Here is a 72,089-nt window from a genome sequence, read left to right as displayed (position 1 = left end):
AAAATGATACATTTACTGTAACAGCCTAACCTCCCTGAGGCATTAACATCCTTCCTTCACAAATTTCTAAGGAATTTCTGTTAACTTTATGTATAGGGGCAGACATTGAGTCCACATTTACAGAACTAATCCAGCAAATACGAAATCCTTGCCTTCCTTACAACACTAGCATATTAAATTCCAATTTTCAGAAAAGTACACTCATACTGGTACATATAACAGATAAAAGTATTTATCTCCTAAGTTCTCAGTCTCAGAATCAATTTGTAGTTGTGTTGCCCACATTTTTCCTCTTTATCAAGTGTTTTCATTTAAAAAAATTTTTTTTTAATGTTTATTTATTTTTGAGACAGAGAGAGACAGAGCATGAGTGGGGGAGGGTCAGAGAGAGAGGGAGACACAGAATCTGAAACAGGTTCCAGGCTCTGAGCTGTCAACACAGAGCCCAATGTGGGGCTCAAACCCACGAACTGTGAGATCATGACCTGAGCCGAAGTCGGACGCTTAACCAACTGAGCCACCCGGGTGCCCCAAAATGTTTTCATTTTTCGGTAAAATTTTTTTCTTTATTAAATTTTAACTTGTAATTTACACACTGATCTATGGTGATATCAAAGTTTAGTTACAGATCTGTATACATGAGAAGTAGTGGAGGTGAACTTAACTTTTTGCAACCTAACACACTCAATAGACAATTAGGCAGAATGATTACTGAGGCTAAGGCACCATCATTATGCAGTAGAAAAAAAAAAAAAACAAACTGGTAAGAAAAATCTCCTTAATCATGTATGTCTTTGGTTTTTGAATACCCTCATGTATTTCCATCTCAATTTATGGAGTTCTGGTGTTTCTAAATCACTGCCTTATTCTTTATTTCCTAAAGTTTTAAATGATGTGAATTCAACTGATGCTAAATTCTGGCTCAGTATTCCAGGTGTGAGGAGAATTTATTTTGATGTTCTTTTAAACACTAGTGCCTGAGGCAAACATTTAGACACCTGAGTTTGTCATTCTCTTTAACTCAAAAGCACTTTTATAAATACTCTTTTCCTGCAACAGTCTTCTAACTCTTCATGGCTTTGATAGTAATCTGTGGTAGTGGTCACTTGGTTCCCAAACTGCCTATAATAGGCATTTCATAAATAGTGGTCACTGATGACATTATAGTTCAGTGTTTAGCTACTTGATGACATTTACTGAAAAAAATCCCCCCCCACACACACACAATTAGACATATAATATCGTTGCATTTGAGCCAAACCAAACTGCTTGATCACAAATTCCCTCTTCTTGAATTCTCTCTGGTTCTAGTTCCTGACACTTGTCTGTACTAATTTTTATATCAAGCCTTTTATAGGTAAACAACTGAAACCAATGTTACCTGACTTCTGGGAAGGAATATTGTATTAGAATTCTTGAGGGAAATAGCACCAATAGAATAGAACATAGAAGAAGGGAAGGAAAAATAAAAACACAGAGGGAGGCAAGCCATAAGAGACTCTTAAATACAGAGAACAAACTGACGGTTGCTGGAGGGGAGGTGGGTAGGGGGATAGGTTAAATGGGTGATGGGCTTTAAGGAGGGCACTTTTTGGGGTAAGCACTGGGGAACATATGTAAGAGATGAATCACTACGTTCTATTCCTGAAACTGAGCTGCAGTCTATGTTAACTAATGCGAATTTAAATAAAACAAATTTTAAAAAGTATGCAGAGAAACAAAAACATAGAATTCTCCAGGCAAACAAAAAGTAAAGCGTATCTATGCACACACACTCTCTCTCTTATTTGTGAGTGCTGCCTGGCTACTCTGAAATCTGTAGGGGAAACAAGCTGACTGGATATATGGGTAGGGGTGCTGCTGATGTAGCTCTAGTCTGAAGGCAAAATTCCTTCTTCCTCAAGAAGCCTCAGGCTTTGCTCTTAAGGCCTTCAGTTGATCGGGTGAGACCCATCCACATTTGGAGGATAAGCTGCTTGACTCAGTGCACTGATTTAAACATTCACCACATCTAAAAAGAATACCTTCTCAGCAACATCTAGATTGGCATTTGACCAAAAACTAAGGGTCATGGCCTAGATAAGCTGACAAGACAAATGGACTATCACAATTATATTAGACTATACACGTAGCTTAAAATTGTAGGGAGGTTTAAAATCCAGGTGCAGGAATAGAAACCAGCTTGCATACCAGAGACCGCAGCTTGTCCACCTAGGTTTGCTTCCACAAGGCCTCAGGCTATTCACAATTACCCAATGGATTATGGACTGTCGCTGCTCTGGTGAAAACTACATCTTTTAACGACCACAGCCACCACTCCTGCTACTCCGCTTAACCTATAGGCACATCAACACTGGGAAGAATCTTTGTGTTCTTAGCTTTCATTCATTCTTAATCCCAGTCATTCCTTCATTTGTTTAGTATAAGTGTATCAACAAATTACTATATTACAGAATGTTTTTGAATATTAGGAATATGACAGATCAAAACAACGACCTCTGATCTTCTGGAACTTGCATTCTAAAAGGGAGAAATAGACCATAAGCAAACTTAGGTACATAGAAAACTGCCATAGAGGTAAATAAATCCAGGAGTGTGACTGTTAGGCTGCTGCAGCGAAAACGTTAGTCTTCCTGTGAGATGATATTGGCTAAAATTTTCACAAGAAAATAAAGGAGAAATGAAGTTACCCATGTAGAGAGTCTAGACTGCTTGAGGAATTGTAGGCCATGTTAAAGATTTGGCTCTTTCCTTGAAAGAGCTAGGAGAGTATTTGAGGGTTTTAATCAGAGGAGTGAAAAGACTTGTGTGTTTAGCACAATCCCTCTGGCTGCCAAATAAAGAATACTGAGAGGAAACAAGAGTGAAAGTGGTGAAGTGGCCATTCCAATACAATAGCGGGAGAGAAGTATTCAGGTCAAAAATATATTTTGAAGGTAGGATTGTCAGCATTTGCTGCTGAATGAGGTGTAATATCTTTATTGAAGAGTCAGATGATTCTGAAGCATGTGTCCTGAGGAACTGGAAAGATGGAGTTGCTCTAAATTATGAAGAGTGATTTTAAGAGGTTCAGTCTTGGGCTCGTTAAATGTGTGATGCCTATTTGATGTACAAGTAGAGAGATTTAATAAGAGTGTGTGTACCCATTTCTGTCACAAAGGGTGGATGGAGATCCAGGCTTGGGAAAGAACAGCATATAGGTAGATGTAAAAGCCAAGGAACTAAATGAAGTAACCAAGTAAGAAAATGTAGCTAGAGGTGAGATCCAAAGGCCTTGAACAAGAATGGTTTCAGTGGAGTGGCGTGAGAAAAAATCCTGATTGAAACCGAGTCAAGAGAAATTGGAGAGAATTTATAGTCCTTGTGTTCAAGCAAATCAATGACTTCATTTAAAGGGTTGTCGAGAATCAAGACTGAAGCTTGAAAAGGTGATACGTAATTAAATAAGGCTCTCATTTCGTGTAATAATGATCCAATTAGGAGACAAAAATTGGTGACACAGGGGATCTGTGTTAGCACTGCTGGAGCAGTATTCTTGTGTTAGCAACTATGTGTGTGACCTGGTGTAAAAATAGAAGGTGAGAACTTGGTTAGAGCCAACAGTTCATGTATAGAGACAGGGAAGAAAAAAATAGCAGAATTTATGGGCAAAGATGCAGGTAGGTTGAACATTAATCTCAAATCTGTCATGAGTGTGTGTGATTGGAAGAGTCCAGGTCAACAAATCTTTACCAGACCTGCAAGCTATACTGAGAACCCAGTTATTTTGCATTTCCAGCTTCCAGGATAGGAAGTGGTATTTGATCTTCCACAGTCATCCTTGGAGATTTCCCCGATATATAAGAATGTAGCTCAGATTCTGAAAGACAAAAATGAGAGCTATCTTTTATAGTTACTGTCGTATGTGGAGGAACACCTGATTTCCCAGTAGCAGTTCTTGGTCTCTTCCCGATTGGATTAAAGTTAGTTCTTGTCACCCTTCCAGAGCTCCTCTGCCTACATTCAGAACCAGACACCAGCCCCCACAGCCCATGGTTTTACTTCCCTAAACTATTTTTATTGGATTTCCTTTTATAAAACTTACTTGTTTTTAACCCAAGTAATTCCTTTTAATATTTAAAATTTGTTTATAATTATTGCTTGCCTTTCAATTTATGTTCTTTACATTTTTGAGCCAAGTCATCACTTTGTACTATTGAAATATTATCTGTAATTATTCTATATTTGAGACACATAGAATGATTTAAAGGTTATCTAGTGACTAGAAAATTTGGTGATTAAAAAAATTTTTTTAAGTTTTTTGTTTTTATCTTTGAGGGAAAGACAGAAAGTGAGTGAGGGAGGGGCAGAGAGAGAGAGAGAGAGAGAGAGAGAGAGAGAGGGAGACAGAGAGTCCCAAGCGGGCTCTGCCCTATGAGCACGGAGTCTGATGTAGGGCTTGAACTCACACACCATGAGATCATGACCTAAGCTCAAACCAATAGTTGGAACTTAACCAACTGAGCCACCCAGGTACCCCCATGTGTTTTTGTTTTTTTTTTTTAATGCTAGATGTTCCCTAGTGAAAACACTTTCACTAATACTAGCAAACTTTTACTGAAGGTCACCAGACAGAGTTTCAAGGTTTCATTTACTGGCCAGTGAATTTCATTAGCATAGGGTGGCATGAATTTATCTTATGTACAGTGCAGATGTTCTCTTGTTTTATATGCCTAATAGATCTTGGCTTGAAGCCTTGTTCAAAATATGATGTCTTTGGTCATTATGGAACAAAATAAACATCCACAGCTCTCCCTAATCTCTATTTAAAACCAATCTTACCTGGTAAGGGTGGTGGTGGTGTGCATGGGGAAGAGGAAGGATATTAAGATGTTCTGTTTGAGATTTTGTAATTACATTTTCTTACATTGGCTTTTGGCTTTTCCCTCGTTTGCTGTGAATCACTAACCATTGGAACCTTTCACTTTCTCCCTTTTTTAACTGCTCAGTATATTGCAAATATTTCTGTGATTATTTCGAAGGTATATTTCTCCATCACCTGGTTTGAGCATTAATAGATTTTTTCCCTTATATTTTTCTTCTTTTGTATATCCTTTCTCTTTTCAATAAGAATTCCCCAAACAGCATTCCTGATATCACAGAGCAGTGGTATTGAGAATTTATGGAATGCATTAATGATAAAAATTGCAGCAGGTAAGAGCCAAGTATTTTTTACTTAGAATTCATTAGGTTTTATTTATAGTAAAACATTTCATATTTTGGTGAAATTGAAAAAAATTTAATGTTTATTCATTTTTGAGAGACAGAAAGAGAACACAAATGGGGGTGGGGCAGAGAGAGAGGAAGGTACAGAATCTGAAGCAGGCTGCAGGCTCTGAGCTGCCAGCACAGAGCCCCAGGAGGGGCTCCAACTTATGAACCTTGAGACCTTGACCTGGGCGGAAGTCAGACCTTATCCGACTGAGCCACCCACGCACCCCTATTTTAATGAAATTTTTAAGGTTTTCAACTTTGATGCTAAAAAATCCTTTTCATAACTATTTACTTTTATAATCAATATATTTTTATAGAAATGTATGCAAAATGTAGAAATTGGAGATATTTAGAAAATTAAGTTATTCAAATATAAAGATATTTAGTATAAAATCAATATTTTGTTGTTATTTTGATGTACATTAAAAAAAAAAAGCATTGTAGAGGTGCCTGGGTGGATAATTGGTTAAGCATCTGACTTCAGCTCAGGTCATGATCTCACGGTTCTTGAGTTCAAGCCCCATGTTGGGTTTTCTGCTGTCAGCATAGAGCCCACTTCAGATCCTTTGTCTCCCTCTCTCTGGTCCTCCCCAGCTCCTGCTCTGCCTTTCTCAAAAATAAACAAGCATTAAAAAGAAAAAAATAGCCCTGTAGCATTTAAACTTCATTTTGGCCATCATAAAGTTGTTTTAAAGATGTCCATGCAATCTTTTACATATGCCTCACATGCAAGGAGATTTAATGATGTTATTAAATATATATTTTTATATAATTTATATAATAGATAATATATTTATATTAACTGTATATAGTCATACACACATATCTTAAGTTGCAATTTTAGAAAATAAATTTTTGGGGGTGCCTGGGTGGTTCAGTTGATTAAGCATCCAACTTCAGCTCAGGTCATAATCTTACAGTTTGTGGGTTCGAACCCCACGTCGGGCTCTGTGCTGACAGTGCGGTGCCTGGAGCCTGCTTCGGATTCTGTGTCTTCCTCTCTCCCTGCCCCTTCCCTGCTCGCTTACTCTCTCTCTCTCGCTCAAAAACGAATAAACATTAAAAAAAATTAAGAAAATAAAATTTGGGATAAGTTATCCAGTTTCTAAATCTACATTAAAAGTTTCAATTTTCAGAATATGTATTTTATTTTCAGTACAAATTCATAAAGCTATTTTCTATTTTTCAATTTGATTGAGCAGTGTACTCATCATGATTATTTTTCTCATCATAAGTTTGTAGTCACTGATCTCTGAAGTTTATAACTATATTTTAAGTAGTAAAAAGGCCAGTCAAAGATAAATAACAGGCATATTTTAAATGGCATGGTTAATATTAAGTTTAATTTAATTAAGGTTAATACAATAAGAATGAAATATATATTTATTGGAAAGGATAGAACCTTTGGAATGTATAGGTCCTGCTACTGTATATAATCATTGGTGTCCATGTTATAGCAAATACATTGATTATTAAAGACATAATTCAGCAAAACTGCAACTATTATAGATAATCCATAATACCTAAACTTTTAAAATCATTTTATTATGTATTTGTATTAACCAGGTATATTTTTTAAATAAGTATTCATTGCCAATTAATTTTACTTCTGCTATATTTCCTCATTATTATTCTTTCATGATGCAAAAACTTTCTCTTCTACAAAATTTCATTACATTTCAAGTTATACAATTTATTTAGGCTAAAATATGCAACATTTATACTACATTTAAAGCACTGCTAAATGTCCTTACATATTTATAAGGTACACTCAACATGGAAGAATGGGTTTTATCTTATATTCTGGTGTGAAATGTGAGGTATTAAAAATTTAAATATGTTTGAGAATGAAATAAAATATGTTTTATATTATGGATGGGTTTATTCAAGAAATACTTTTTATCTTAAAACATTATATATAAAAATAAATCCGTTTACTTGTTTAATTTTCTAGCTCTTTTCTTTAAGAAATTCGGTGCTATTTGATCTTTAAATGTGAGTGGATTTGTGGAATTAATTAACTGAAATCATTATTGCACTCAACCATTATAGAGCATTTTCCCATATAATTATCTCATTGACCTTATTTGATATGATATAGTAATCTAGCTCTTGTAACCTTCATGGGAGAATTTTGAATTTTTTTTTTTTACTATTTTACCATAAATGATGATGATAGAAAAGAAGTTTGAGGAAACAAAACAACAACAACAAAAAACAGTCATTTTGTTCTGATCTGGAATTATTAAACAGAGTATATGTTAGCATTAATAAATTTTGTCTCACTAAGCAAATAAAGTGTGTGGGAGATGTTGTTTCTGCACTGCGAATGTCCTGTCAGTATTTCACTTTTTTGTCCTTTTCAGACTGACTTAAAACTACCCCCTTTCAGTGCCTCCTTCTCTGAGGGTGTTCTCTGCCTCTGCAATCTGGTATGCCCATGTCACATGGAAGTGCCAATGAATTATAATGCCCCTGGTAGCAGCTCTCAATCAGTGACTGATAGGAATTGACAGTATATACCACAGGCCCCTTGCATGACTTAACTCAGCTGTGTGCTCTAAACGGAGTACCTTAGCTTCAAAGCAGGATTTGTGAACAAAGCATTTGTTCACAGTAGTAACTTGCTTAATAAGGCACCCTGTATTGGCTTCTATTCCTTCATTTCTCCTGTTCCCTCCTACTGTTTCCTGGGAACACCTTATAAATAAAATAATTTTATGAAAATCCTCATATCACAGTCTTCTCCTGGGGAAACTCCCAATAATTCAAGTTAGTTAAACCAATAAAAAACTATGGGGCACCTGGGTGGCTCCGTCGGTTAAGCATCCCACTTCGGCTCAGGTCGTGATCTCATAGCTTGTGAGTTCGAGCCCCGCGTCGGGCTCTGTGCTGACAACTTGGAGCCTGGAGCCTGCTTCAGTTCTCTGTCTCCCTCTCTCTCTGCCCCTACCCTGCTTGTGCTCTCTGTCTCTCATAAATGAATAAATGTTAAAAAAAAAATAAAAAAAAACAAAAAAAATACATCCAAATTTCTGTCAAATAGACCTTAATAATAAATAAACCATGGAGAAATAGGATTGCTTCTTATTTAAGAATACTGGAAGACTTAGATCAGCAAAACATGCCCAACTTCTACTATCTGTCAGAGAAAGCACTGAAAGAATCCTGGTCCGAGGAGAAGATTCCCTCATGAGTCTCTTGATTTGCTGGAAGCTAAGAATTTATTCCACTCATCACTTTTCCCTTTTTGAAGAAGTGACTAAAGATAAAAGCTAGCCATATGCAGTTAATACAATCTGCTATAATTTTTACTCTAGGAAATGAAATATTAAGAAATGATCATCCCCTGAAAAAATCCTGTTCTTGTCTTGATTCAGTAGATTAAAGTGGCTGGGTGGAATTATTATTTTTTTTAATTAAAAAAATTTATTTACTTATTATGTATTTATGTATTTATTGGGAGAGAGGGAGAGAGAGAGGGAGTGAGCAGGGGAGGGGCAGAGAGAGAGGGAGACACAGGATCCAAAGCAAGCTCCAGGCTCTGAGATGTCAGCAGAGATCCTGACATGGGGCTTGAACTCAGGAACCGCGAGATCTGCCCTGAGCCGAAGTTGAACACTTAAAATGTCTGAGCCACCCAGGCACCCCCAAATGTTTATATTTAATTTTTGAGAGAACACAAGCAGGGGAAGGGCAGAGAGAGGGAGGCAGAGGATTCTAAGTGGGCTCTGCACTGACAGCAGTGAGCTCAATGTGGGGTTCCAACTCGGGAACCAAGAGATCATGACCTGAGCCAAAGTCAGATGCTCAACCAAATGAGTCACCCAAGTGCCCCTAGATGGAATTCTTAATTTTCAGTTTAATGCAAACGTTTTGTCTTGAAGTAGAAATTTTTCTTCCTCAGTAAAAAGGACCTCTAACCCAACAAAGCCCTAAGTTTTTAGGAGTAAAATGAAAAAGAGAGACTTTTGGGTACTAGGGAAAAGAAGCCATGTCTTCTTCCAAGCCTTTGGTTCCCAGACCTGTGTATTCTGGCTTTTATGGGACAAATAGTACCATATTATTGGTTGCTAGTTCAGGGCTTTTATAGTACCCAGGATGTGCTTCGGTAAAATGTCATTCAACTAATTCTGTTTCTGAATCTGTAGTAGCTAATTGCATAATTTTAGCTGCCATTTTTTTAAAAGGTGACGGACCATTGGTGCGTATGAGCCTCTTTCTTTGGCTATACTCTTTAGAAGCAGTATCACAGAGAAGCATGATGACAAATAATGGATGGACTCAGTAATTGTAGGAATAGTGCTGGGAGAAGAATTGTAAGCAGTGCATAACAAAAGTTTATTTCAGTGAGAAGATGTTCTCTATCTATCGAAACTATCTCCAAGCAGCAGGGAGATTGTAGATTTTCTTGCCACACCTCTAGAGACTCTATCAATAAACAATCTGAGTCTAGATAGATTTAGACAGTTTATCACTCTTAGCATGAATGGGAGCAAAGGCTTCATGTTTATATCCTTTTCCCTTGCCCTTCAAGTCTCACACATTTGAATCAGAATGAGCCCACTTGAATGCTATGCACAGAGATCTTTGTTAAATCCAGAGAACAATGAGCTTTAAAGGGGACTGAGAAAAACAGCCCAATATTTGCCCTGGAGGAAGTCTTTTATATTTGTTTTGTTGGCTAGGAAACAAGTCTGCCCTCTGACCCAGAAGAAAATGCTATCTTTAGCTTTCAAGGGTATTTGCTGTGGAAATATCCTTGAAAGATATTCTTGAACAACAGTTGCCATGCTATGAAGCATTTCCTTCAACACTCTCCAAGATGGAGTCCAATGTAATTAGCCTATTGCTAGGCTCTGGTAAATTGTGTCATACAAGATGATTACTTTTGGTTTCTGTTTTTTGAAAGTTGGGCCGTCAGCAATCAAAGGACCAGACGTCATGATGTGCAGAAGCCTGTATTGTTAGCCCATGCATTATTTCAATTTCAGTCCTGCCACCGTCACCACTTTGTCAATGATTATATTGAGGAACACTGGTGTGGGGAAAGAGACCAACTGATATCAGAGTTTGAATCATATTTCTCACCTTATTATTATTAAGAGCCTCATCTGCAGGGCATGTCCTTTGCTGGTCATCCTTATACCTTGTTCCCGTTAGTAAAGGCCCATCTTTACCCTTCTTTCTCAGTGCCTATTGTCACTGTTCCCTCAGTCTTGTTCTTCCAACACCCTTGCCGTCTAGGCTAAACATTAGTGACTGTCCATGGATTTAAGTAGATCCATAGTTCTGGTCAACTCTAATTATAAACAACCAGGTATATATTTCACAGTCCTGCTCATTCTGCTTTAGGATCATCACTGAGTAGGGTGATAATGTTCCTGAAGTCTACATGCATGGTGTCAGCATTCCTCAGACATTTGTACATAGGAAGCCACATGAGGCCAATAGGGATGGTTGAGGGAAAGGTGGCAATGCAAAGGCAGTGGGTATTATCTGTGCTTCAGGCACTTGACTATGCCAACAGAATCTACTTTAATCTGTGTTTTACTTTCACATAGTATTGGAGTGCTGCTGTATATACTCCATATTTTAGCTTGATGAGTCAGTTCATGGGGCGAAGCTCAGATTGCATGGCTTTTTGGCAACACAAGTTCAGAAGCTTAGTTTTTACCTGGCTCAACATCAAGCGTGGGACTCTCAGGAAGAGAATAGTTATCTGGAGAATTCTATTTTATTGTAGCTTTCCAGAAGCTCTGCGCACCAAACATACATACTACAGAAAATACAAGGGACATTGTATCTGTTGAGTTATTAAGTCAGCTTGACAGAGTTCTGCATTGCTATCTGGGCCTGCTGAAGAATGTTCTCTTGCTTTGGGCTCCAGTAAAAACTGGCAACAGTAGTCTTCTTCTAAGATCTCCAAAAGATTGTCACAGGAAATCTAGGACACAGTGCCCAACCTAAATAATCCCATCATCCTTTCTCTTCCTCTATATCTGAACAGAAAAATAAGTGGAAAATTTTGAATAGCCTGAAGCCAGGAATCACTCCATATGGCCTTAATCCTTTTTTAATTTGGAAAATTTATGAGGGCATAAAAACTTTTATCACTGAAATTCCTATTAATGTATAACTACTAACTTTGAGACACTTTGGGAAATATAGAATAACAGAAATGGATATTTTTATTGCTATGTAGAATTATTCTATGAGGAAACACCTGTAAGCAATTATCCATCTGGTATTTGATACCAGTGGATATCAATCCAGTGGTTTATTAGAATAATTTGTAGAAAATTGCCTTTGCCCATGCCCCAGCACAAATGAGTGTGATTATATAAATACAAAGGTGAAAGCTGGGTTATAAAAAAAATTATACATATATTTAATATTTATACTTAATGAAACTATCATTTATTGAAGTGTGTGAACAGTTGCTAAAATAAATGTGAATTTTAAATCTTCAAATAATATTTTCCCCCTTGATAAAATACATAATTTTTCAATGGAAGTGAATGCTCTCATGCAAATATACAGTGATTCATTTCCATGGCTCACAGAAAAAAAAAAATAACAGCTATTCATGATATTCAAAGCCACTGGTAAGTCTTTCTTTATATTCTCTTTTAACAATTTATGGGTCATTGGAACGCAACATTCAGAGGTCTGTGAGACTGCCTTAATGATAACTGCTCATGTGCTTAGTGTTTCAGAATCCCTATGAATACAGAAATCAATTATGTGAACAGATGCAACCAAGTTACTAGGTTTTATGCTCACTGGGACATCACAAACACTTAAATTTGATAAAGTTAATCCACAAATATGTACTTTTATACACAACAATAAGTTAATATACATTCATGAAAATGCAAATATAGAAGTCAAAGCTTGGAAAGTGATTAAAATTGCTTTTTAGCAAATTGAGACAATAATTTCAGTTCCATGCAAGATTGTTTCTACAGATGGAAACAGCATTGAAGCAAAAATAGGTTAATTATTTTTCCCAACCACATAGGTTTTGTTCATGTGAACCCTGCGTATTCCCATTAGTAAGAAAAGTAAAAGCAAAAAATATTCTGTAATCAAGTCCTTTAAAAATTATATGCAATAGAGCAAAATCTATGATTTATGTTATCAAAATGTTAAGTAAAACTAAATTTCTAAAAAACTAGATTATTAAACAAGTATTTTTAATTTGTAATTAAAAGAACATAAAACATATAATCACATTCTACTGAATCTGATTAATGTGATTCACTAAAATATTCCTAAGGAGAAATGGTAGAAGTAAAAAAAAAATACTAAAAATGGCATTATCTTTATTAATTTTAATACTCTCGAAGTACCTTTTTTTTATCTCCTTAATATTTTTTTATTGTTTTTAAATGTTTATTTTTGACATAGATAGAGACAGAGTGCAAGCAGGAGAGGGGTAGAGAAAGAGAATCTGAAGCGGCTCCAGGCTCCGAGCTGTCAGCACAGAGCCTAACACAGGGCTCGAACTCACAAACTGCAAAATCATGACCTGAGCTGAAATCGGACACTTAGCTGACTGAGACACCCAGGCACCCTTGTTATCTCCTTAATACTCATGCATAATTTCAGTTGACTGAAATGAAAAGAAAAAATGAGAAAGCTATTATAGCTATTATATAAATAATACAAGAAATACAACTTTATTGTCAGGTGTTATCAATAAAACAATGCAATTAGAATATGTAAAGTTATTGAGTCAAGCAGCATGTTAACTGAAATTTTTCTAATATTCCATATTCTAAACAACTTACCTATAAAACTTACTAGAGTTCACTAAAATAGACAAAAAAATGCTCTTAAATATCTCTCAGCCAGTCTTCTCTCCACCTTACACAGTCAAAATGCTGTGAGACATTCCTTGAAGTATTTTTAAAATTTTTCTTATCTGACACAATGGGTCTAAGATATATTTGTTAAATCATTCTGAGGTCTCAAGAAGGATCTTCTATCTGTATACCTGGGTGTATTTTACTCTTTTACTATTATTATTTATTATTATTATTATTATTACTACTACTATTGTTAATTAATATCCAAGTTAGTTAACATATAGTATAATAATTTCATGAATAGAATTTAGCGATTTATAACTTAGCATATACACTCTAGTTCCATCTACATGGATTTATAACTTAGCATATACACTCTAGTTCCATCTACATCTTGTAAATGGCAAGATTTCATTCTTTTTGATCACCGAGTAATATTCCATTGTATTATATACTACATCTTCTTTTTCCATTCATCAGTCGATGGACATTAGGGTTTTTTTCATACTTTGGCTATTGTCCATAGCACTGCTATGAACATTGGGGTGAATGTGCACTTTTGAGACAGCACTTCTGTATCCTTTAGATAAATACCTGGTGTGCAATTGCTGGTCATAGGGTAGTTCTACTTTTTTTAATTCTTTGAGGAAACTCCTACTGTTTTCCAGAGTGGCTGCTGCACCAGTTTGCATTCCCTCTAGCAGTGCAAAAGGGTTCTTCTGTCTCTGCATCCTCACCAACATCTGTTGTTGCCTGAGTTGTTAATTTTAGCCATTCCACTGGTATGAAGTGGTATCTCATTGTGGTTGTGATTTGTATTTACCTGATGGTAAGTGTTGTTGAGCATTTTTTTGTGTGTCTGGTAGCCATCTGGATGTCTTCTTTGGATAAGTGTCTATTCATGTCTTTTGCCCATTTCTTCACTGGATTCTTTGTTTTTTGGGTGTGGGGTTTGGTAAGTTCTTTACAGGTTTTGGATACTAACCCTTTCTCTGATATGTCATTTGCTAATATCTTCTCCCATTCCATTGGTTGTCTTTTAGTTTTGCTGATCGTTACCTTCACTGGGCAGAAACTTTTTGTTTTGATGAGGTCCCAATAGTTCATTTTTGCTTTTGTCTCCCTTGTGTCTGGAGACATGTCAAGTAAGAAGTTGCTGTGGCTGAGACCAAAGAGGTTGTTGCCTATTTTCTCCTCTAGGGTTTTGATGGCTACCTGTCTTAGATTTAGGTCTTTCATCCATTTTGGATTTATTTTTGTGTATGGTGTAAGAAAGTGGTCCAGGTTTATTCTTCTGCATGTCGCTGGCCAGTTTTCCAAACATCATTTGCTGAAGAGACTTTTTTCCACTGGACATTTTTTCATGCTTTGTCAAAGATTAGTTGGCCATACATTTGTGGGTTCATTATTGGGTTGTCTATTCCATTCCATTGGTCTATGTGTCTGTTTTTGTGCCAGTCCATACTGTCTTGGTGATTACAGCTTTGTAATACAGCTTGAAGTCCGGGATTGTGATGCCTCCAGATTTGGTTTTCTGTTTAGGAGTTTTTTGGCTATTTGGGTCTTTTCTGATTCCATACAAGTTTTAGGATTGTTTTTTCTAGCTCTGTGAAGAATACTGGCATTATTTTGATAGGGATTACATTGAATATGTAGATTCCTTGGGGACTATTGAGATTTTAACAATATTTTTTCTTCCAATCCATGAGCATGGAATGTTTTTCCATTTTTTGGTGTCTTCTTCAATTTTTTAAATAAGTTTTCTATAGTTTTCAGTGTATAGATTTTTCACGTCTTTGGTTAGGTTTATTCCTAGGTGTTTTATGGTTTTTGGTGCAATTGTAAATGGGATCAATTTCTTGATTTTCTGCTGCTTCCTTATTGGTGTATAGAAATGCCACAGATTTCTGTACATTGATTTTATATGCTGTGACTTTGCTGAATTCATGTATCAGTTATAGAAGTTTTTTTGGTGGAGTCTTTTGGGTTTTCCACATAGAGTATCATGTCTTCTGCAAGAGTGAAAATTTGACTTCCTTCTTGGTGATTTGGATGCCTATTATTTCTTTGTGTTGTCTGATTGCTGAAGCTCAGACTTCCAACACCATGTTGAATAACTGTGGCAAGAGTGGACATCCCGGTTTTGTTCCTGACCTTAGGGGGAAAGCTCTCAGTTTTTCCCCATTGAGGATGATATTAGCAGTGGGTCTTTTGTATATGGTTTTTATGATCTTTAGGTATGATCCTTCTATCCCTACTTTCTTGAGGGTTTTTATCAAGAAAGGATACTGTATTTTGTTAAATGGTTTCTCTGCATCTATTGGGAGGATAATATGGTTCTTATCCTTTCTTTTATTTATGTGATGTATCACATTGATTGATTTTCAGATATAGAACTAGCCCTGTATCCCAGGGCTAAATCTCACTTGATTGTGGTGAATAATTCTCTTAATGTATTTTTGGATCCCGGTGGCTAGTATCTTGTTGAGAATTTTTGCATCCATATTCATCAGGGAAATTGGTCTGTAGTTCCCCTTTTTAGTGGGGTTTTTGTCTGGTTTTGGAATCAAGGTAATGTGGCCTTGTAGAATGAATTTGGAAGTTTTCCTTCCATTTCTATTTTTTAGAACAGCTTCAAAAGAATAAGTATCAACTCTTCTTTAAATGTCTGGTAGAATTCCCAAAGGAAGCCATCTGGCCCAGGAGTCTCATTTATTGGAGGTTTTTGATTACGGATTCAATTTCTTTACTGGTTATGGATCTATTCAAATTTTCTATTTCTTTCTGTTTCAGTTTTGGTAGTTTTTATGCCTCTAGAAATCTGTCCATTTCTTCCATTGCCCAATTTGTTGGCTTATAGTGGCTCCTATTATTGTTTGTATTTCTGCAGTGTTACTTGTGATCTTTCCTTTTTCCTTTATGATTTTATTTATTTGTGTCCTTTTTCTTCTTGATCAATCTGGCTAAGGGTTTATCAATTTCATTAATTCTTTCAAAGAACCAGCCCCTGGTTTCATTGATCTGTTCTACTGTTTTTTGTTTGTTTATTTGTTTTTTATATATTATTGATTTCTGCTCTAATCTTTATTATTTCCCATCTTCTGCTGGTTTTAGGCATAATTTTCTGTTATTTTTCCAGCTCTTTTAGGTGTAAGGTTAGGTTGTGCATTTGAGACCTTTCTTCCTTCTTTAGGAAGGCCTGGATTGCTATGTACTTCCTTCTTATGACAGCCTTTGCTGCATCCCAGAGGTTTTGGGCTGTTGTGTTTTTATTTTCATTGGCTTCTATGTACTTTTTAATTTCCTCTTTAATTTTTTAATTAACTCATTCATTCCTTAGTAGGATGTTCTTTAATCTCAGAGTATTCATGGACTTTCCAATTTTATTCTTGTGGCTGATTTAAAAAAAATAATGTTTATTTATTTTTGACAGAGTTTGAGCAGGGGAGGAACAGAGAAAGAGAGGGAGACACAGAATCTGAAGTGGGCTCCAGGCTCTGAGTTATCAGCTCAGAGCCTGATGCTGGGCTCAAACCCATGAACCATGAGCTGAAGTCTGACGCTTAACTGACTGAGCCACTCAGGCACCCATTCTTGTGGTTGATTTTGAGTTTCATAGCATTGTGGTCTGAAAATATGCAAGGTTTGATCTTGATCTTTTTGTACTTGTTGAGGGCTGATCTGGGCTGGTCCCAGATTTCTTCTGGAGAATGTTACATGTGCACTTTAATAGAATATGTATTCTGCTGCTTTAGGATGCAATGTTCTGAATACCTCTGTTAAGTCCATCTATTCTAGTGTCATTCAAAGCCATCGTTTCCTTGTTGCTTTTCTGCTTACATGATCTGTCCATTGCTATAATTGGGGTATTAAAGTCCCCTACTATTAGGGTACTATTATCTATGAGTTTCTTTTTGTTTGTGATTAATCAATTTATATATTTGGGTGCTTTCACATTGGGGGCATAAATGTTTGTAATTGTCAGATATCTTGATGGATAGACCCCTTAATTATAATATAATGCCCTTCTTTGTCTCTTGTTACAGTCTTTATTTTAAAATCTAGATCGTCTGATATAAATATGACTACTCCAGCTTTCCTTTGGCGACCATTAGCATGATAGATGGTTCTCCATCCCTTTACTTTCAATCTTTAGGTGTCTTTATATCTAAAATGGGTCTCTTGTAAGCAGCATACAGATGGGTCTTGTTTTCTTACCCACTATGATACTCTATGTCTTTTGATTATAGCATTTAGTCCATTGACATTTAGAGTGAGTACTGAAAGATATGAATTTAGTGCCACTGTGTTGCCTGTAGAGATGGAGTTTCTGGTCATGTCCTTTCTAGTCTTGTTGCTTTGGTCTTTTTTATTTTGTTTCATCTTTTCTCCACTTTCTCAAAGTGTGCCCCTAAAAATCTCTTGCAGGGCTGGTTTAGTGGTCACTAACTCCTCTAGTTTTCATTTGTTTGGGAAACTCTTTATCTCTCCTTCTGGTTTGAATGACAGCCTTGCTGGATAAAGATTTCTTGGCTGCATATTTTTTCAATTCACTATGTTGTATATATCCTGCCACTCCCTCCTGGCCTGCCAAGTTTCTGTGGATAGGTCTGCTGCAAACCTGATCTGTCTTCCCTTATAGGTTAAGGACTTTTTTTTTCCCTTGCTGCTTTCATATTTTTTTTCCTTGTCTGTGTATTTTGTGAATTTGACTATGATATGCCTCAGTGATGGTCAGTTTTTGTTGATTCAAATGGGAGTTCTCTGTGTTTCTTAGATTTTGTTACCTGTGTCATTCACCAAATTAGAAAAGTTTTTGGTATAATTTGCTCACATAAGCCTTCTGCCCCTTTTTCTCTCTCTGCATCTTCTGGGACTCCTATGATTTGGGTATTACTGCTTTAAAAATTTTTTTTTAACATGTATTTATTATTGAGAGAGAGAGAGAGAGAAAGAGAGAGAGAGAGAGAGAGAGAGAGAGAGCATGAGAATGGGAAGGACATAGAGAGGAGGAGACATGGAATCAGAAGCAGGCTCCAGGCTCCAGGCTCTGAGTTGTCAGCATTGAGCCCGATGCGGGGCTCAAACTCACAAACCATGAGATCATGACCTGAGCCAAAGTCAGACGCTTAACCGACTGAGCCACCCAGGCACCCCATGAATATTACTCCTTTTTAATAAGTCACTGAGTTCTCTAAATCTTGTATCATGCTCTTTTTCCTGTTTCCTTTTTTTTTTTTCCTGTTTCATTGTTCTCCATAATTTTGTCTTCTTTATTGCTCATGTGCTGCTCTACTTTGTCCATCCTGGCCACCGTGGCATCCATTCAAGATTGCATCTCAGTTATAAAATTTTAAATTTTATCCTGACTAAATTTTACTTCTTTTATCTCCACAGAAAGAGATTCTATGCTTTACTCAACCCCAGATAGTATTCTTATTATTGTGGTTCTAAATTTTAGTTCAGGAATCTTGCTTATATCTCTGTTGATTAAGCCCCTGGCTGTCATTTCTTCCTGAAATGAATTAACCTTCATTTTGTCCTTTTGGAGGAAGAAAAAAAATTAAATTAAAAATTAGAAAGCAAACAAAAAATCAAATAAAGGAAGCTAGATCATAGGCGTGTTTTGGTCTGTTTGTTGTAAGAAAAAAGGGAAAGAAAGAAAAAAAAACAAAGGCAAGGATAAATTTCAAAATTAAAACAAATTATGTAATAAATTAGAATAAAATGTAATATAGAAAGTGAAATAGAATTTAAAAATTGCAAAAAAAATAAACATAGCAAAAAGATTTAAAAAATTTAAAAAAAATTTAAAAAGAAAAATAAAATTTTATCTTTCTGTATACCAGAAAAAGAAAGAAGGGACAAAAAAAATAATTTAAAGACATAAGCAAAACAAAACAAAATAAAAGAATAAATGAACCAGCAAACAAATGAAACCCAAATGAGGTTATATCCAGTTTCCCCTAGAACTCAAACTATGAAGCACTCTATAGTCCATACACTAAGTAGGCAGAGAGACTTGTGCTGTTCTCCTAGGGGATGTGCTTGCAGCATATGGTTGGGTAGGGTGTGGTGTAGCGGCTTGGTTCTCCACTTGGTGGCACTGCTTAGCTTACTGGGGTGGATCAGTGTGGCGCACATGCACGGGCACATGTGTGCGTGTGTGTGGGAGAGGTGGAAAAGGTTCTACCCGGATCCCTAGTCTCTGGCATAGGAATGTTGCCCTCTCACCCACCTGTAATCAAGCACCCCTCCTATGTCTCAGGCCTTTGTCTACTCCCCGCCTCTACCCTGTCCATGTTCAAGCCACCAGCCAGCCAGGTGGCACCTCCCTCCAGAGTTTTATCTCAGATGGGGTTGTGTTTCAAAACCCCTCACTTCAGAGAACCCTGCAGAGTAGGGGAACCATGCCATGCTCTATCAATAATTTACTCAGTGTCCTTAAGTAGTTTGCCAATGACCTCCTTGAGAAGCTTCCAGTTTTTATTACTGCCCATTCCCTAATGTCATGTATATAAATTGTCCCGTCATCTCACTAGGGTCACTAACTTCTGGTGGAGTTACCTATTGCTTTGTAACAAAACAGTCCAATACTTAGTGACCTAAAAAAGAAACATTTTGTCTCTCAGGGTTCTGTGAATAAACTGGGTTCCGCAGGGCAGTTCTTGCTTGGGTCACCAATGTGTTTTGATGCCAAATAGCAGTGAGTGCTAAGAGGAGTGAAAAGTGGTGCAGCTGCTGTGGAAAACAGTGTGGTCGTTCTTCAAAAAGTAAACATAGAATCCATGTAATCCACAGCAATTCTACTTTTGGGGTTACACCCAAGTGAATCGAAAGCAGAGGCTATAACAGATATTTGTACACCTATGTTCATAGCATTATTCACAATAGCCAAAAAGTAGAAGCAACCTAAATGTCCATCAGTGGATGAAAAGATAAACTAAATATAGTAAGCATAGAAAGTGGAATTCAGCTTTAAAAGGATGAAATTTGAACTCATGCTAAATATTTAAGAATCTGAAGACATTATGCTAAGTAAAACAACCAAGATGTATACGGACCAATATTGTATCGTTCCTCTTCACAAGGACACATGTTGTAGGGTTCCACTTAGATAGGGTACCTTATGTAGTCAAATTCGTAGAAACAGAAAATAAAATAGTGGTTGCCAGGGACTGAGGGAGGGAGGGTGAGAGGGAGGATTAAGAAGTTAGAGTTTAATGGCTGCAAAATTTCAGTTTAAGAAAACAAAACATTTCTGGAGATGGATTGTGATGATGGTCAGGCAACAATGTTAATGTACTCAATGCCACTGAATTGCACACTTAAAGTGGTTAAAATGTTAAAATTTGTGTATATTTTACCACACACACACACACACACACACACACACACACACACACAAACTGGAAACATGTTATGCCTATATGTTGTCACATGAAAAGGTATTCAAATCATGTAGCTAAGCAAATACTTAAAGCAGATAACAACCTATATGTCAGAAAGTGATACGTATGAAAATGCATGGGAGGTACTAAACTGGTGGGAGAAGAGAGGTGAGATTTTGCATTTATATTTGCTGACACATTTTTCTCTATTTTGGTGTCACAGTTTGAATCTCTTAATGATAAAGTAGTCCTATCTTATTCTTACAATTAAAAAGAAAAATGAAAACAAACAAATCACTATAATATAAAATACTTTCTTACAAACACACATAATAACAATGAAATTTTAAAAATCCTACAACTGCAGGAAAAGGAAAATAAAACAGTGTTTCAGGAAATTTAATCACATTTATTTTTATACTTTCAGGAGGATGGGCACATTTCCCTTTCTAATTTTCACAAAAAATGACTACTAAAATTAATGGTCAAGTGATCAAGAAATATTGATATGAAACTTCTTTTTGAAACATCCTCATGCATAACCTTCCTGTTAGACCCAGAAATTATTTCTCTTGAAACTGGAAAAGGGAAAAAAAAGCCAAACCAACCAACCAAACAAACAAACCAGCAAAAACCAAACACTAGAAACGAGAGCCTGGAGGCAAAAACCAGGAAATGCTAGGGACTTCACTGTCATATGAATCATGGAACACAACATACAAGGGGACTTCAATATCAAATCAACTTTTGTAGTTACAATTGTCTTCATCTTGTGTTTGCTGATCTCAGTGAAGTAAGTTTAACACTGAAAGGAACTAATACTCTTAACTATGCCAAATTGTTCTAAACTAAGGTCCTTTAAAAACAAAGATGTGAGCCTTTGATCTATTTGGATCAGTGTGTCTGAGTATCTTGTTGATCCTTCTTAACCCTCTTTAATCTGAGGACATAGTTCTGTCGACTGGTCTTACATTCCTGCCAAATGCATCTGATACATTTCTCTCCTTAGAGAAGATCTCTAAAGAACTCCTGCTTCCAAACAATCAGGAAAACTTATAGGCTCTTACCTAATGTTTCTGCAGTGGTGGTATCAGGGGTGGGGGAGGTTCTGCCAAAAACTGCTCCTAAGTTTTTGTAGTCTGTATCCCACTAATCTTTGTGTCAAAGAGCTGGTGTTCTATTACAAAGCTGCATATAGAAACATAGACATTTAGTTATTTCATGAACTATGGTAACTTTAAGAACATAAAAGTGTGCATTAACACTTTGGGCTTGCCTGCTTATTGCTTGCTTGCTTGATTGATTGACTGCAGAAGAGGGGCAGAGGGAGAGTGTGAATCTAAGCAGGCTCCATGCCCAGTGCAGAGTCTGATGAAGGGCTCGGTCTCACTGATGTGAGATTGTGACCTGAGTGGAAATCAAGAACGGGATGCTTAACCAACTGAGGTACCCAGTCACCCCTGGCTGTTTATATTATTGCAATTTATGTTATTTTAATAGCAACCCCGTCCCCAGATAACAATAATGATGCATTCTAAAAGTATCAAACATACTACAACTGAAAGCTACTTTCTGAGGGAACAAGAATTTCATAAGTTTATTTTCCCTGAAGATGTCACCTGATTCTCTTAGAAATGGTTCTAACTGGTTAAAAGAGTTATATATATTGATTAGGAAAAATTTGAAGTAGGTGGGAGAGCAAGCCAGTAATCAAGTATTACATATGCCTTGGAATTTCAGCCTCCATCAGTTTAATTCTATGAATAACTAGAGTCAGTTACACTTTTTCACCTGCAGACATTTCAACAAAAAGAATTCCATTTTTAAAACTATACGTAATGCTTATTGAAAATCCTCAAATGTGAGTTACTAAAAGAAAGTTTATGGTGTAGGAAAGGTAGCTATAAAAGTTTGAAAAGAAATCATAAAAGTTAGGACGAGTTTTATTTTGTTTTTATTCTTTTTCAAGTGCAAACCGGGTTCAAATCATTGCATAGAGATTCACCTTTTTAAAAAATTTATTTGAGACAGAGAATGAATGGGAGAGGAGCAGAGAGAGAGGGGGACAGAGGATACGAAGCAGCCTCTGTGCTGACAGCAGAGAGCCCAATGGGGCTAGAACTCGCAAACCATGAGATCATGACCTGAGCCGAAGTCAGATGCTTAACTGACTGAGCCACCCAGGTGCCCCTAGGAGATTTTTAAAAAGCAGTTTCCAGTGTGTGAGCAGTTGTTCCTCTGTCTACCTTAGTCCCAAATACTTTAAGTAAATCCTGTTTGGTTGAGAGTAATTAGAATGAGTTACCTCTTGTTAGTGGTTAGTTCAGAAGTAAGCAGTGACCCAATTTTAGCTTTTGGAAAACATTATGTCACCCTTAAAGAAGAAATGAAATCAGAGGAAGGAAGCATTTTCTATCTTTGGGCATTGATATGTGGGAATGTAGCAGCTAAACTCTCCTCTGACCATAAAAGGAGATGGCATTATGGAAGATGGTAAAGGGACAAAGCAGGCAGTATTTGAAGACACCTTTGAGTCACTGAATTGACCAAACGCTGCTCTACTTAGGAATATCCTGGGTTTTTTTTTTTTTTTTTGATACAATACACTTATTATTTACATTTTCTGTTATAGATGAAATGATTCTAATAGGTACATTAATAGACCAACATTTATTAAAAAACTGGCAGTAAATTAGAATCACGTGGAGCATTTAAAACAAACAAAAAAAACCAATGCCCAAGCTGCATGTAACACAAGGTAAATCACAATCTCCAGGCATCAGTAATTTTATAATTCTTCCACTTGACTCCAAGGTTTCGGCCAAAGTTGAGGGTCACTGAATAGACAGGTAAGTTTTCTCTGCAGTTTTATATGCCTCTTTCTTTGACTGCCTCCTGCTGATGAATAACAGTACTGATTTTGGGGTCTGTGTAAATATTTATTAATATTCTCTGGAAATTAGAGGAGCTGGCTACCCTTTATTTTTGGCAAAGCCACTTTACTTTTATCCCACTTCCTCCATTGATAGACACTTTTTGCTGGTTTTCCTTCTGGCAACATTATAATGGACAGTGTTTACTTTATTAAGAAAATAGTTATTTAAGCTTTTATTAAATGGCACCTCATTTCCGGCAGATGTTGTATATTCATTGGGAGAATGAAGGACCAAAACAACACTGGAAATTTGTTCATTAGGAAATAATTGACTTTATCATTTGACAATGATAATTATCCTAAGGGCTTTAGGTCCATGTCAGCTTTTTTTTTTTTTTTCCTTAACGTTTATTTATTTTTGAGACAGAGAGAGACAGAGCATGAACAGGGGAGGGGCAGAGGGAGAGGGAGACACAGAATCTGAAACGGGCTCCAGGCTCTGAGCTGTCAGCACAGAGCCTGATACGGGGCTCGAACTCACGGACCGTGAGATCATGACCTGAGCTGAAGTCGGACACTTAACCGACTGAGCCACCCAGGCGCCCCCATGTCAGCTTTTGTAACATGGAGATTTGCATGAGTTCCACAGGAGGAAAAACCCTGCTCTTATCATTTCAGAAACTTAAAATACGGTACCTCTACTCTACCTTTTATGGCAATCTAATCCCTGCTTTCTAGGAAAAGCCCAAATAATTGACTAATTGATAGGTTTCTTTTTTTTTTTTTAATTAATGTTTATTTGTTTTTGAGAGAGAGAGAGAGAGAGAGAGAGAGAGAGAGAGAGAGAGACAGAACATGAGTCGGGGAGGGGCAGAGAGAGGGAGGCAGAGTCCAAAGCAGCCTCCAGGCTCCGAGCTATCAGCACAGATCCCAATGTGGGGCTCGAACTCATGAATTGTGAGATCATGACCTGAGCCAAAGTCAGAGGCTTACCCGACTGAGCCACTCAGGCTCCCCAATTTACTTACAGTTTTTTTTCCTTCTTTAGAACTGTTACTTTATTCGTATTTTCATTGTGGATTCAATAAGACTTTTGGAAGGAGTGCTATGAGGTGTGTTATGTTTATGTTTGAGTCATTTCATGTTTCGTTATATATTATAAAACTAGAACTATAACAGTAATTTTTATTTTACCAATAATAAGCTGTTTATTTGTAACAAATATAACTAAAACTGTAATAATAATTGTATATACATATTGTGTATATATATGTGTGTGTGTGTGTGTGTGTGTGTGTGCGCGTATGAATATACTATATATAAAGTAGGTAACTTGATAAGATCCTAGCTAGAGATGCCCCCCCCCCCCCCCACCAAATGAGGATTCTCTCCATTTCTCCAGGCAAGTTATTTTCCCAAACACCACTTGGGCAGATATGTCTTGGTTCTTCTGGCTACTTTAACACTCAGATTATTTTATGCTAAGACATAGAGTCCCAGTAGGCTACTTGATGTGTATTTACTTTACAGTGGCCCAAACTCTATGAATATAGAACTAGAGCATCTCTGCAGATGCTTCTGGGTGTGTACAGAAGTAACTAGGATTGAAACCAGGTCTGTGTTTACATTTTTCTGTTTCTCCTTGCTCAAAGTCAGACACAGAGTGTGGATGTGCCTGGCCTCCTTCATGGGGAGAGAAGTTATACAAAGCCAAATAGACGCTGACTAGGCCGTGCCTCTCTGTTTGCTAGTACTGTGCATGCGTGGTGCTTTTCTGGGGGCAGCTGGCCAAGAGGTTGACCACAGTAAAGGAAGAGTTTCTAAGTGTACTTCTTTACATCTGCTTTCCAAGCTGGACCCTGAGCTCCTCCAAACTGGGAGTTAGAGGATTCTTTTCAGGGTTATTTTATTAAATTTCCATGGTTCAATATTATTTTTGATGTGGGGATATTCTGTAGTAAGTCTTGGTGTCTGTCTTTAATATGCACAGGCCAGCAGAAATCATTAAAACTGTACATTGTGAAAGGCATATGCAGGAGTTTTCCTACTTTAATATTCTTCAGTAATTTACATTGTTATTTGAGAGCACAAAAATTAGATATCTGGGCAAGTTTTTAATGAATATTTATGGTGTACTTGTGGTCATTCTATTACATGTACATGTGTGCTATTTTCTTATTTTTATTGCATTTATGTACATCTTAATACATACCTTTCATTTCTAGAGTTAGGACATAGCAGAAAGCTCATTTACTTTTAAATTTCTCTTTGGTATATCTTATAATATTCTTTTATTTAAGTATTTAAGGCCAAGCACAGACAAGAGGCCCAGGGAAGAGGGTAGGAAGGGCGGAGAGGCAGTGGCCCTGCAAGGACTGGCGGGAGGGAGCTGGGGTGGAGGGGCGGCCCGCCGGCCAAGCAGAGCCCCCGAGTCTGGCTTGCAAAAGCGGAGGGGCCAGACGGAGCGAGTTCCGACAGCAAGAGGGACTTGACCTCTGGAAGTTAACAGCTCTGCTCAGACAATGGGAAGGCTGGAAGACAACGGGAGGGAGACTTGTTGAGCTCCAGGATGACAGAGCTCAGCTTGGCGGGGAACAAAGGCGCTCGCCAGCGCTATCTCCCTTGCCCATCCCCCAGCCAAAATCCCAAAGGGAACCAGTTCCTGCCAGGGAACTTGCTTGCTCTGTGCAAACACCCAACGCTGTGCTTCTGCGGATCCATCCCTCCTGCGGGTCTGACTCCCTCCCGGTGCCGGAGGGCCCCTCCTGAAGTGGATCACCTAAGGAGAAGTGAGCTAAGCCTGCCCCTCTTGCCCTCTTGCACCTTGCCTACCCACCCCAGCTAATACACCAGATCCCCAGCACCACAAGCCTGGCAGTGTGCAAGTAGCCCAGACGGGCCACGCCACCCCACAGTGAATCCCGCCCCTAGGAGAGAGGAAGAGAAGGCACACACCAGTCTGGCTGTGACCCCAGCGGTGGGCTGGGGGCAGATATCAGGTCTGACTGCGGCTCTGCCCACCAAATCCAGTTATACACCACAGCACAGGGGAAGTGCCCTGCAGGTCCTCACCACGCCAGGGACTATCCAAAATGACCAAACGGAAGAATTCCCCTCAGAAGAATCTCCAGGAAATAACAACAGCCAATGAACTGATCAAAAAGGATTTAATAATATAACAGAAAGTGAATTTAGAATAATAGTCATAAAATTAATCGCTGGGCTTAAAAACAGTATAGAGGACAGCAGAGAATCTCTTGCTACAGAGATCAAGGGACTAAGGAACAGTCATGAGGAGCTGAAAAACGCTTTAAACGAAATGCAAAACAAAATGGAAATGACGACGACTGGGATTGAAGAGGCAGAGGAGAGAATAGGTAAACTAGAAGATAAAATTATGGAAAAAGAGGAAGCTGAGAAAAAGAGATAAAAAAAATCCAGGAGTATGAGGGGAAAATTAGAGAACTAAGTGATACACTAAACAGAAATAATATACACATAATTGGTATCCCAGAGGAGGAAGAGAGAGGGAAAGGTGCTGAAGGGGTACTTGAAGAAATAATAGCTGAGAACTTCCCTGAACTGGGGAAGGAAAAAGGCATTGAAATCCAAGAGGCACAGAGAACTCCCTTCAGACGTAACTTGAATCGATCTTCTGCACGACATATCATAGTGAAACTGGCAAAATACAAGGATAAAGAGAAAATTCTGAAAGCAGCAAGGGATAAACGTGCCCTCACATATAAAGGGAGACCTATAAGACTCATGACTGATCTCCCTTTTGAAACTTGGCAGGCCAGAAAGGATTGGCAGGAGACCTTCAATGTGTTGAGCAGAAAAGATATGGAGCTGAGAATCCTTTATCCAGCAAGTCTGTCATTTAGAATAGAAGGAGAGATAAAGGTCTTCCCAAACAAACAAAAACTGAAGGAATTCGTCACCACTCAACCAGCCCTACAAGAGATTCTAAGGGGGGACCCTGTGAGACAAAGTACCAGAGACATCGCTACAAGCATAAAACATACAGACATCACAATGACTCTAAACCCATATCTTTCTATAATAACACTGATGTAAATGGATTAAATGTGCCAACCAAAAGACATAGGGTATCAGAATGGATAAAAAAACAAGACCCATCTATTTGCTGTCTACAAGAGACTCATTTTAGACCTGAGGACACCTTCAGATTGAGAGTGAGGGGATGGAGAACTATTTATCATGCGACTGGAAGCCAAAAGAAAGCTGGAGTAGCCATACTTATATCAGACAAACTAGACTTTAAATTAAAGCCTGTAACAAGAGATGAAGAAGGGCATTATATAATAGTTACAGGGTCTATCCATCAGGAAGAGCTAACAATTATAAATGTCTATGCACTGAATACGGGAGCCCCCAAACATATAAAACAATTACTCATAAACATAAGCAACCTTATTGATAAGAATGTGGTAATTGCAGGGGATTTTAACACTCCACTTACAGAAATGGATACATCATCCAGACACACGGTCAATAAAGAAACAAGGGCCCTGAATGAGACATTGGATCAGATGGACTTGACAGATATATTTAAAACTCTGCATCCCAAAGCAACAGAATATACTTTCTTCTCGAGTGCACATGGAACATTCTCCAAGATAGATCATATACTGGGTCACAAAACAGCCCTTCATAAGTATACAAGAATTGAAATCATAAGATGCATACTTTCAGACCACAATGCTATGAAGCCTGAAATTAACCACAGAAAAAAGTCTGGAAAACCTCCAAAAGCATGGAGGTTAAAGAACACCCTACTAAAGAATGAGTGGGTCAACCAGACAATTAGAGAAGAAATTAAAAAATATATGGAAACAAACGAAAATGAAAATACAACCATCCAAACGCTTTGGGACGCAGCAAAGGTAGTCCTGAGAGGAAAATACATTGCAATCCCGGCCTATCTCAAGAAACAAGAAAAATCCCAAATACAAAATCTAACAACACACCTAAAGGAAATAGAAGCAGAACAGTAAAGGCAGCCTAAACCCAGCAGAAGAAGAGAAATAATAAAGATCAGAGCATAAATAAACAATATAGAATCTAAAAAAACTGTAGAGTAGATCAACGAAACCAAGAGTTGGTTTTTTTTGAAAAACAAAAACAAAAACAAAAACAAAAACAAAAACAAACAAACAAAAAAAACCCACCAAAATTGACAAACCTCTAGCCAGGCTTCTCAAAAAGAAAAGGGAGATGACCCAAATAGATAATACCATGAATGAAAATGGAATTATGACAACCAATCCCTCAGAGATACAAGCAATTATCAGGGAATACTATGAAAACTTATATGCCAACAAACTGGACAACCTGGAAGAAATGGACAAATTCCTAAGTGCCCCCACTCTTCCAAAACTCAAACAGGAGGAAATAGAAAGCTTGAACAGACCCATAACCAGCGAAGAAATTGAATCAGTTATCAAAAATCTCCCAACAAATAAGAGTCCAGGACCAAATGGCTTCCCAGGGGAGTTCTACCAGACGTTTAAAGCAGAGGTAATACCTATCCTTTTCAAGCTATTCCAAGAAATAGAAAGGGAAGGAAAACTTCCAGACTCATTCTATGAAGCCAGTATTTCTTTGATTCCTAAACCAGACAGAGACCCAGTAAAAAAAGAGAACTACAGGCCAATATCCCTGATGAATATGGATGCAAAAATTCTCAATAAGATACTAGCAAATCGAATTCAACAGCATATAAAAAGAATTATTCACCATGATCAAGTGGGATTCATTCCTGGGATGCAGGGCTGGTTCAACATTCGCAAATCAATCAACGTGATACATCACATTAAACAAAAAAAAGAGAAGAACCATATGATCATGTCAATCGATGCAGAAAAGGACTTTGACAAAACCCAGCACACTTTCTTAATAAAAACCTTTGAGAAAGTCGGGATAGAAGTTACATACTTAAACATCACAAAAGCCATTTAGGAAAAGCCCACAGCTAACATCATCCTCAATGGGGAAAAACTGAGAGCTTTTTCCCTGAGATCAGGAACACGACAGGGATGCCCACTCTCACTGCTGTGGTTTAACATAGTGTTGGAACTTCTAGCATCAGCAATCAGACAACAAAAGGAAATCAAAGGCATCAAAATTGGCAAAGATGAGGTTAAGCTTTCGCTTTCTGCAGATGACATGATACTATAGATGGAAAATCCGATAGACTCCACCAAAAGTCTGCTAGAACTGATACTTGAATTCATCAAAGTTGCAGGATACAAAATCAATGTACAGAAATCAGTTGCATTCTTATACACTAACAATGAAGCAACAGAAAGACAAATGAAGAAACTGATCCCATTCACAATTGCACCAAGAAGCATAAAATACCTAGGAATAAATCTAACCAAAGATGTAAAAGATCTGTATGCTGAAAACTATAGAAAGCTTATGAGGGTAATTGAAGAAGATATAAAGAAATGGAAAAACATTCCCTGCTCATGGATTGGAAGAATGAATATTGTCAAAATGTCAATACTACCCAAAGCTATCTACACATTCAATGCAATCCCAATCAAAATTGCACCAGCATTCTTCTTGAAACTAAAACAAGCAATCCTAAAATTCATATGGATCCACAAAAGGCCCCGAATAGCTAAAGTAATTTTGAAGAAGAAGACCAAAGCAGGAGGCATCACCATCCCAGACTTTAGCCTCTACTACAAAGCTGTCATCATCAAGACAGCATGGTATTGGCACAAAAACAGACACACAGACCAATGGAATAGAATTGAAACCCCAGAACTAGACCCACAAACGTATGGCCAACTCATCTTTGACAAAGCAGGAAAGAACATCCAATGGAAAATGACAGTCTCTTTAACAAATGGTGCTGGGAGAACTGGACAGCAACATGCAGAAGGTTGAAACTAGACCACTTTCTCACACCATTCACAAGAATAAACTCAAAATGGATAAAGGACCTGAATGTGAGACAGGAAACCATCAAAACCCTAGAGGAGAAAGCAGGAAAAGACCTCTCTGACCTCAGCTGTAGCAATCTCTTACTCGACACATCCCCAAAGGCAAGGTTTAAAAGCAAAAATGAATTACTGGGACCTTATGAAGATAAAAAGCTTCTGCACAGCAAAGGAAACAACCAACAAAACTAAAAGGCAACCAACGGAATGGGAAAAGATATTTGCAAATGACATATTGGACAAAGGGCTAGTATCCATAATCTATAAAGAGCTCACCAAATTCCACACCCAAAAAAACAAATAATCCAGTGAAGAAATGGGCAGAAAACTAGAATAGACACTTCTCTAAAGAAGACATCCGGATGGCCAACAAGCACATGAAAAGATGCTCAACGTCGCTCATCAGGGAAATACAAATCAAAACCACACTCAGGTATCACCTCATGCCAGTCAGAGTGGCCAAAATGAACAAATCAGGAGACTATAGATGCTGGAGAGGATGTGGAGAAACGGGAAGCCTCTTGCACTGTTGGTGGGAATGCAATCTGGTGCAGCCACTCTGGAAAGCAGTGTGGAGGTTCCTCAGAAAATTAAAAATAGACCTACCCTATGACCCAACAATAGCACTGCTAGGAATTTACCCAAGGGATACAGGAGTACTGATGCATAGGGGCACTTGTACCCCAATGTTGATAGCAGCACTCTCAACAATAGCCAAATTATGGAAAGAACCTAAATGTCCATCAACGGATGAATAAAGAAATTGTGGTTTATATACACAATGGAGTACTACGTGGCAATGAGAAAGAATGAAATATGACCCTTTGTAGCAACGTGGATGGAACTGGAGAGTGTGATTCTAAGTGAAATAAGCCATACAGAGAAAGACAGATACCATATGTTTTCACTCTTATATGGATCCTGAGAAACTTAACAGAAACCCATGGGGGAGGGCAAGGAAAAAAAAAAAAAGAGGTTAGAGTGGGAGAGAGCCAAAGCATAAGGGACTCTTAAAAACTGAGAACAAAATGAGGGTTGATGAGGGGTGGGAGGGCAGGGAGGGTGGGTGATGGGTATTGAGGAGGGCACCTTTTGGGATGAGCACTGGGTGTTGTATGGAAACCAATTTGACAATAAATTTCATATGTTGAAAAAAATTTAAAAAAATAAAAAAAATATTTAAAGCAGTTTATCTTACCCTTCCCCACAAAATATCTGAGTAGATTTTTGTCTTATAGGTATAATCTATAAGTAAATGATACGTAAATTGCAACATATACCTATTAATCCAGTGGTAATATAAAGGTTAATATCTCTTCAATCCTACGTTTATAAATTGTATACCTATTAAATTATTTGAATTTTTTATCATCACTCTATAGTTATTTATTTTGAACTCTTGAAAAATTTCAAACTCATGAAATTAAAGAATATTGTAATTAATGTTATACATACTACCTTAGTAAAAATATGGCACTTTTTATTGTTAAAATCTCCATGTATCATCCTTATGTATTACCTTTCCATCTTTGCCTCCATATTAAATGCTTTTGTTTAGCTACATAAAGAATAATTTCTAGGGGGGGCTTGGTGGCTCAGTCACTTGAGCTGCCAACCCTTGATTTCAGCTCAGGTCATGATCTCATGGTTGTGGGATTGGCCTCTCATTGGACTCCATGCTGAGCTTGTAGCCTGTTTGGGATTCTCTCTTGCCCTCTGGCTCTGCCTTTATCCTGCTCACACATGTGATCTCTCTTTCTCTCTCTCTCAAAATAAATAGGTAAACATTAAACTTCACCTAAAATATTTTTAATTATAATTCTTATTTTTATTATTCTTTTTTTAGTGATTATTTATTTTGATAGAGGGAAAGAGAGCACCTGTGAGAGCATGTGAGAAGGGCAGGAAGAGAGGGAGAGAGAGAGAATCCCAAGCAGTCTCTCCCCTGACAGAGTTGAGCCCAACGTGGGGCTTGAATTTATGAACTGGGAGATTATGACCTGAGCAGAAATCAAGAGTCACTGACTTAGCCACCCAGGCGCCCTGAATAATTCCTATTAATATATGCTATCATTTTTCATGTTCTAATTTCTTAAAAAAAATTTTTTTTTAATGTTTTTATTTTATTTGTCAGACAGAGAGAGACAGAGCATGAGCAGGGGAGGGGCAGAGAGAGAGGGAGACACAGAATCTGAAGCGGGCTCCAGGCTCTGAGCTGTCAGCACAGAGCCCGAGGCGGGGCTCAAACTCACGGATCCTGAGATCCTGACCTGAGCTGAAGTCGGACGCTTAACTGACTGAGCCACCCAGGTGCCCCTAATTTCTTTATAACTGTTACTTCATATGAATTTTCCTTTAACATTTAAAAAAAATCATATTTAGGTAAATCATGTGACTTGGTGATAATATTGATTATTTTTAATGATAAATAGTATTCCATTTTATCTTGGTATAATTTATTTGACTTTTTTTTATAATTTACTTCATTTCTTTTTTCATTTTTATTTTTTATTGAAGTACTGGTGACATAAAATATTATATTAGTTTCAAGTGTAAAACATAGCAATTTGACATTTATATACATTATAAAATGATCATCATAAGTTTAGTTACCGTCTATCACTATAAATTTATTACAATATTACTGATCATGTTCCCTATGCTGTAATTTACATCCCTGTGAGTTATTGATTTCATAACTGTGAGTTTGTACCTCTTAATTCCCTTCATGTATTTCACCCATTTCCCCAACCCCTTCCTTGCTGGCAACCACCAGTTTGTTCTCTGTATTTAAAAATCTGTTCCTTTCTTGTTTGTTCATTTGTTTTGTTTTTTAGATTCCACATATAAGTGAAATCATACAGTATTTGTCTTTTTCTACCTGACAAATTTTACTTAGCATAATACTCTCTAGGTACATCCTAGAGGTTGTTATGAATGGCAGTCTTTATTTTTAGTAGTTGAGTAATATTCCTTTTTATATATTTTTCATACTTTAGCTATTATTAGTAATACTGCAGTGAACACAGGAATGCATGTATCTTTTGAATAAGTGTTTTGTTTTCTTCAGAAAAATACCCAAAGTGAAATTGCTGGACCAATGGCACCTCTATTTTTAATTTTTTGAGAATCCTCCATACTGTTTTTCATAGGAGCTATACCACTTTACATTCCCACGGAAAGGGCACAAGGGAGCCCTTTCCTCCACATCCTCACCAGCACTTGTAATGTCTTGTCTTTTGATATTAGCCATTCTGACAGCTGTGAAGTGGTATCTTATTGTGGTTTTGATTTGCATTTCCTTGATGATGACTGACATTGAGCATTTTTCCATGTGTCTGTTGGCCATCTCTATTTCATCTTGGGAAAATGTCAACTCAGGTCCTCTTTCCATTTTTCAAATTGAATTGTTTGGTTTTTGGGTGTTGAGTTGTGTGACTTCTTCATATATTTTGGATATTAACCCCATATATTTCATTTTCAAATATTCTTCCACTTAGTAGGTTGTCTTTTCAGTTTGTTGATAGTTACCTTTGCTGTGCAAAAGTTTTATGGTTTAAAATAGTTTCAATTGTATGTATTTGCTTTTGTTGCTCTTGCTTGAGGAGACAGATCCAAGACAATATTGCTAAGATACTTTCTTTTAAGAGTTTTATGGTTTCAGATTTCATATTTAGGTGTTAAATTCATTTTGAATTTATTTTGTATATGGTATAATAAAGTGGTCCAATTCCATTCTTTTGTATGTAGTTGTCCAGTTTCCCCCCAATTGTTTATTGAACAGACTATCTTTTCCCCATTGTATGTATTTGCCTCTTTTGTCATATATAAATTAGACCATATAAATATGAATTTATTTTTGGGCTTTCAATTCTATTTCATTGATATATGTGTTTGTTTCTGTGGCAGTACTGTTTTAATTACCATAGTCTTGTAGGGTATACACTGTTGGTTGCCTCTGTCTCCCTCTTGTGGCTGGGCAGTGACTTCTGTGAATGTTCTGGTGGGCAGGGCCAGGCCAGGTGTGAATGGCTGTGTGACCTGGCTGTGACTATCATAGGTGCACTGGCAGTTGGGGCTGGTACCCCTTGGGTGGGGGCCACTTTGATGGTGTACCAGTTTTGACTGGAGTGGCATGCTAGGACACTGTTGAGGAGTATCTGCTAGAATAGGCAGATTGGCCTGGGTGGGTCTGCAGGGGAACATCAGAGTGGGGTGGGGTTGAGTAGTTGCTAGCAAGGTGGATGGAGAGTACCAGAAATGGAGCCCATTGGTGCAGGACAAAATAGGTAGAAGGAAAGTAAGAAAAATGACACTCTCCAGCACTTCCAGTCCTGGAGAAAGTTCCTCTAGATCCCTGCCCCTCTAGTACAAGCCCTAAAATAAGTCAGTAAATTTCCATATATGGCCCTGGTGCTTTTCAGCCAGCTGCCTTTGTTCTGGGTCTCAGAGAAAGTGAGTTTATGCATCCACTCTGTAAGAGCAAAGTTTCAGTTTCCCTTAGTCCTCCAGCTTTCCTAGAGTTAAGCCAGACTGATTTTTCAAAACTAGACATTATGAGGGCTTGTCTTGGTGCAGGGCCCCAGGGTGTGGATGCCTGAGGTAGAGCTTATGCCTCTAACTGCTCAAGAAGGACCTTCACATTTGTGCCATCCCTCTCATTTGTGGCTCACAGCACTGGGGATGTGGGTCCTGACCAGACTGCTTCTTTGCCCCTCCTACCTGTTTCAATGAGGCTTTTTCTTTATGACTTTATTAGTGGTTGAGCTGTTCTGCTAGTCTTTAGGTTGTTCTCAGAGAGAGTTGTTCCATGTGTAGTTGTAGTTTTGGTGTGTCTATGGGAGAAGTGAGTGCAGGATTTTCTACTTCACCATCTTGGTTCAAAAAAATGTTTTCTTTTTCAATTTGAAACAATGCCATTAATACTATAATATTGCATGTCCTCATTTATGCTTTATGAGAATTATGGTGGGTATGTAAATTGAAGACTGATTTTTGTATTTAATATATGTGTATTTATGCACATGTTAAATTTTAGTACATTTTGCTAAATTGTGTCTTAGTGTTTTCAGACATTAAGTTTGTCAGTTTTATAAGTGTAAAATATTGTCTCGCTTTAGTTTTAATTTTCAGTTTACTTCTTACTAGAGAGGCTTAACACATATTTAAAGTTATCATTTATCCAAATTTCTTTTTGTGTTATTTATTCATAGCTTAAGCCTGATTTGTCTGTTTTCCATTTGAGTTTTAGAATTGTTAGCATATATGTATGCTTATGTTATTTGTCCTGATACCTATATATGTTTATGTATTTACATATATATTTCATATGTTGCAAACATCTTAACTCTATGATCCTCATGTCTTCTCTGTCGTAGTGTATAATAGAAAAGTAAGCTAATTTATCAATATTTCCTATTTGTGGTTTTTGCTGTTTGTACTTTAGCATTATCTTTCATGAGTCTAGAGCTTCTGTTTTTTTTTTTTTTTCTAAACATTTTAAACTCTTGCCTGTATGTTTTTCTGTTATACACCATTTATTGAATCACTATTCTTGTCTCACTGTTATTCAAAAGCACTGTGTTACATGATTTTTTCATATACTGCTAATTTGCTTCCGGGCTCTTTCCATGCATCAATACCACACTTAACTTATTAACAGAGATGTAATAAAAATCATGCTGTTAGGAATGTTCTCTCTCATTTCTTCTTTAGGAAAAAGGCTCTTGCACGAACACATGAATTTTATCATTTATTTTCTACGATATCTGAGTAATTCTTTAGGTATTTGTTGGCATTTAATTCAAGAGATAAGTCATATTTATTACACGCAAGTTTAAAATTATTCTTTTTGAAATGATCCTTTCAATCTATTTATCCAAAATATTTTTTAAAAAGGTTTTATATAGGCATCTTGGTTTCTCTTTTGGTTGGTTTTTCCAAGTATTCTCTATTCTTGTATTTAGCATTTGTCTTTTTATTGTTGAAGTTGAGATACAATATTATATTAGTTTTAGATGTAGAATACGGTGATTCAACATTTATATACATTATAAAGTGATCGCCATGATAAATCCACTTACCAGTTGTCACTGTAGAAAATAGTTACAATGTTATTAACTATATTAGCTATGCTGTACATTGCAACCCCATGTCACCTTTCTTTTGTAATAGTAAGTTTCTGCCTTTTAATTTCCTTTCCTTTTTTTGCCCATCCCCTTATCCCCCTCTGCTCTGGCAAATACCAGATTTTTTTCTATATCTATGTTTCTGTTTTATTTTGTTCTTTTGTTTTTAGATTTCACACTTAAGTGAAATTATACAATATTAGTCTTTCTCTGACTTATTTCACTTAACATAATGCCCTCTAGGTCTACCATTTTGTCACAAATGAGATTTCTTTATTTTTCATTGCTGAGTAATATTTCATTGTACATATATTCCACATCTTCTTAATTCATTCATCTATCAATAGATACTTGAACTGCCTCCATTTCTTGGTTATTGTAAATAATGCTGCAATAATTATAGGGGTGCATATATCTTTTCAACTTCATGTTTTTGCTTTCTTCAGATAAATACCCAGAAGTTTAATTGCTGGGTCATATAATTGATTATATTTCTAATCTTTTCAGAAACTTTCAAACTGTTTTCTATAAGGGTTGCAGCATTTTGCATTTCCACCAGCACTGTACAGGGATTCACTTTTCTCCACATCCTTGCCAACACTTATTTTTTGTCTTTTTGATACTAGCCATTCTGACAGGTATGAGGTGATATCCAGTTGTAGTTTTGTTTTGCATTACTGATATTGGGCATATTTTCATGTGTCATTGGCCATTGGTATGTCTTTTTTGGCAAAATGTCAATTCAGGCCGTCTACCCATTTTTAAATTGGATTGTTTGTCTTTATGATATTAGGCTGTGTGAGCTCTTCATTTATTTTAGATAGTAGACCCTTATTGATTACATTATTTGCAAATATTTTTTTCCCATTCAATTAGATTGCCTTTTTGTTTTGTTGGTTTCCTAATGTATGTTTCTTTTAATATTATATACTGTTAGACTATATTTTGAAACATCTTACCATCTGTCTCTTAAATTATAAATGTATTCCATTTATAATATTGTGATTATTGATATACATGGACTCTTACTATCATTATATATTTATTTTATCTAGTTTTTTTCTTGTTCTTGCTATCAATGAGATTAAATGAAAGTTAATTTTTATGTTTCTTTCTTGTTATTTCCCCCTAATAATAAATTTTATAATTTCTCTTTAAATACAGAAAACAAACTGAAAATTCCTGGAGGGGTGGAGGGTGAGGGGATGGGTTAAATGGGTGATGGGCGTTAAGGAGGGCACTTTTTGGGATGAGCACTTGGTGTCAGGTAAGAGATGAATCACTGGGTTCTACTCCTGAAGCCAAGATTACACTGTATGTTAACTAACTTGAATTTAAATAAAAAATAAGAAAGTTTTACCATTTACATTTAAATTTACATTAAAACATCGATTTTTCACTCACATGTCTTCCTGATAATTTAGAATATTCAAAAAATTTTAACTCCTTCCTTATATGCTATTATTATCAGTAATTTAATTCTCCCTTTGAACTTAACACAGTACAAAATCAGTAGAGCAATCTTTGTTCGGATAAATTTGTGTGATCAAACATTTTTTTTCTTACCAACTTACTATTTTTCATTAATTTCAGAATTTTTATTATTGCTTTAGTAAATATTTCCATTTTCCAAATGGGTGTACCAATTTTATGTGCAGAGTATAAAATTTCTGTTTTTTCATGTTCTTGCAAACTTCAGTATATTCTACAATTTTCCACTTAGAGTGAAATGTAGTGAAAATACAAGAGCATCTCGTTATGAATTTAATTTATATTACCCTGAATATATTGAGCATTCTTTCTATTTTAATTGGGCATTCTGAGAGCTCCTTTGTACTGTCTAATTTTATGGCATATATTCATAGGATGTTCTGTCTTCTTGTTGATTTAAACAGTGTATTTTTTCCCTATCAAAAGTCATTTGTCAGATAGATGTACTGTGATTATTTTCTTCTTCCATTTTGTTGGATGCCTTTCACTCTGTCAGTAGTGTTTGATAAAACGACGTTTTTAACTTTGTTATTGTCCTATTTACCAGTCTAAATGGGTAATATTTCAAGCTAGAGTTAGTTTCAGAGACGATTGCTTAATGAAGATTCCCATACATCTGAACCATTAAGGAACTGTTCCCAGGAGAAAACACTTTAGGACTAGAGAAAACAGGACAAGAAAGGTGAAGGAACCAATAAGAGTGTAGTATGGGACAAAATTCTTTAATGGATAGTTTTATTTGGATTCCATAGAAGAAATGTGGAGCATAAATTATAGCTCAGAACTGTCCAAAAAGTAGGCAACAGAATTTTGTAAATTATAAAATAGTTTTGAAACTGTCAATAATTACTAAGAGACATTAGGAAAAGTGTTAAAAATGCCTCCAACCTTACTTCGTGCAAAGCCTTAAGCAAAAACTCATTGATCACTGCCCTTGGATCACTGGCCTCTCCACAAAGTAAATGGCCACTAAAGTTTTCTGCAATCATAACTCTTTTCTTTTTCTTTTCTTTTTCTTGTAACCATTGTCCTTAAATGTTGCCCTTGAATAGAGCTGTAGAATATTAACAATCAAGGGTGCCTGGGTGGCTCAGTGGGTTAAGCATCTGACTCTTGGTTTGGCTCAGGTCATGATCTCATGGTTCATGGGTTCAAGCTCTACATTGGGCTCTGCACTGACAGTGTAGATCCTGCTTAGGATTCTTATTCTCTCTGTGCACTTTCTCTCCCTCTCTCACTCAAAATAAATAGATAAATTTAAAAAAAAACAAGAATAAAACAATAAAGTTTTTGTTTGTACCAACATGCAAAATTTACTTATGAGGAAAGTACAGGATTCTCCACCCCCCCCCCCAACCCCCAATCAACTGGTCATAAGGACACATCCATCAGTGCATTCTGAGGGAGGGCATCTGCTGACAGAGTGATAAAGGAATATAGGTCACCTTCTTCAGTTGTCCTTTTGGACTTGTTAACAGCAATTCTATCACAGATAAACCACTATGACAGTAACCAGAATAAATAAATAAATTTGTTCATCTCAGGAGAATGCTCACTGTTTTTGATCTTCCTTCCTGATGGCTATATGGTGATTTGATTGGATCACTAGTGTCACACCAAAAACCTTACCATAGGTTATGTTGATTTATTCCATTGGTGAATGGAATAAATCCTAGAATGTAGTGTTGTTTGTTGATTATTTTCGTGTATGTGCTGTTGCAAGTGGGCTGCTTTAGGCTCTTCCACTTTGCCTTTGCTACCATGATAGTTCTTACTCCAGAAGATAAAGAACAAATACGAGACTTCAGGCACACCTAAGTGTTTCCAACTCAATTTATGCTTTTAAGAAAAGAATGAACACTGGGTGTGTTTGTACCTATTTGATCCACTATAGACATCCAGGGCCAGGACTCCTATTTCTTCTCTATGCTCCACTCTAATACAAGGTCCAGTGTTAGCTCAGATACTTTATTTAATAGTTGTAAAAAAAAATCTTAGAATTCCCATTTTTCCAACATAAACTGGGCAAATCACCCTCTGGAAAAGGCAATTGCTACACTTGCTCTGACATTGCATACTTCTCCAGAGGGAAATGACCTTTTCTTTATTTATGTGTTTTGTGTCTCAGAACTGGCTAAGGATCAAAGGTGGGTGAAAGATTTTTACTTTCCTTTGGGGCAGCTGATAGGACACTTATGCTACTCCACATTTGATTTGTTTATTATGTAAAAAAAAAAGCAGTAGTCTTTTGAACTGACCCACTATCTTATACCAAAAAGACCATGATTAGCTGTATTAATATAACCCTGTAGATCATGCTCCTCTACTTGCCATTAGGATACTGCAGATTATATAGAAATTTCATTGCCTTGTTTTTAATAAATTAAATGATGAAACCTGAGACCTATTACCCACACTGGTATTAGAAAAACTTGCTCACAGTATTTCTTACTATAAATCCCAAACAGCAGTTGACAATACTGAGTCAGATTCTCAGTGATGACTATTCTCCTCCATACCAAACCAATAGCCTTTCTCTTGTTTCCTTAGTAAATGAAGAATCTTCCATGCCCTCCATCTTTTGGGTTATTGGGTCTTATTTAATAGGTCCATGTTACCATTTCTACTTGTAAGATTTTTGATCCTTAGCTCAACACTAAGAAAATAGTTGTCATCTTCACTTAATTTATAATTGTCCTTCATTTTTTTCACTCTCTGGGGAGTCCTCTCTAAAGCAATTTTATAGCTACTTTGCATGCCCATACTAGATTGTTAAATACTTGAATAATGGAAGAGTGTCCTACCAACAACTCTTTTACTCAGCCTTAGAGGATCCTACCCATTCCCCCTCTCTGGTACTGCATGACTAAGGCCTATTCCCAGTCATAATCTACCAGTTTCCAGAAATATATTATAAGGGACATATTAATGAATAATCTCTTTTTTCTTTTACCAGACCCAGGATTTCACCAGTTGGTTCATATTGGCATTTGACCTTATTTATTGGAGAATGGCTAAGAGCTAAGAACAATGCATATCTCAAAGAGGGGAAATATTTTCTTACAATGAATCTGGCTTCTTTAATGCCTTTATAATAACTTAAGGCAAAAGTTGGAAATGGGAGGATTGTTGCTATTCTCCAGACTGTGAGAGAATCATTTCTGCAGGCTAAAAGAATTTAAAAAAATCTTGGTTTAATGTTCTCAAACACATCAAGCAAGATATCCAAAGTCCCAAAACTCAGGGTCATGCTTCTTTCCTATTAGAGCTCTAATGCTGGTGTGGAATTTTTGTCAAGATATGAATTGTGAATTTAGCCTTCCAAAAATTCTCTTTTTACATTCAAACCCTAGAACTGGTCTTCACAGTCTAGCTTATGGGAGCATAAGATGGAGGTCTTCTGACTAACACATTTAATTTAGATTTTGGCTTAGTTGAACCTATCATTTTCTTTATCACAAAGATGTACTTTCAGCAACCACTCAATTCCACAATTCTTTTTTTTTTTAAATAATGTTTATTTATTTTTGAGAGAGAGAGAGAGACAGAGTGTAAGTGGGGAATGGGGAGAGAGAGGGAGACAAAATCTGAAACAGGCTCCAGGCTCTGAGCTGTCAGCTCAGAGCCTGACACGGGGCTTGAACTCAAGTACAGCCTGATCATGACCTGAGCTGAAGTCAGATGCTTAACCAACTGAGCCACTCAGGTGCCCCATCAATATTCATATTCATAAAAACATATTCATAAATATGTGTGAGATAAAATTCTACTTGGTCTCTGTTACACTTCTTTAGCATTCACCTTTTATTTAGTCATTTGAGAAAATACATGTGTTTTCCTCTTTTCTAGGACAAACATGCTCTCTTGGCAATTTTTCAGTTTCTGTTTATTTTTATTTACTTTTCCTCCATTATTTTCATTCTACCAATTTCCATTGCATTGACAATTCTCAACTCATCTTAATTTTCTGTGTTTATTTCCTTTTACATTTACAAAGTTTTCTCCATTTCCTTTTTAGAACTTCAGGAAGAAATTGGTAACTTTTCTCAGGCTGACAGTCTTTTATTGAGGAATTTCATAGAACTATTTTTTTTCTTGCAATTTCCTGATTCTTTAACTCCTTACTCACTCTTGTCTTTGCTCTTAGTGTCATTTGAAATTAATGAAAACAATCCGTTTCACTAAATTTCTCCAGTTTTAATTTCCCTCTTCACCCTCTCCCTCTACCCTTTGCCATTCCCTTTCCTTTATTTGCTATATATTCCTAGGCTGCTTCTATTTTCAGATGCTCACCACAATTTGATTTTGAGGTAGGTGAGATGAAGAGGATTAAATTAAGAAGAATGTGCTTGTTTCCATTCAAGATATCTGCCGAAAAAATGCCCTTTCACATGGATTTTCCACCTTGTTCCTTGAATTGGGGTGCACATCGCTGCATACATAATACCCTATTTCTTTTTTCTCCCTTCCTGTACTTTATTACAAAAATTACTTAAAGGATTCCTGAAATACTTTATATATACATACAATAATCTTGGGTAGTTAATATCTTTTTAAGTGTCTTAGGACCACAATGCATCCTTCCTTTGGTTTGCAAATATTTTCTCAACTCTTTGTTTAAATATTTTGATAAATTGCTTTGTGTTCTTCATATAGCAGACACATTAAAAATTTTTTTAAGTGTATTTATTTATTTTGAGAGAGACAGCATGAGTAGGGGAGGGGCAGAGAGAGAGAGACAGAGAGAGAATCCCAAGCTGGCTCTGCACTGTCAGTGCAGAGCCCAATTAGGGGCTCCAACTCATGAAACTTTGAGATTATGACCTGAGCGAGCCCAAAGTGGATGCTTAACTGACTGAGCCACCCAGGCACCCCTAGCAGACACATTTTTAAATAGTTTGGTATTTTTTTTTTTGCCTCATTTTCCATGAAATTATTTCATCTTATATTTTTAAATAAGCTATTGCTTAAATGTTTATTATCCCTTAGACTTTTATCTTGTAAATGTTTATATTGCGAATGATTTTGTTTTATTCTTGTGTTTATAAGTCTGACTTCCTACAAAATTTCAAATATTGATACTTTCTTTTCCACTTTATTGACTAGAATTTTCTGTTTCTTTTTTTTAAATTTTTTTTAACATTTATTTATTTTTGAGACAGAGAGAGAGCATGAACAGGGGAGGGTCAGAGAAAGAAGGAGACACAGAATCTGAAACAGGCTCCAGGCTCTGAGCTGTCAGCACAGAGCCCGACGTGGGGCTCGAACTCACAGCCCGCGAGATCTTCTTTCCTTAAATTTTCCTTTGTTCCTCTACTACTAAATAACTCTTTACAGTGATATATGGCCTTTAAAATGTTGAGGTACATTCCCTTTCTACCCACTTTGTTGAGAGTTTTTATTTAAGTGGATGTTAAATATTGTCAAGTGTTTTTTCTACATCTCTAGAGATGATCATACGATTGTTATCCTTTATTTGGTTAATATGGTGTACCATGTTGATTGGTTTACAGATGTTGAACCATCCTTACATCTCTGGAGTAAATCCATTTGATTGTGGTAATGATCCTTGTAATGTATTGTTGATTGGGTTTACTAACATTTTGTTGATGGTGTTCAGAGATATTGGCCTGTAATTTTCTTTTCTTGTGGTGTCCTTGTCTGGTTTTGGTTCAGGGTAAAGCTGGCCTTGAAAAATGAGTTTGGAAGTGTTTTCTTTATTTTTTGGAAGAGTTTGAGTTAATAACAATTCTTCTTTGAATATTTGGTAGAATTCTTTGTTTGTTGAGATTTGTGTTTTGATTACTGATTTCATCTTCTTATTAGCAATAGTCTATTTTGCATTATTTATATAACTTTTGATTTAGTGGATTAATCACATTATATAACATTCTACTAAATAGCTGGTATTTTGTCTGTCAATATTGTATCAATAGCCATTCATATGTGGCTTACAAGAAAGGTTTTTAATTTTTTAAAGTAATTTAATCAAAACAAAAATCAAGAATTTGATAGAATTTTTTAAGGTATAATTGATACTCAATAGTATATTCGTTTCAGGTATATAGCATAGTGATTTGACAATTCTATACAGTTAATGCTCACCACAGTAAGTATAGTCACCATTTATTACCATATGAGGTCATTATAATGTTGGTTATATTTCCTATCCTGTATATTCCATCTCTGTGACTTATTTATATTATAACTGGAAGTTTGTTACCCATAATTTCTTATACCTATTTTACCCCCCCCCCACATCCCCTCAGACAACCACCATGTTGTTCTCTGTATTTAAACTACACCAAAATAAAAGGCTTTTGCACAACGAAGTAAACCAAAAAAAACCCAAAAAAACAAAAAGCCAACCTACTGAATGAGAGAAGATATTTTATTTTATTGATTTATTTTTTAAATGTTTAGGTTTTATATTTATATTCTTAAGGAAGAAAAAATTTGATATGAAATTTATTGTCAAATTGGTTTCCATACAACACCCAGTGCTCATCCCAACAGGTGCCTTCCTCAATGTCCATCATCCACTGAATGTGAGAGGATATTTTAATTGATAGATTTGATAAGGGGTTAAAATTTAAAATATAAAAAGAACTTATATAATTCAACAGCAAAAAAATAAAAATTCAATTAAAACATGGGTAGAGGACCTGACGAGACATTTTTTTCCAAAGATGTACAAATGTCCAACAGACTTAAGATGTTCAACATTACCAAATGTCAGGAAAACGAATCAAAACCATAGTGAGATCACTTCACACAAGTCAGAATGGCTACTCTCAGAAAAACAAGAAATCATTCTTAGTTAAGATGTGGGAAAAAGGGACACCTCATGCACTGTTGGTGAGAATTTAAGTGGGGAAGCCACTATGGTAAACAGTGTGAAGGTTCCTCAAAAATTAAAAATAGAAATACCATTTCTGGGTATTTTCCCAAAGAAAATGAAAACACTAATTCAAAAAAATATATGCAGCCTTGTGTTTATTGCAACATTATTTATAATAGCCAAATAGGGAAGTAACCCAAGAAGAATGCATAAAGAATACACAATACATATATTATATGTACATATATGATAAAGAATATGTTACACACGTATACAAACAATGAAATATTACTCAGACATAAAAAAATGATGAATGTTGCCGTTCGCAACAACATGGACGGACCTAGAGAGTATTATGTATGCTAAATGAAATAAGTCAGAGATAGATATCACATGATTTCATTTATATGTGGATCCTAAAAAAAAACAAAACAAAACAAAGATATTTTGCTAGTTTTATTCAACACAATGCGTTTTACTCTCCAGAATAAATTGTATAAGGAAGTTATGATAATGTATTTATGAATGTTGAAATCATTTACACTAAAAATAATCTGAGTTTGGAAATTTTTATATAATTCTTTCATATATTATTTCATTTTGTTCACAATTATTACCTTGTTAAATTTATTTTATTCACAAAATTTTGGATCAGTCTAATTTTTTTCTAGAAATTCATCCATTCATTTATCAAGATTTTCAAATTTAGAAAATAGTGTTTCTTTTTAATTTCTCTCTCTCTCTCTCTCTCTCTCTCTCTCTCTCTATATATATATATATATATATATATTATTACCTCTTGTTTATTTCTTCTTATGTTCTCATGTATGTTTTTTCTTAGATCTTACAATATTTTTATAATAAAAAATAACAATTTGTTTTTACATCCTCCTCTGCCTAAACACCCACAATGTTCTAACAAAATATATCCACATTTGGTGTTTGGATTCAAGTTAGTTTTGTATCTAAGTCAAGTTACAGTATTTTTTTTTCCTCTTGTACTTCTTTTGGTTTAACCCATATAAATTGAGCACTAACTTTTTTTTTAAAATTATTTCACTGGGGCGCCTGGGTGGCGCAGTCGGTTAAGCGGCCGACTTCAGCCAGGTCACGATCTCGCGGTCCGTGAGTTCGAGCCCCGCGTCGGGCTCTGGGCTGATGGCTCAGAGCCTGGAGCCTGTTTCCGATTCTGTGTCTCCCTCTCTCTCTGCCCCTCCCCTGTTCATGCTCTCTCTCTGTCCCAAAAAATAAATAAACATTGAAAAAAAAAAAAAAAATTAAAATTATTTCACTGACATCACCTTATGTGATCATATATAAAAAGACTTAAAGATCCAAATAAGTAACACTGGAGGCAAAGTAAAACCAGAGTCCTTTTAGGTTAATGCAGTGCTATTTCCAGTATATTATAGCATACAATACAGAAAGGGAAATATGCTTTATACTAATATGCTTTAGAATATAAACAGGTACAAACAAGTGTCTTTCATTTTCAAAATATGTCAGAATTAATGAATTTGAAATCATAAACCTAAATGTGGCAGGTTTTTTTTTTTTCCCCTGAGAGAGAGAAAGAGAGTGAGAGGGGATGGGGAAAAGGCAGAGGGAGGGAAGGAGGGAGGGAGGGAGAGAGGGAGAGAGAGAAAGAGAAAGAGAGAGAATCTTAAGCAAGCTCTACGATCAGTGCAGAGCCAGACATGGGGCTCCATCCCATGACCCTGGGATCATGACCTGAGCTGAAATCAAGAGGAAGATGCTCAACTGACTGAGCCACCTAGGGACCCAACCATTTTATTTCTAAATGTCTAAAATTCAGTACTAGCCAGGTTTGTACTGATGCCAATTCCTAAATTATTCAGACAGAACACTACTTATCACTTTTGCCTGAAATACCCAGATGCTACAAGAAAAAACAAGTCTTTGCCCCAAATTATCATGGCACTTAGAGCTGTGTGTACTGGACCATAAAATCAATTAACAGATGTTTTCATCAGCTCAATAGTGCTTTCTTATTTGCATACAAAGTATTACACATTCTGTTACATAGGTGATTCTTTTTTGATTACAAGAGGAAATGTATTTGTAAAAAACATACTGGATTTAAGCATTTATTTTTACCATAAAATCATTTCTTTTTCCATTATAATATTTACTTCTCACATCTGTGATCATGAGCATCATAAGAATATAAGTTAAATACTAATATCTAAATATGTTCTTAAAAATTCCAGATGTATTTTCGAAGATATAATTTCCATGAAGTTTAAAAGCAAAATCTTTTCATTGATATGTTTGACTTTTTCTCCATGAGTGTAAATATTACATGTAGCCAGATTCATTAATTTTTAGTGTATTTTCACATTCGTTTTATTATTTTCTTATCACCATTCTCTCCCCCTCCTTCCCTCCTCCTCCTATCTCTCTCTCTCTCTCTCTCTCTCTCTCTCTCTCACACACACACACACACACACACACACACACACACACACACAGATATGTGTATGCATATATTCCCTAACAAGAGAGTTGCTTGACATCCCATATTTCAAAGGATAGGGACAAAGAGAAAAAAAATGCAGTCATTTTGTTCTGTAATTAATCTAAATTTTAAGTTATAATGTTATTATATACACAAAAATTGACTGTATACTTGAGTAGAATAGAATAAAAGCAACTTTATGTAACAGGAGAAAGTGGAAAGCTTCTTATGAGGTACAGGATAAATCAAATATATATGTAAACAGAATATTTGCAAAAAAGATTAAGATAATGACTTATATGGCATTCATGTAATTGGAAATTACTTTTATGAAATAAAGATATCCTTAAAGCCTCTTAATAAATGCCCATATCTATGTCCAATATACGACATTAAGTAATATTCTTCAGTATCCAGCCACATCAGAGACATCAGAAAGGAGATCTTAAAAGGCTAGATACGTGAGTGTTCACACCAAGGCCCGTTTAAGCGAGGGTATTATTACCTGTATGATGATTGGTAAACCTGAATTTCCCTTAATTAACTTGATAAATTTTGGGGCGCCTGGGTGGCTCAGTTGGTTAAGCATCTGACTTGGGCTCAGGTCATGATCTCGAGGTTTGTGAGATGGAGCCCCGCGTCAGGCTCTGTGCTGACAGCTCAGAGCCTGGAGCCTGTTTCAGATTCTGTGTCTCCCTCTCTCTCTCTGCCCCTGCCCCGCTCATGCTCTTTCTGTCAAAAATAAATAAACATTAAAAAAATTTTTTTAATTAACTTTATAAATTTAAATATATTCAAGAGGCTTTATGATGAGAGGAAGGTGACCAATATATAATGAAGAATATGAGCTTCTGTGGTGGAACTGTTGAATGAATCCTGTCTTTAAAAATGTAGTCTAGAGGGATGCCTGGCTGGCTCAGTCAGTAGAGCTCGTGACTCTTGATCTCAGGGTTGTGAGTTTGAGACCCACGCTGGGTACAGAGATTCCTTAAAAAAAAAAAAAAATGTAGTCTTTGTGACTTTAAGCAAGGTAACATCTCTTAACTTCAGTTTCCTCATCTATTAAAATAGGATTTTAATAATATATGTAGATCTTTAAATAAAAAAGTATAATATTTCTAAAGCTTTTCAAAGCATGGGGACCATAAAACATTATTATTTCTCTCAAAATGGTTTTATTATATGAAAATAGTCCTCAAATAAACCATTTACTAATAAACACGTAACTTTGATTTTTCTATTTCTCTTCACATTATCAGAAGGGATTTATAAGATTTGTTTAAAATGCATCTTCAAATATGTTGTAAAAATTATTTTAAAAATGGTTGTAGATTTTTTTCAGAAGTCGTATAAAGAACAACTCTTGATTCACAAAATGAATGTAGGCAGCACTAAAAACATTAATAAAAATTTTTAGGGACAAAAAAATAAAGAATGCTAGCTTCTTATCTAAACCTTAGCCAACATGCATGCAGATTTTACCAATATTCTAGCAAAGAGAAATGAATAGATACATTCAGAACAATATTATATCTGCTTGACATTTATAATTTAACCTAGATTTATGTTAAAATTCATAACATCCTGGGGCCCCTGGGTGGCTTAATCAGTTAAGTATCCACCTCTTGATTTTGGCTCAGGTCATCACCTCACGGTTTGTGGGTTCAAGCCCCACATTAGGCTCTGCAATGTGCAGGGCCTCCTTCAGATTCTGTGTCTCCATGTGTCTCTCTGCTCCTTCCTGCTCACATACTCTCTCTCAAAACAAAGAAATTTAAAAAATTAATAACGTCCCATGGAACAAGGACAGTTATTTTTGTTAATACTTATACATTATCTAGAAAATCCTAAAGTAAAAGCCCTTCTTCAATTATCAGAAGTACCAAAATTATCAGTAACCAACCAAATAGTGACTCTTCTTGTGCAGTGTTCATTTATAAGAATCTTGGTGTTTCCATATTTATCTTTGCAGTGAGAGTCCGTAAATGTAAAACTGATCACCTTCATTTCTATCAAAAGTTAGTCATTAAAACAGGTACTCATTGTATATCCTAAATTAACTAAATCTTGAACTAAAGAATAATAACAGTATAGTAAAAAAACAGCAATATGGCTATTGTTATTATTATTATTATTTAATGTTGTGTTTTTGTAATGTATGACATGGGGCTCAAACTCACGAGCTGTGAGATCATGACCTGAGTGGAAGTCAGATGCTTAACTGACTGAGCCATCCAGGTGCCCCATGAATCAATTATTTCTAACACTGAAATGACTATATAGCAGAAAAAGGTTTAAATGCACATTACTAGATTATTTTATATTTTATTATACCTAAAATTACTTGAATATTACATTAGATTAAACTTGAATATCAGGTACTATATATATCACCAGTATTTTATTTCTTAACAAATTAGTTTTACAAACTACAGTCATCTGTGCATTCAGGTCAAGAAATATTGTTCAATTCATGATTATATTTCCATAAGATGTGCAGTAGGAGCTTTTGAGCTTTCTGTTAAAAATCTGAAGATGTGATGCAGTGCATTCAATATGGAACCCTGGGGAACTCTAAAAATAATCAGAAGCCATCTGGCAAATATTGAAAGAATTGAAGAAAAGAGAGGCTTGAGAAAATATGACTTCAATATGTTTATCAGTATGCACCCAAGGAAACAAACTGAAGCTTCTAAATTGCAAAGATAATGTATACACCATAGAAGATATTTTTTAATGTAGATATTGAGATCAAATTCAAACATTTAAAAAATAATTTTGATTAATTAGTTTATTCTTTTTTAATTACATGGAAGAGGACAAAATCATTGGGACTACATGCCATTACATTTAGAATGAAGTTGACATCAACTTTTCCACATAATTTTTTCAATATTTAGAAATACGCTTTAAGTAATCCAAACTCTTCTGAGAAAAATTAGGTCAGCAGTGGTCCTAGGACATGCTTACTGTTGAATTTTCTTTTTTTTTCCCTATTTAATATTTTGCTTATGTAATGTTTAGTGATCATTCAGAATCTATGCTAATGAAAGCTGCCTCCTTTAAATCCTTGAATTGAAGAGAAGCAAAAGCAGCAACAATTTACATATAAAAACTAAACAAAACACTTTGGGCCACAAGATGTCACTGTAGCTCAAGCAAGACATGGTTTTCTTGGAATTAAATAGAAATGAGAATATATTGGACTTAATTTGTATATTTAATCTGCTTTTGATTATATTCCAGATATTTTTTATAATGGACAATAAAATGAAGATAAAGCAAAGAATAATTTTTACCTGGAGTAATTTTCATCTAATTTTCTAGGAGTTGTGGTGATAGATGTTAGAGAAAATAACAAGTCACTTCTTTAACCTTTATGAAAAAAAGAATTATAGTGAACAATTATAACAAGAACAAATGAGTTGCTGCTTTTAGTCTTAATTTTTATTTGCATAGTACAGTGTAATATTCAGGGTATGAGATCTTAATTTAGGCTGCAAGGATTTATATCATTGTGTTTTCTCAACCACTTTTAGACTAACTTATCTCATTCAACAATAAAATGGGAATAATGTAATTATCCTATAGGGCTCCCCTGGGTTAAATAAAAATGCTTCTACCCAGGCCTGAATGTAAAATTCATTTTTAAAAATTGTTATCTAGTATTTGAGAAACCAGCAAACCTATGTACTCCAACCACCTGTATTTTTTTCACATTTCAAATGTCTCTTATGGTACCTCAATTTTTAGATATGTAAGTTTGAACACAAAATAGATTATAAAGCTCCTGCAACTATGAACCTTGTCTTATACTCCTTTCTTCTCCAAATCACCTATTTTTGCAACATATACATGGTAAGAGTCAACAGCTATGCAGTGTTTAATTAGGATTCACCTAATTCATGCCTGTTTAAAAGAAATGTTTAATATCTGTACTGTCAAAAACATAAATATAATATTTAGCTAATACAATGTATTACCTTATAGAGGAACATTTTTCAAATGTTCTGGAAGTTAATTAAAACATTTATTAAATATTTTTAATAATATCATCGGTAGTGCATTTTAATTCTCAGTACATTAGTTACAGATTTGAAAATTTCAGACTCAACAAAGTAAAAATTAATCTTTAAATTACATCTAAATATATTACTGATGATTGTTCTAAAATTGACCTCTAACTATGTTTACAAATTATTTTTTGAATGAAATGGAATATACTATATTTTCTTATTTAATACATATTAAATTTTGACAAACTCAATTTAAATTGAAATTCTATAGGTTAAAAGCCCCGTTTTCCCATGCATTTACTTACCAAAATAGAGCTAATTACCAAGATAAAATAATTTTTTATAATGTAATAAGGAAAAGGAATGAGTGTTTTATAATATAATGTATTCTTGGTCTTACCCTAAAATGTCTCTTTTAGTAAAGTTTTGTGTTTATGATTCTGAATATATAACAACATATAACTGAAAGTAGAAATCCAAAGTTAATGGATATTTATTGATATTCCACCTATCTACACAGTGTCTAATTTTGTTGAAATAATTAAATATTACTATGTAAATAGTTATAATAATAGATATAGGCATGAAATGGGAAATTTAGTTTGTAATATAAATATAAACAAGTATAAATAGATATAGAAAATAAAGTTCATATAAAAAATGCACAGGTGTTAAGAACCTAGTTCCTGGGGCGCCTGGGTGGCACAGTCGGTTAAGCGTCCGACTTCAGCCAGGTCACGATCTTGAGGTCCGTGAGTTCGAGCCCCGCGTCAGGCTCTGGGCTGATGGCTCAGAGCCTGGAGCCTGTTTCCGATTCTGTGTCTCCCTCTCTCTCTGCCCCTCCCCCATTCATGCTCTGTCTCTCTCTGTCCCAAAAATAAATAAATAAACGTTGAAAAAAAAATTAAAAAAAAATAAATAAAAAAAGAACCTAGTTCCTAAAAATCATCATAGTATTATAGAGATATCGATAGTGAATCTTAGTAATAAAAATTATAGCTAATATTTGGTAAGCCTTTTTTGTGTATCAGGGAAAGTGCAAAGCATGTTACATTATCTCAGCTCATTCTCAAAGGATTCTCATAAAGTAGATATTGTTATCTTCATTTTACTGATAAAGTAAATTCTCAGAGATGGTAAGTAATTTGCCATGCATTACTCAGCTACTAATTGATAAAGCAAAATGCCACACATAATATATTAAAACTGATATAATCTTTTCTAGTAATTAATCCAAGGGACAAATCCCATGAGTCAGTCACTGAAATTCTGACAAAATCAACAATGAAAAAGGGGAGTGGTATATTATTATCATAGTTTTACATAGTAGTAATTATGGAAATGTCATAAAAAGCTACTTAAATTTATTTAACATGTTGAATACAAGAGTATAAAATTAAATATACTGTTGTTTTCAATGAAAGATGCTATAATGTGTCTATACAGTGGTGAATACTACAAGATCTGTAACAATTTATAGGCTCATACTTTGCTATATAATAAATATTCTGTTTAAAATTACTTTTGAAGCAGCAATTACATTCTATAATATGGATTTTTAGAATCTTGTGAAATGGTGCACATATGTCATTTGTTTGATTCTTAGTTTTGTAAATGTACACCTTCTGAGGCCACTGCAATTGAGTGTTAAAAATATTATGGCTAGGATTCCTTCCCTGATTTTTGTCTACCCCAAATTTACTCTCACCAATCGCCTATGAAGCAGAAGGAATAAGTATCCTCTTTACACCATTTCACAAATTAGAATCTTCATACTCCTGGTAATCTGCCCATGTAAGAGGAAGACAAAAGGAGATAGAGATCAAGAGAATGAATGGGTGATAAAGAGAGGGAGGTCAAAAGCAAGAAGTTTTATCATCCTTTTATTTTTTATTTTTTTAATGTTTATTTTTGGGAGGGGGGGGGGAGAGAGAGAGAGAGCAGGGGAGGAGCAGAGAGAGAGGGAGATAGAGAAACACAAGCAGGCTCTGCACCATCAGTGAGATCAAGACCTGAACCAGGGGGCATCTGGTGGCTCAGTCAGTTAAGCTTCCAACTTCGGCTCAGGTCATGATCTCCTGGTTCGTGAGTTCTAGCCCTGCGTTGGGCTTTGTGGTGACAGCTCAGAGCCCAGAGCCTGCTCAGATTCTGTCTCCCTCTCTCTGCCCCTTCCCCTCTCATGTTCCGTCTCTCAAAAATAAATAAAAGCATTAGAAATTAAAAAGAAAAAAAAGACCTGAGCTGAAATCAAGAGTCACTCAACTTACTGAGACACCCCGGCTCCCCTTTATGATCTTTTACTGCAGCATGAATTCTGCAAGTCATTCATGCAAGAATGCATGAATTCTGCATGTCGCACTGGCATACGTGCGACACACACACGTACTCTTGCCAAATAGCAATTTGGTGCCTGCCTCTCAAACTTGAATGGACGGTCAGTCATCAACTGATGGTTTGAAGGACCCACCCCGAGACATAGAAGATAAAGAAACCAAGAACAAGGATATGATCTAAATGATTATCATCAGCACATTCTTGTCCTATTTTTAGATGGGCAGCTTAAGAGAAATTTTTACTGCTTAAAAATGTTTCAAACGATTTTTTTCAGACCACGCCAGCATTAGTTTCAGGATAACAGCTACAATTAGCTTCAAAATTTCTAGATAGCTTCAAAATTTCTAGATTGAAGCGTGAACATAATACTTTCTTAGAAGTCAGAAGATCAAATGTGAGATGAAAGACACCAAGCAAAATGTTTCCCAATTAGAGGGCTTTTTGTTGTTTGTTTTGTTTTGGTTTGGCTTTGTTTTCCCCCACTAGACAAAGTTTGGGCTTTAATACTAACTAGTTGTTGGCCCCGGGTATGTTAACTAACCATTTGAACTACATACTCCACATTTCCAAAACGGGGATAACAAATTTACCTTGTTGGATTCTTATATGAATTTACCAGATAAAATATGTGCAGAATATAGCTCCCATCATAAAAAAATTCTCACTTATTGAGAGTATAAATAATGTTAACATTTGAGTTATTTTGCCAAACTACATGTTTAGAATAGAGTGCATCATGATAAAAATATTGAGAATGTCTTGACATTGTCTTAATCTCTTGTAAACACTTTAAATTAAATGTGTATGTCTAAAAAGTAAAGTGGGATAAGTTGGGGAGAAAACTACATTTACCTTCCTCTTTGCATTTTTAGAAAAGTTAGAAAATATGCCAGATCCTTATGGATACAGTCTTTTGGAAATTCTTAACAGAACAAAAAAGATACAACAGATATTAAAAATGCCATGGGGGTTTCCTGAGGGGAAATATACAGTAAACATTCAGTGACTGTGTAACCTATAAAAGATATATTTGGGGCCAGTACAAGTGACAATCTTTTTTTTTTTTTCTTTTTACATTTCATTGCTTGATCAAATAGCTATTTTTCTTTATACTTTTATCTTAGGCTTCAGTTATATTTAGGGACATTCATCATGCCTGCCCTTCCCATCCCACTAAAAGAATGCAAAATCCTTCCTAAATGAATATGATGTAATATAATATTATTTACCTTCTTTTTAAAACATGAGCCTTATGTTCAATATAACAACTCCTAGTAACATAAAGATGCTAAAAGAATATAAGTTTGAAGGGTAATATTTTTGTTCACAAGATGATTTATTTAAAAAAATTAATGTTTATTTATTTTTGAGAGCAAGAGAGAGAGAGAGAGAGAAAGAGAGAGAGAGAGCGAGCATGAGCAGGGGAGGGGCAGAAAGAGAGGGAGACACAGTATCCAAAGCAGGCTCTAGGCTCTGAGCTTTTAGCACAGAGCCCAATGTGAGGCTCAAACCCATAAACCGTGAAATCATGACCTGAGCTGAAGTTGGATGCTTAACTGACTGAGCCACAAAGGCGTCCCTTCAAAATGATTTATTTTTAAGATTTTAAATTAGTGGAAAAAATAAGCAGTTGCTGACTGTGACAACCATTTAAAATCTTTTATGCTACCCTCTTAAATTTCAAAGTATTTTCAGTAGTTCAGTTAATATGATTGTTCTACATAAATAAATTGAAAGGTTGGGAAAGAACAAAGCAGAAAAGGGGGAAAAATATAGGAAAAATATGCTGTGTCATTGATGCCAAGATCCCTGTAGTTGATGAGGGAAAAAGGTCATAGCAGATGGTGAGGAATTAGGAAAATATGAGGAGGAAAATATATTAAAAAGAGAACAGAAATAAATCCTAGTTGCAGGATTCTCATATTCTTTAAAATTAACTTTTTTTTTCGCCTAAGATATGTTTCCCTCCATGTATAACTCTTAAATTCAAAGACTTGAAGATAGGTAGCAACTAGCTAAAGTTGAATATGACCCACAGCCAACCAGCCTTATGGCATTATTTTCTGAAACTCATCTGTTTGTCTGCATGTGCTTCTATTAATGATACTCCAGGAGTCTGTTATTTTGGCTGTAATCTAGTAGAATCTGGCTTAATGTATCCACTCTGATGTAAAAAATAATGTTAGGTGGAAACTATCAACTAGGAATAGTGAGGTGAGGCAGAATAGGGAGGGAGGGAGGGACTGAAAAGATGAATTTGAGGTTTCAAAATAGGATCAAAAGCAGATTGACTAAGGTTAGTGATATTCTCCCAAGCAAGCACTATTTCTCTCCTAATTATTGTATTTGCTCTTACTTTTTTCAACTTTATCCAGCTTTTTAAAAAAGTTTGTTTATTTGCTTGTTTATTTATTTATTTATTGAGAGGAGGGGCAGAGAGAGAGGGAGAGAGAATCCCAAGCAGGCTCTGTGCTGACAGCAGGGCTCAATCCATGAATCATGAGATCATGACCTGACCTGGGAAACCAAAAGTCAGACTCCTAACTTACTGAGCCACCCAGGCACCCCTAACTTTATCGTGATTTGTGATAGACACTCCCTTCTCTCTTCTTAGGGTCGCTCTCATAAGTTAGCAGAGTTAAAAAGTAAAATAGGTTTTTATAGAGTATGTCAGGACCTCATGAAGTTTTTCACTTATAATGAAAAATAATAAAAATATCTGTTACCATGTGTAAAACAGGAAATATATGTTCTTCATATATTCTTTATGGATATTATTGATAGAAAAGTAATGTTTTTCAGTTATAACCTGTAACTTTTATAAATGGGATATATGCCCTTCCCCTATAGTTTATTTTAAGGGGAAAATATATGTTAACTAGATAGATTAACTATGAATTTTTCCTTCCCTGAAATAAATTCTTGTATTTGTTAAGAAAACTCATTAATTATGTTTATAAGATTGATTTAATATAAAAGTTATTCAGTTAATTATTAGGCTGGGACATTCAAGACAATTTTCATGTGATCATGTGGTTGTTTCAATTACCTAATGATGCATAAAAAACTACCCCAAACTCACTGGTTCAAAACAATAGTGATTTGTTTCTTCATGAATTTTCACTTAGGTCTGGCTTATCAGAGATGGATGGTTTATGCTCCCTCTGATGTTATGATGTTGACTAGGCCAGCTCATTTAGTCCTGGAGGACATGTGCCTTCACTCACACATCTGATATCTCACCTAGATTGCTGGATGGATGGAATAGTTTGTGCTTTTGTCTTTACCTAAACCGTCTTTCAACCTGTGGTCTCTACAAGTGGTCTTGCTTTCCAGTAGGTAATTAGAATTCTTTACATTACAGCTCACTTCTCATGTATGACGGGAAACTTCAACCATTTTAACACCTAAGAACTGAAGTCACACATTGTCATTTTCACACATTCTGTTGATCAAAAGAAGTCTCTAGGATGGCTCAGATTCAACAGGAGTGAATTTTTGTTCTTGATAGGGCAAGCAGCACAAGTACACAGGTATGGGAGCAATTATTGGTGGCCATTATGTAGATAACACACTACATGGTTCAGAATAGGAATTGCTAATGAATTTTAAAAATTAACACATAGGGGGCACCTGGGTGGCTGAGTCAGTTAAGTGACTGACTCTTGATTTTGGCTCAGGTCATGATCTCATGGTTTGTGCGATAGAGCCTTACTCTGAGCTGTCAGCACAGAACCTGCTTTGGATTCTCTCTCTCCCTCTTACTCTGCCCCACCCCCCGCTTGCCTGCACTACCTCTCTCTCTTTCTCTCAATAAACAAACAAATTAATAAACATTTAAGTTACCTACGCTTCTGAAAAAAAAATTAACACATCATTTGAGGTTAATGAAATATATTTGCCTGTGACAAAATAATACTATATTTTTTCTTGATACTTTGATACTTGATTCTTGATATCCTCTCATTTCTTGATACTTCACATTATTTCTCTTCTATCGTCTTTATATATGGGTCATGGCTGAACTAAGTCTTAGGAGATATTTGACCTTTTGTTAGTTTTTTCATGTATACATTTTAATTGCCATAGGAAGAAGATGATAGATTTCATTTTGTAAAGAATAATTCACATATGTGCTGTTAAGATTCTCTCTCTGTGTATAAAGTTTGTTATGATTGTTCTTTATGTCAACTCCAGTGGGGTGGTAAAGGAAGCAGGATTGGGCAGAGGAAGTTCAATGGAGGTGTAGTCACACTAGTGATTCAGCAGATACTGTGAGGAGCTCAGGAGCTGAATAAGAAGTATCTTGAATTTGGGCAAGCCAACTCAACCATTAGCCCCTGCACAGAAGAATTATTATCTGTGATCTTCTTTGGACAAGGGATCTGTTTTTAGCTAAAGGCAAGATCCAGAGAAGGAATTAGCTGAGGGTTTTTTTCTGCCAAGACTTTAAACAAATGAAGGATGCACATTTTAGTTCTAGAAGGGAAGGTAATCTCCTGGGTGTCATATCACATTGTGTACTATAGGAACGAAGAGTTAGCTTAAAGAATTAATCCAATGTGTATTAGAAATTAGCATATATTAATTTCACTGTATTACACTGTCAATAATAGTGACATAAGACACCAAACATAGCATATTTATATTAAAATGTAAGCTCTAAAAGTCTTCAACTCTGAAGTTGTCTTACTACTTTGAGTAGAAGTATTATATGGTAGCCAAAGCAATTAGGTTAATCTCTTTCTCTCTCTGTCTCTCTCTCTCTCTCTCTTTCGGTCAATAGTATTCCTGGTAAGTGGTGAGAGAGAAAACACTAACTTTACAAAATTGTATTTCATAATTCAAAATCGATTATTCTACTAATATAAATAATCCTTGAGATAAAAACTGTAGAAAACAAAATTATTTCACACATTCATTTACATAGGCTAAGGTACAAGATAGCTAAGCCTACATCATCTTTGTTACCTATGCTTTGTTATAATTTGTTACTTATGATTCAATATCTTATAATTAAATAATTTAAGTTCTATTACTGATGTTAGAAGAATTAGCTATAATATACAATATTGGTAATCTTATAAAAATTTGACATTATCAAACTTTTAACATTATCAGAGTCAAAAATGTGGCATCTGAACAAATTAGAAAAATAAAACACTAAGCGCTTTGCATTCCATGAATAATCAATATAGTTATTTAGTTCTTTAATGTATTAAAAGGAAAATCAATTTGCTAAATATCAAATACCTACAACTAACATATGTAATGTTGAAACACTAAATGTTTTCCCTGATAGTCAAAAATAAGACAAGAGTGCTTATGCTCCGTGCTGTTAATCAAAATAATACTGGAAGTTCTAGGCAACGCAATCAAGAAAAACAGAAAAGCCATATGTATTGGAAAGGAAAAAATATAATTTTAATATGTGCAGATGATATGATGGTCTACTTAAGTTATCCTAAATAATTTAAAAAATCCTGGAATTATTGAGTTTAGCAAGGCCACAGGATACAATATAAACATATAAAAATCAATTATATTTATATCTTTACAATTAACTCATGATTTTTTAAAATTAAAATATAATGGGATTGAGGGGGGAGTGCCTGGGTGGCTCAGTTCGTTAAGCCTCCGAATTCAGCTCATGTTCTCGTGGTTTATGGGTTGGAGCCCCTCGTGGGACTCTGTGCTGGCAGCTCAGTGCCTGGGGCCTGCTTCGGATTCTGTGTCTCCCTCTCTCTCTGCCCCTCCGCCACTCTTGCTCTGTCTCTCTTTCTCCTTCAAAAATAAACATCAACAAAATTTAAAAAAGTAAAGTAAAATAAAATAAAATAAAATAAAATAAAATAAAATAAAATAAAATAAAATAAAATAAAATAAAATTTCATGGGGTGCCTGGGTGGCTCAGTTGGTTAAGCGTCTGACTTTGGCTCAGATCACTATCTCATGTTCCATGAGTTTGAACCTCTGTGCTGACGTCCGGTTCTGTGCTGACAGCTCAGAGCTTGGAGCCTGCATTGGATTCTGTGTCTCCTTCTCTCTCTGCCCCTCCCCTGCTCACTCTCTGTCTCTCTTTCTCTTAAAAATAAATAGACCTAAAAAAAATTTTAAAATTCTAATATTTTTTACAACCTATCAAGAGGTTGAAATACTTAGATGAGAATCTAGAAGAATATGCATAGAATCTGTATGCTGAAAATCACATAACACTAATAGAAGAAACCAAAGAAGATCTAAATAAATGGAGAAAAATTCCATGTTTATGGAGGTGTTTTTTTTTTCAGTAAAAGAAGAATAAACTAAAAGGAATTACACTACCTAATATTAAAAACTACTATGCATTCACAGTAATACATACCCAGTGGTACTGGTGGAGGGATAGATAGATTAATTGAAAAAAAAATAGAAAAGTCAGAAATAGACTCACACAAATTTGCCAACTGATTTTGACAAAGGTTGAAAAGAAATGCAATGGAGGAATTATACCTGTTCAACAAATGGTATTGGAGTAATTGGATATTAATGGTTCAATAACAAAACAACTGCTGCTTACATCTTAATAAAAAATTAATTTAAAACAGATTCAATGAAAATATAAAACTATAAAACTTTTAGAAGATAATATGGGAGAAAACTTTCTGGACTTATGACTTGGTGAGGATCATATCTTAACGTGGTAGAAATGCATGAATAAGAGAAGAAAAAAACTCTAAATTAAACCATCAAAATTAACTTTTTTTGCCAAAGATTCTTTTAAGAGAATAAAAAGACTACAAACTGCATGAAGATATTTATAAACCATGATTAAACACAAACATGTACCTATAATATATAAAGAATAGTAAAAATCCAACAATCCAATTAGAAAATAAGCAAAAGACATGAAGGGACATTTCAATGGAACAAGTAGAATGTTTCCCATTAGGTGATGGTTAAACAAATTATATATTCAGATCATGGAATGCTATTCAGCCAACAAAAAAGAACAAGCTATTCACTCAATAGTTTGGATTGATCTTACAGCCATTATACCAAGCGAATAAAATAAATATCAAAAGATCGTATGCTATATAATTTATATAACATTCTTAGAATGGCAAAATTCTTAACATGGAGATCAGGTTATTGTTACTGGGTATGGTGGTAGAGTTGAAGTGTATTGTATGACTAAAAAGGAGCTGGAATAGTGACAGAATTGTTCTCTATCTTGATTGTGATGATTGTTACACAGATAAATACACACAAATTGTGAACACACCAGTTTCCTGGTTTTTATATTGTATTAATGTAAGATGTAAGTCTTGGGGGAAACTGAGTGAAGGGGTAGGATCTCTCTTTATTGTCTTTGCAACTTTCTGTGCATCTGTAATTATTTCAAGATAAACTCTTTTTAAAAAGAAAATAAATAAGGCTTTTACTTCTAAGATAAAGTAACAGGAACTAGATTTACTACTGTGTGAAATAATTCCAAAATGGATAAAATATGTGAGACAACAGCAGTTAAGACCCTGGACATCTGGTAATAAAGGAAACTGATTACTGAGAAGAGAGGCAATTGAATAAAACCCTATAATTGTCCCAGTTTACTGCCTTGAGAGTGTTTCTAGGAAATGTTGCCTGGGGCATGTTGGTTGAGGGAACTCGGGCAAAGCTTGATCGGTCCCTTGAGTTGAGGAGATGGAGCCAGAGGCCATGGCAACAAGAATTCCCAGGCAGAATCCTGAATAGAGATATACTCCTAAAACGAGAGGGTGTGAAAGTTCTCAGTACATTAGAGTGACCCATGGGTGTAAGGAATCTTTTGAAAACACAGTACTCTTTATTAGTGAAGAATACTCAAGAAGACAGTCTTGCAAAGGGATAAATTTGGGGGATCTACACATCTATTAAAAACATGAGATTTTTTGTTTTAATTTTTTTTAACATTTTATTTATTTTTGAGTCAGGGAGAGAGAGAGCATTGACAGGGGAGGGTCAGAGAGAGGGAGACACAGAATCTGAAACAGGCTCCAGGCTCTGAGCTGTCAGCACAGAGCCTGACGCGAGGCTCGAACCCATGGACCGTGAGATCATGACCTGAGCCGAAGTCAGCTGCTTAACCGACTGAGCCACCCAGGCGCCCCGAGATGTTTTTAATAAAGGTGGATACATTAATGCAACTGGTATAAAAAAATACACAAGCAGAACATAGAAGAGAATTAAGAAACAGATCCACTTTTTAAAAGCTGAATACTACACTAATGTGTGATATATATATGTTTTATATATATATAATATGTATATATACATATGTGTATGTATACATAATATGTATATATACACATATGTATATGTATGTACAGATATGTGTGTGTGTGTGTGTGTGTGTATATATATATATATATAATTATCTAATTGTACCCCTTAGACCTATATAATTTTGTCAGTTATCCCTCAGTAAGGCTGAAGAAAAAAAAGAAAAATAGACTCATACCTGGAATATATTCAGTTTATAATTTATTTAAGGTCTACTTTTTTTGTCATTTAGTGGGAGATTATTTTCAGTTAATGATGGTAAGTCAATTGGATATTGATATTTTTTTTTAAATTTTTTTTTCAAAGTTTATTTTTGGGACAGAGAGAGACAGAGCATGAACGGGGGAGGGGCAGAGAGAGAGGGAGACACAGAATCGGAAACAGGCTCCAGGCTCTGAGCCATCAGCCCAGAGCCTGACGCGGGGCTTGAACTCACGGACCGCAAGATCGTGACCTGGCTGAAGTCGGGCGATCAACCGACTGCACCACCCAGGCGCCCCTGGATATTGATATTTTTAATAGTTGTTAACTATTCTCTTTTGTGAAGAGCCAGTTTATCTCTCCCATTATTCTATTTTTCCATTGTTTCCTCCTCCTCCTCCTTTTTTTTTTTTGATTTATAGTTTTACTTAATATGTTGTGGTTGTGATACTATGTGATGATTGCTCCCACATAACCTTGCCATGTCAATTTTTATTGGCTGCTGGATGGGAGTCAAGGCCCACCTTTCTTCTGGATCATGTTAATACTACCCTGGGGACATCTGGAAAGTACCAATTGTTTCCTTGGAAGAGGGTGGTGTTGTGGAAGATCAGCTTCTCCCTCAGTGCTGCTGAAGCCTTGGAGTGTGGAGTACATTTGTTCTATTGGTGTTAGGCTGGAAAGGGTGGGTGTTAGTCAAAGGATGTTCTGGTTTTTTTTGCCACCCTTTTCTCAAGGCCTTTGGCTTGGGTAAACTTTTCTTGGTGGTGGTGGTGGTCATCGTTTTATGGTTTGTGCTTCTTCCAGTTTGAAGGCTCTTTTCTGGATATATGGGAAGCCGTCAAGAAACCCAGAGAACTCATTGGAATGTTGTGTGTTACCCAAGTCATGAGTTCCATAGACAGTTGGCTTCTTCTTTCTACTTTTGTTCATGTGGTTATATCTAGAGTTTTTAATTGTATAGGCAGGGATCTGAGAGTAAAGAGGCTATTCCAACTTTGTGGAAGCAGAAATCAACATGAAGTTTGAAGTAAATTTTGAATAATCTTTGTGACAAGGAAATTGGTAGATGGAAAAATAGATGTTCAAAAATTCAAATAACTTCAAATTTATGATATTTTTCTTTAATGACTTTCATGAATGATTAAAGATCCTTCTTTGATTTTTCAAATCAAGTATCATCTCCTTTAGAAATGATTTTGAAACAGTGCTTTCCCTGAATCAACACATCTTTTTCAAATCTATTTGTCTAATGTTAATATTACAAAGACTATGTATTTATGTTTTTCTTTTCTACAAAATGTTGATGTATGCTATTATGGTACAATTATGTGCTTCACTTGATCTTAATTAAATTCTAACAAGTGGTTTGGCCATTTTTTTTTTTTTTAGAATAAGATCTGTGAACACGGTAACAAAACAGGATGTTATTTATGAGAAAAATAACCTTCTTCACATACATAATAAAAATTTTACTTTTCATTACTATTTTTCCCTTCAGTATCATAGGTTTTTCACAATTGATATGAACTAAAACCTCTGTGAGTCCAAAAGCTCTTTCAAATATGTAAAAAAATAACACTTTAATTATCTCTTATCTTTCTCACTACCCTAATACTACTCCCAAGCTACCATTTTATTTTTAGTGTATCTTTTTAAAAATTTACTTTAAATAATTTGCTTTAATTTTTAAAATTTAAATTTACCTTAAAATTTATTTTTGATATATAATTGGCATATAAGTTTGAGGTGTATAATGTGTTTGATACATTTATATATTGCATTATGATCATTATTGTAGAGTTAGCTGACACCCCAATCATGTCACACAATTTCCATAGTTTTTTACTTTGATTCTTGTGTAGTTAACATACAGTGTAATATTAACTTTACAATATAGTGATTCAAACTTCCATACATCACCCAGTGCTCATCACAGCAAGTGCACTCCTTAATCCTCATCACCTATTTTCCCCATCCCCTACCCATCTCCCCTCTGGTAACCATCAGATTGTTCTCTATAGTTAAGAGTCTGGTTCTTGATTTGTCTCTCTTTTTCTTCCTCTGCTCATTTGTCTTGTTTCTTGAATTCCACATATACGTGAAATTGTATGGTATTTGTCTTTATGACTGACTTATTTTGTTTTGCATTATTTTCAGTGTAATATTTATCCCTAGATGTTCTACCAAGGGATATGCTGCAAGTGAAACTCACATATTTCATATTGATCATGGTTTTGTTTCTTTTTTTCTTTTCTTTTTTTTTGGATTTATAAAGCTTGTTTCTTTTTTTTTTTTTCTTTTTGAGATACACAGTTATACTATGGTATAGTAATACATTTTGTTAGTTTCAGGTGTACAACATAGTGTATAGTGACAGTATTTGTAGATGTTGCAAAATGACCACAATATGTCTTGTTAATATCCAATATTATATACAGTTAAAAATAATTTATTCTTCTTGTGATAAGAACTTTTAAGATCTACTATCTTAGTACATTACAAATATTCAATACAGTATTATTAACTCTAGTCACTATGCCGTACATAACATTTGCATGACTTATTTATTTTATAACTGGAGATTTGTACCTTTTGACCTCTTTTACTTATTTCTCCCATATCCCCATCCACCTTTGTTTTTTGTTTAAATCCCACATATAAGAGATTGTACAGTATTTCTTTTTTCTGTCTGACTTATTTCATTTAGCATAATGCCATCAGGTCCCAACTATGTTTTCACAAATGGCAAGATCTCACTCTTTATGACTGAATAATATTCCATTGTATATACATACTACATCTTCTTTATTCATCCATCAGTAGACATTTAGGTTATTTTCATATCTTGATTATTACAACAGAGGGTCATATATCTTTTCAAGTTAGTAGTTTTATTTTCTTCAGATACATACCTAAAAGTAGAATTGCTGGATCGTATAATAGTCCTATTTTTAATTAATTTTTTAAACATTTTTATTTTATTTTTGAGAGAGAGAGAGAGACAGAGTGCGAGCAGGGGAAGGACAGAGAGAGAGGGAGACACAGAGTCTGAAGTAGGCTCCAGGCTCTGAGGGGTCAGCACAGAGCCTGACACGGGCTTGAACCCATGCACTGTGAGATCATGACCTGAACCAAAGTAGGATGCTTAACTGACTGAGCCATCCAGGCACCCATATTTTTAATTTTTTTTAGGAACCACCATACTATTTTCCGTAGTGGCTACACCAATTCACGTTATCAACAACAGTGGGTTGAGGGTTCTCTTTTCTCCACATCTTTGCCAACGCTTGTTGTCTCTTGTCTTCTTGCTAATAGACACCCCAACTGGTGTGAGGTGATAACTCATTACAGTTTTGATTCGTGTTTTCTTGATGATTAATGGTGATGAGCAACTTGTTGGCCATCTGTATGTCTTCTTTGGAAAATGTTCATTCATATGCTCTGCTCATTTTTAATTGGATTATTTGTTTTGGGAGGTTTTTTTTTTTTTTGCTGTTGAGTTATCATAGATATGTTTTCAATATTAACTCCTTATCAGACGTAAAACTTGCAAATATTTTTTCCTATTTGGTAGGTTGATTTTAAGGACTTTTTGATAATCTTCTTTGCTGTTCATAAGCTTTTCAATTTGATGTAGTCCCACTTGTTTATTTTTGCTTTTGTTGCCTTTGCATTAGGATTCAGATTCAAAAATCTATCACCATGACTAAATTAAGAAGCTTACTGTCTTTAACAGCTTACTTCTTTTAGGGCCTCTATGGATTCAGGTCTTGCATAAAAGTCTTTAATCCATTCTGAGTTAATTTTTATGTATGACATAGCATAGTGGTCTTGTTTCATCCTTTTGCATCTTGTCCAGTTTTCCCAATACTATTAAAGAAACTGTACTTTCCACACTGTATGTTTTTGGTTGCTCCATTTCTTTGCCTCTAAAATGATTATTTTCTTTTTATCCCCTCCACTTACTTTACAGGATTGTGCAACTAATGAAGTGTTGTAAGTGAAAGAACCTTACAATTGTAGACTATTGGGTAGTTCAAGCTTTAATGAAATAATGGATGGACATTTGGGAGATATTGCAAATTATGAGTTATAAACATAAATATAACATTTATGAATTATGTTTATGACCATGGTAAATATAAATTAACAAGATGTTATATTTTCATTGTAATAGTGCAAAGACTTTATGAGAAGACAAACACAATAACAATAATATATAATGGAATGTTGTGAGTACTTTGCATAGGATAATTTTAATAAGGTTTACTGAATGAATGATAACAAGCTCTAAAATCATATTATGTATAGCAATTTAAAAATATATAGTTTAAAGATTATATAATTATTATAAACTAATATATGAGAATACATTTGATTTTTTAGTTATTAATATATTTTCTCTAGAGCATCAGTAAAACAGCACTGTGCCAATAATTCTAAATGATACATGATTGTTTATATAAGTAATTCTATTTAAAACAGAATTACAAAAAAATCTTGTCTTCGGACTTCAGAATATATCATATTTATCAGCACATATGAAAAGAATTTGTACAATTTATAGACTAAAATATAGCTGTAGTATGCTCTACAACTCTGGATGACTTCTGATAGACATATATCTTAATTTGTATTTCTCATTCCTATACTTTATTTTTCTAAAGTCAAACTTAGTCACTCAAAAAATAAAGTTTAGTAGAGGTACTAAATAAAGTTTTGTACCTCTAAGCATACATATAACTTCCAAGTTTTACTCAAATATATTTCTATGTCTAATGTCTTGGTAAATATGATTAAGGTCCCAGAATTTAAACAAACATATCATCACAGTGTATTAAATCACAGGGAATAATCATCAAGGGAGGGAAAAGGGAATTTTTTTCCCCCTCACTGTCACTTTTGGCCATATCCTACCCTATTCTGTCCACCCTGAGAGGCAATAAGACTTCTATACAGGGCAGTTGGCAGTGGGCAAAGGAATGTTAAGGATTACCAGTTAGAGTTGAGAGGCATTAGTCAAGAATCTCAAGGCAAGAGAGTCCCTAAAGGAGAAAAGATGGATGTCAAACTTATACCAAGTCCAGAAAGCAGTGATCCTTTATTTCCTCTACCCTGTTTCATCCTCTAAAGTCAAAATACATGAGTTGCAAAGTAGAGGAGGCAGAGGAGACAGAGGAAGCCTGAACTTTCACTATGTGAACAATTACCTTACTGTTCATAACAGTTACAAGGCAAGGGAATGGAGATAATACATAACTATATGAAACTGGATATTCTGATTACTGACTTGTTTTTTTCTTTTAAATGACCATAGTAGTTTTGCATTCCTGACAGTAATTAATATATGATATGAGTAAATCTTCATCCTGGGGTTAGAGGAAAAAATGTAAATCACAGAACACGAATTATAAGTCATCATAAGAACAAAAATAGTTTTGTCATATGATGGCCTGTAACTCTTGCTTGATAAACATAGAATTTACGTACATATATGTAAACAAATACATCAACGTATATGTAAATATAATAATGTTTTATCTATGTGTCTTTATCCCTAGGGCTGTATTAATATCTACTTTTAGAAGAGTAAATATCTATAGGGTTTTGGATAGGCAGCACTCCAGAAGTTGAGGTGATAGAATTTGGAGTTTTCTTCTGTAGTATTCTAGACTGTTTAATTTTTATACCTTTTTACTACTTTCTGTATGTCTCTTAAACTTTTTTCAGTGTTGGATATTATTTCTTAATAATGATAATGAAATAATGGATGGACATAATGGACAAAATAATGGATGGACAATAATGGATAGACATATAGGTATGGATAGACATATAGGTATGCCTATACCTACAAACATGCTTTTTTCACCTCAAATATATTCTTGTAATTTATTTACATATTTTACCTATTACTTTTTTATTTTAATATTTTTTGTAATTTAAAAATGTTGAAGTAGTGAAATAAGTAGTGAAGTAAATGAAATCATATGGTATTTGTTATTCTTTAACTTACTTCACTTAGCATGATACCCTTTAGGTCAACTCATGGTATTGTAAATTACAAGACTCCGTTCTTTTTATGGCTGAGATATATATATATATGTATGTGTGTGTGTGTATATATGTGTGTATATATGTATATGGATGTATTTACATATGTACATACATCCATATACACCACACCTTATTTATCCATTCACTTATAAATGGACACTTAGATTGCTTTCATATCTTGGTTATTATAAATAATGCTGCAATAAACATAGGGTGCATATATCTTTTCAAGTTGCTGTTTTCATTTTCTTCAAGTAAGTACTCAGCAGTGGAATTATGGAATTACTGTATGGTATTTATAGTTTTGATTTCTTGAGGAACTTCCATACTGTTTTCCACAGTGGTTGCACCAATTTAAATTCCCATAAATAGTGTACAAGGATTCTTTTTTGTCTATATCATGTCAAACACCTGTTATTTCTTGTACTTTTAATACTAACTATTCTAGGTGATATCTCACTGTTGTTTTGATTTGCATTTTCCTGATAATTAGAGATGTCTGTTGGCCGTCTGTATGTCTTCTTTAAAAAAAAAAAATATGTCCACTCAGGTCCTCCACCCATTGTTTAATAAGATTGATTTGTATGTGTGTGTGTTGAGTTGTATGAGCTCTTGCAAAGTCTTCTACCATTCAGTATGTTGGCTTTTGTTTTGTTGATTTTTTTTTTTTTTTTTGCTATGCAACAGTTTTTAGTTTTGGTATAGCCCCAATAGCTTGTTTTTGCTTTTGTTTCCTTTGCCTGAGAAGACATATCCATAAATATGCTGCTAAGACCGATGTCCAAGAGATTACTGCCCATATTTTCGTTTAGGAATTTTATGGTTTTAGGCCTCACATTTAGGTCTTTAATCCACTTTTAGTTTATTTTTGGGGATGATATAATAAAGTGGTCTACTTTCATTCTTTTGCACGTAGCTATCCAGTGTTCTCAACATCATTTATTGAAGAGACTGTCTTTTCTTGAATCCTTTGTCACTGTTTAGTTAACTATATAATCATGGGTTTATTTCTGCGCTTTCTATCCTGTTTCAGTGATCTACATGTCCATTTTGGTTCCAGCATCATACTGTTTTGATTACTATAATTTTGTGTAGTATATTTTGAAATCTGGGATTGTAGTATCTCCAGCTTTGTTTTTCTTTTTCAAGATTGCTCTGACTCTTTAGGGTCTTCTTTGGTTCCATACAAATTTTAGGATTATTTGTTCCAGTTCTATGAAAATACTATTGGTATTTTGATAGAGACTGTAATGATTCTGTAGATGCTTTGGGTAGTATGGGCATTTTAGTAGTTTTTTTTTTCCAGTTCATGATCATGGTACATCTATCCATTTGTTTGCATCATCTTCAGTTTTATTCCTTAGTGTCCCAGAGTTTTAAGAATATAGCACTTGGGATGCCTGGGTGGTTCAGTCGGTTAGGTGTCCGACTTTGGCTCAGGTCATGATCTCATGGCTTGTGGGTTAGAGCCCCACATAGGGCTCTGTGCTGACAGCTCAGAGCTTGGTGCTGCTTCAGATTCTGTGTCTCCCTCTCTCTCTCTGCCCCTCACCTGCTTGTGCTCTGTCTCTCTGTCTCTCTCAAAAAAAAAAAAAAAAAAAAGAATATATCACTTTTGCCTCCTTGGTTAAATTTGTTACTAGGTATTATTTTGGGTGCAATTTTAAATGGGATTTTTTTCTTAGTTTCTCTTTTTGATATTTTGTTATTACTATATATAAGTGCAACAGATTTCTGTATATTAATTTTGTATCCTATGACTTTACTGAATTTGTTTATTATTTCTACTAGTTTTTAGGAAGGAAGTTTAATAAAATCAATGAAATATGACCAAGTATATTAGATTGTCATTTGTATTAAGTGGTTATTTTACTTTAATTACTGTCAGAATAGTAGGTTAAGAATATTTCTATCATTTAAAAAGAAATAGAGTGTACTTTAAAGCTCACGTCAAAAATGGAGAACTAATATTCTCACTACTTTAAGAAAATGCACTGCTCTTTGGAATAATGAAATTTAGTAATAAATTATCATTTGCCTTCAATCTTTATTGTTGTGAATTCAGGTAGTTCTAATGGCTTTTAGAATGAATGAGTCCTTAACAAGGGATTTGAAAGGTAATATAATTAAAGAGGCAAAGAGCAGTCATTTCAGTTTAGAGTGGTATATAATGCTGTGAAGCCAATTCATGGAATAATATTAGAATAAGGCTCCAGTCCAAACCAACAAAGGTTTGCATTGTAACAAAGGAAAGTAAGTCACTACGATCCTTCTAGCACAGTATCTGCAACACAATGTGATACTCGACAGTACAATTGATAGCAGTTGTGAAAATGACAGAAATAGGAGGGATCAAAAATGCCAGCATACTCGTGCATATGTACTTTGAATATTATGGCAAAACTTGGTACATGTAAAAAGATACTCATGGCAAGAATGCTTAGATATGTGAATAAGTTACACTTACATTTTTCAAAACTGAATAGTTAAATCCAAAGCTTTATATTGGTTTCTTGTACTTACCCAATCATAAAATAATCAAATGGAATACTTAGTATGTGTCAGAAAATAAGTTTGCTGGATTTAAGATGCATAGCTGATATGTGTCCTCAAGAATTTAATTTTTACTATGTGGCTTCCTATGGTATAAAATATAACTTTCCATATAGTCCCAGTCACAAAGTATCTGTTTGCTCCCTAAACAAATTCCATTTTCAGTATTTCTAGTTCAGAGGGCATTGTGGGCATTCACTAGATTCAGCCATCAGACTTAACTGTCAAATAACCTTACATTTTCTTCAAATACATTTTAAATCTATTATAAAATAATTAATGCAGGAGAAATTCACATTAGAAATAGATGTTAAGGAATCTACGTGATCTATATTTCTGTGCATTCAAGTTCTACCTATGAATACTCATAAGAAAAATATAGACTATCACTATTTATATGTAACATCAAGTATATAAATTAAAATTAGAAAGTATAAAGACAGTCAAGCCCAATCTACTTAACAGTGTTTATGTAAAATTACTAGGTTTTAACTATTTCTATATTTTATTAGTGTTCTATTTTTAATAAACTTACTGTCCAATTTGTAATAGACATGTACATATTTCTATATATTATTATAAGTATATTTTTAAAAATTTAATTATAATTGAAAATCTTACAGAAAACTTTTCAGTTAAATTCATTACCGTATTAGGTGGTTTCTGAAGCTGACTTCCACACGGCCAGTCTGAAGTGAAAAAAAAAAATGTATTTGGGCCAAATATAAAATCATCTCTTTTAATATGGAACAAGATTAAAAAAAAGGATTTATTACCAGTATGTTTAAGAAAATAGGGTAAAATGAACACATATTATGTTAAAAATAAAGCATTTCTTCAAAAAACCAGGAGCTATTACCAAACATAAGTGTCTGAGTAAGTGTCTGCTTATATAATAAATAATGTAAAATGCTTCACTGAAGCAGAATTCTTTATGTTCAACACTGATATTTAAACATAAATGTTTGTTGAACAGCTTCCAATTATGCAAGTGTTTCATCACAAAATTACTGACTTTCAGATGTGAAAAACATGTTTGACAATCAGTAAAATTTTAGGGATATCAACTAATGAACAACGACTTTATAAAACATTAAGATAAGAATAATGCTTATATAGAAATCAGTTTTTCTGGTAATTCCTATTAATTATTTTCATAATTTGAAAATTTATAAATTAATAAATTGAAATAGTTGAATGAAGGACAAGAAAATATTTAAATATATACATACACACATATATACAAACACAACTTTCTTGTGTTTACTTTATGATTGCCTTAGAGTAGTTTTATTACCACTGCACTGCCTTTTAGTATAATTCTGAAGGTGCAGATAAGGACAAATATTTATGTGGACATTTAGTATATTAGTACTAA

Source organism: Prionailurus viverrinus, chromosome B1, assembly GCF_022837055.1.
Source record: "Prionailurus viverrinus isolate Anna chromosome B1, UM_Priviv_1.0, whole genome shotgun sequence".
NCBI classification, from domain to species: domain Eukaryota; kingdom Metazoa; phylum Chordata; class Mammalia; order Carnivora; family Felidae; genus Prionailurus; species Prionailurus viverrinus.
The sequence above is the reverse complement of the archived record's forward strand: the minus strand, read 5'-3'. Positions refer to the sequence as shown.